Source organism: Macaca fascicularis, chromosome X (genome assembly GCF_037993035.2).
Source record: "Macaca fascicularis isolate 582-1 chromosome X, T2T-MFA8v1.1".
Lineage (NCBI taxonomy): Eukaryota > Metazoa > Chordata > Mammalia > Primates > Cercopithecidae > Macaca > Macaca fascicularis.
Genome location: NC_088395.1, coordinates 114193015 through 114243821, shown reverse-complemented (window position 1 = coordinate 114243821; position 50807 = coordinate 114193015). Strand labels below are relative to the sequence as shown.

General features: G+C 44.8%; 1 protein-coding gene across 2 annotated transcripts; it reads right to left on the bottom strand.

Annotated features, from left to right (window-relative positions):
• Nucleotides 1-25497: 25497 nt before the first annotated feature.
• Nucleotides 25498-48251, bottom strand: PRPS1 (phosphoribosyl pyrophosphate synthetase 1). 2 transcript variants are annotated; one of them, XM_045384340.1, is made up of 7 exons: nt 47991-48251; nt 37330-37513; nt 35472-35570; nt 33956-34080; nt 31112-31285; nt 28702-28861; nt 25498-26581 (listed from the first exon to the last, which is right to left on the bottom strand). In XM_045384340.1, the coding sequence occupies exons 1-7, from the start codon at nt 48110-48112 to the stop codon at nt 26489-26491; spliced, it is 957 nt and encodes a 318-aa protein (XP_045240275.1). In that variant the 5' UTR covers nt 48113-48251; the 3' UTR covers nt 25498-26488. The 2 variants fall into 2 exon arrangements, with proteins under 2 accessions (XP_045240275.1, XP_045240276.1); XM_045384341.1 differs by lacking the exon at nt 37330-37513.
• Nucleotides 48252-50807: the final 2556 nt, after the last annotated feature.

The window sequence follows — 50807 nt, the reverse complement described above, 5'->3', positions numbered from 1 at the left end:
CGAGGGCGGGACCGGGACGCTTCGCCCTGCCTGGGGCTCCTGGTGAGTTCCGGGTGACTGGAGTGGAGACAAGAGGCACCAGGGAAGGACGTGAGTTCTTTAGATTTTCCAAACGCCTCTGACACATGTCCTCACTCAGTGCTGCCCAAGAAAACAAAACAAGCTCCACTAACTAGGGAGGCGGGAAAAAGTGGGGGAGGCAATGAATGTTTGGCCTCAGAATCCCAGAACTACAGTGGGATGAGGGGTAGTCAGGGAGGAGGTGGAGAGGCAGGCAGGGCTGGCTGCCCTGGCACAGCCTTGGAAGCCAAGCTTTGGGGTTTGGAGGAGAGCAGGGGTCAAATGCCTGAGAGCCTGCCTAAGCAGGTAAGGGGAAAGGGGAAAGTGGCCAGGGTGCAAGAGAGTGGTTCTCAAAATTGGCTGCAAATTATAATCACCTGGGGAGCTTTTACAAATCCGGACACCCCAGTCTCACACCAATGTTATCAGAATCCCAGGGGGTGCGACCTAGGCAGGAGTGTTTGTCTGAACTCCCCAGGTGGTTCCAATGTGCAGCTGACTCTGAAAACCAGCAGTGCAAGAGCTCACTGCTCAGAGCTGGTCCCAAGCCCGGCAGCATGGACCACAACTGGGAGCTTGTCTGAAATGCAGAATCTTGAGCCCCAGCTGGGATCTACTGAATCAGCATTTGCATTTAAAAAATAACAGCCCTATTAAAGTATCATTCACATGCCATAAAATTCACCCTTTTAATGTGTACAATTCAGTAGTTGTTAGTATATTCAGAATGATGTGCAACCACCACCTCTATCTGGTTCCATTTTCATCACTCCAAAAAGAAATCCCGGAACCTTTAGCAGTCAGTCCCCATTTCCCTCCCCACAGCCATGGGCAACCGCTGCTGTACTTTCTGTCTCTAAGGATTTGCTCTGTCTGGATGTTGCAATTACACACATTACAGTTTGCAAAGCACTGGCATGAAAGACCCTCTAAAACAAACGGCCCTTACTCCCTTCCCACAATCGTTGCCATGCAGCCATGAGGGTCCAGAGTTGCTAGATTCTCTGCTTTTTTTGCAAAAGAAGCCAATATGTGGATTTTTATGGGAAATCTTCCACTTTTTAAAAGGTTGGCAACTAATTCAAATTTATGGAAAACACTGTTCAGGCCAAACAAAACCTGCCCGAGGGCTGGATTCAGTCTGTTAGCCACCAGTTTGCAACTTCTGACAGTCACCAGGTTCTTACCCACACCCACCCAAATCCTTTCTACTCCAGCCATAGTCTGTTTCTTTTTGTTCCAATTTCCATGCGTGTGGGAAAATTACTGCTTAGTAGCCTCCTTATAAAATCTTCTCATCTTATTTCTCCCTTCTCCAAATGGACAGCCAAGCATTTCTTGAGGACCTACTATGCTTAGTGCTTTCTACATTTTTTGAATCACTTAAATCTTCACAACAACCTTTATGGCAGAGATTATTATCCAAGTTTTAAAGACGCGGAAACTGGAGCTCAGAGAGGTTAAGTAACTTTCCTGATGTTGCACAGCCACTAAGTGACAAAGCCTGAACTGTTTCCACCTCACTACACTGCCTCTACTTCACCAGTCTGCCCTGAGGCCCCATCTTTCATCTCTTTCTTCCTATTCTGCACCTTTTCCCTTTTCCCCAGATGATGGACATGGCTGTCTGATGAAGACTCTAGACTGTCACAGAGCATGGTCTCAACAAGCTTAGGACCCACGCTTGCTGGGGAGAGTCTCAGCTTCAAACACTCGGGCTTGTTTCCCCATAAGCACATTCATCCTTGTCAAATATGTGTCCTGATCTTTGGTTTGGAAAATGTGGTCCACAGAAGTGAGCTGTGCTCTATTTTGAGGCTGAATCATACTCAGCTTGTGGTCAACTCCCTCCTTCACTTGGTGTTTTCCTTGTTTATTTGTGTCGAGCCGAATTATGTTGTTAGGTTTTGTCACTAACGAACCCCTTGCACATATCCCCGCTGAATTTCACCCGCGTTTCACAGGACCTTCTTCCTCTAACCCGTCCAACTGAAAGTCTCTCCCCTCTCTGCTGTGGGTTTGGCCCCCCTCCCAACCTTCTGTCATTTTCAAGTCACTTCAGGCTTCGGAAAATTTTCTCCACCCTCCCAAAAGGTCCCATCTGGCTTCCTCCCTTCACTGCTCTGGAAACCCTGCATAGGCCTCCCTGAGTGGGGGAGGGAGGGCAACCTCCCTGGGGGGATGGGGGGCCTCCCTGGGAGGGAGTGGGGTGGGGAGGACAGGTAAAGGGAAGCAGACTCTGCCCCCCTAAATTGATTGGGGGTGGAGGAGGATCTGGATGTGACTGGGAGTGTCCCCAGCCGGTAGCCTTTGGCTGGAACCTCTCCTAGGCCAGCTCCAGACTTAATCTGGTCCCAGGAGGGTGTTAGGGGTCCATGGACCTCTTTTTCCGATCAGAGGGATCCTTGGTCCTGGGGGACCATTTGGCAGGAGGTCCTTTAACTCAGTCCTGGTCCCTGAGTACGCCTCGTTGTCTGAGCGCTGCAGGCTCCCAGGCCGGTTGCTAGGTGCAGGGCTCAAACAATGTAGTGTGACAGTTCCGCAGCCCACCTCAGGGGCCACCCCAAGCCACAAGGGTGTGGTTTGCAGTCTGGGTACATTCTGTACCCTCATTCTGGGGGCGGGCTTGTGGTTCCAAGTGCTGTGCAGCCGAGCCCCGCCCATGCCTTTCCTCTCCAGCCACAAAAACAAGCTTGACACCAACCAAGAGGGGAGGAATCGGAAAAAAAAAAAAAAAAAAAAAAAAAAAGGCTGTTACTGTACAGCTGGTCCCTGGAGACTCCAAGGTGGCCCCGCCCCTTCCCCTTCCCTTGAAGGTTTCCCATGGGTGGAAGGCCAACAGTGTCACTGGATGTCTACTACTGGTTCTTTCCTTCCCTTCCCATGCCTTCCTGAATGGCTGCCTCAGCCACAAAGCAACAACCTAGAAGAGATGCCAAGCAGTGCTCTCTAGGGACGAGCTGCCACTGTCTTCCCTAGAGCCCTTGAAACAGGGCTTTCCTTTCTCTGCTAGCACTAGGTATCTCCACATTCCTCTGGCCATTACTCTGACTGCTAGGTTCTCGGGCCTCTGCACCTCGATCGTTATTATTAGCATCATTATATCAGCTACCACCGATTGAGGGCCTGTACGGTACTGGGTGCTTCTACCCTTTCACCATTTAATAATCACTATGAAGTAATCCTAGCTGATGCTTATCTCACACTCGTTGTAAGTGCTTTGCACATCTCATTTAATCCTCAACAATTTTGAGATGGGTCCCTGTACTATTTTACAGTCCAGGAAACTGAGGCACGGAGAGGTTAAACACTATGCCCAAGGTCATACTCTACTAAGTGGGAGAATCAGGATTTGAACTCAAGTCTGCTACACTTGAATCGATGATCTTTCTGCTGGACTGGACTGCCTCCATTTCCCCCAGGACAATCCTGAAAACTGGACACCTCCTATCAGTCTTTTCACTGGAGAATAGGCTAGCTAACTTGGACCTCAGAGGAGAGGACAGCTCCCTGGAGAATCTGGGAGAGGCAGGAGCGACCTTTGCTCAGTTGCAGGGATTCCCCAGGACTCCTAGGGAGTCAGGCCACACCCAGTTGCTTCTGCTGGGTTGGCGGTCTGTCTGCTCTGGAGTGGGGTGGGGTGGTGCGGTGTGCACCACACACACACACACACACACACACACACACACACACACACACACACACACACACACACACGCACACACACGCGCGCGCGCGCGCGCGCACAGAGGGAGGGGGAAAGGGAGATGGGGTGGTTGAGGAAACTCACTGTCCGAGAGCTCTCTTGCACCCTCTTCAGGCAATAAGCTCTCACTGCTGTTCTTGTCCAGGTGACCAATTTTTGCCATAGGAGGCCCTATTTTTAGACCTCAAAACCTACCACCAATCTCTGGGCTGCAAGCTCAGTGGACTAGGCTGCTGCACGGGCTGTTTTGTTTTTTGTTTTCGTGGTGTTTTAAAAACTGTTACCATTTGAATCTTTTTTTTTTTTTTTTTTTTTTGAGAGGGAGTCTCTGTTGCCAGGCTGGAGTGCAACCTCCACCTCCCGGGTTGAAGTGATTCTCCTACCTCAGCCTCCCAAGCAACTGGGACTACAGGCGCGTGCCACCACGCCTAGCTAATTTTTTTTTTCTTTTGAGACAGAGTCTTGCTCTGTCGCCCAGGCTGGAGTGCAGTGGCACGATTTTGGCTCACTGCAAACTCCCCCTCCCAGGTTCATGCCATTCTCCTGCCTCAGCCTCCCAGTTAGCTGGGACTACAGGTGCCCGCCACCATGCCCGGCTTATTTATTTATTTATTTATTTATTTTTAGTAGAGATGGGGTTTCACTATGTTAGCAAGGATGGTCTCGATCTCCTGACCTCATGATCTGCCCCCCTCAGTCTCCCAAAGTGCTGGGATTACAGGTGTGAGCCACCACGCCCGGCCTAAAAATTGTTGCCGTTTGAATCATTTTTAAGTGCAGAATTCAGTGGGAATAAGTACATTTACATTATTCTGCAACAATTACCACTCTCCACCTCCAGAACTCTTTTCATGTTGCAAAACTCCGTACTCATTAAACAACAATCCCCCCCACAAACCCGCCCCCAGAGTGAGGGTAGAGAATATACCCATTCTCCCCTCCCCCTAGTCTCTAGTAATCATCATTCTATGTTCTGTCTCTTATGAATTTGACTATTTTAGGTCCCTAATATAAGTGGAATCATACAATATTTGTCCTTTTGTGTCTGGCTTATTCAGTTAGCATAATCTTCATGTTGTAGCATGTGCCAGAGTTTCATTCCTATTAAGGCTGAGTAATTTTCTACTGTACGGATGCACCACATTTTGTTTATCCATTCATCCATTGATAGATACTTGGGTTGTTTCCACCTTTGGACTATTGTGAAGAATGCTGCTGTAAACATTGGTGTACAAGTATCCGTCTGAGTCTCTGCTTTCAATTCTTTGGGGTATGCACCTAGGAGTGGATGTTGGGGCCATTTGCCCATTCCCTGAGGCAGCCTAGTGGTCTGGCCCCCCTCAGAAGAAAGTTGCCTTCCCAGCTTTCTGCCCCAGCTCTGCTTTGTCTCTGTGCATACAACAGCACCTCTAGGAAAAGCACCTTCTTTCACCCCACCCTAACCCCCGCCCCTGTCACCAGTGAGTCCCAGCATCAACTGACTGGTGACTAGTGAGCCTATCTGGGCTTCCTTTTCTATTTTTCTACCCAGTGTACTTACGGTCACATTCTCTCCCCTTGAAGACCATGTCAGTCTCTGGTTGTCCTCTTGTCAGCTCCCCAAGAGCAATGGACTTTTAAAAGTGGGAGATAGGGCCGGGTGCTGTGGCTCACACCTGTAATCCTAGCACTTTGGGAGGCCGAGGCAACCTGATCACCTGAAGTCAGGAGTTTGAGACCAGCCTGGCCAGCATGGTGAAACTCCGTCTCTACTAAATATACAAAAATTAGCTGGGCGTGGTGGTGTGTGCCTGTAATCCCAGCTACCTGGGAGGCTGAGGCAGGAGAATCACTGGAAACTGGGAGGCAGAGGCTGCAGTGAGCCAAGATTGTGCCACTGCACTCCAGCCTGAGTGACAGAGCAAGACTCTATCTCAAAAAAGAAAAAAACTGGGAGACAGTGTGGTACAGCAGTTAAGGGCATGGGCTCTGGAGTCAGACGGCAAGGGTTTGAATACTGCCTTGTCTAACACCAGGCAAGCTACTTGACCTTGCCGTGCCTGTGTCTCCATCTGTAAAATGGGAATAATAATTTATCTCAAGTGGTTATTAGGAATTAACTGATATACACAAAACCATCAGTGCAGTACCTGGTACATAGTAACGGTTAAATAGCCAGGTACAGGCACAGTGGCTCATGCCTGTAATCCCAGCACTTTGGGAGGCCGAGGCAGGTGGATCATTGAGGTCAGGAGTTCGAGACCAACCTGGCCAACATGGTGAAACCCCATCTCTACTAAAAATACAAAAATTAGCCGGGCATGGTGCTGCACGCCTGCAATCCCAGCTACTCGGGTGGCTGAGGCAGGAGAATCACTTGAACCTGGGAGGTGGAGGCTGCAGTGAGCCCAGATTGCACCACTGCACTCCAGCCTGGGTGATAGAGAGAGAACCTTGTCTCAAAAAATTAAAAAATAAATAGCCTAAATAAATGGCAGCTGTTATTTGTTAAGTCCTCTTTCCCTTGCTGCCTCTTGGACAAAAAAACATGAGGTAGATAGTGGGAGCCACCTCAGCATGTTTTTCAGGGAGGATTGCTGATGAATTTGCAGACTTCCCTCCCCACTACCCCCCTTCTCCCTGTTGATAGTCTTCTCGGGTCATTGCCCCTCCACCTGTGTGAAATGCTTTTATGAAGTTAGTGTAAAGAATATAATGTTTGTTTTCTTCACTCTGCCGCTCCACACATTGTAGCCATTGTGTGCTTATTACCTGGAGGTCCTGTTGTGCTCCCACTCAGGCCAAATATGGTTCAAGAAGGCTGCCAACACCAGCTGGCTTTGAGAAGCTTGTCTTCCCCTTCAGGAACTTGCTAAGTTCAGAAGGGATACATTGTTTATATCTTTCAGGGTGGGAAAGAAGCAGCCAGGCTCAGTGTATTTCATTCTTATCAGTAAAGATAGCCATATCTAGTTTGTCCTGTTGGTTAAAGTACCATATTAATAGGGTCTATTAATAGGGTCAAGTCCATCACTTCAGTCTACTGGGCCATTCTCCAAACGTTGATTGGGCACCTGTTACAAACCAAGTACTGTGGCATACAGAGAGAAACAAAATAAGATAGCTGTCCTCGAGGCACCCAGGCCAAAATAATGCAATGCTCTGAGCACTCTGAGTTTGAAAAAACCTCCCACTGGCCAGACGCAGTGACTCACGCCTGTAATCCCAGCACTTTGGGAGGCCAAGGTGGGTGGATCACCTGAGGTCAGGAGTTCATGACCAGCCTGGGCAACATGGTGAAATCCCATCTCTACTAAAATACAAAAATTAGCTGGGTGTGCTGGCGGATACCTGTAATCCCAGCTACTCAGGAGGCTGAGGCAGGAGAATTGCTTGAACCCAGGAGGCGGAGGTTGCGGTGAGCAGAGATCGCGCCATTGCACTCCAGCCTGGGTGATGAGAGTGGAACTCCATCTCAAAAAATAAAAAAAAAAAGGAGGAGGAAGGAGGAAGGAGGAGGAGGAAGAAGAGGAGGAAGAAGAGGAGGAAGAAAGAGGAGGAGCAGCCACCTCCCACAATGCCACCAATTATTCCAAGAGGAGTCAGGGAATACTACTTCCCGGAGACAGTGCTGAGCTGACTTTTGTCTTGACTCTTGAAAGAGCAGTTTGTCAGACCAACACCTGGCAGAGAGGATAGGGCACACCCCCAGGGAACAGGAAGCTTGTGTGCAGGGGGTCAAAACTTCTAGGGTGCTGAGGGAGATGCCAAGGATTTGCTGTAGCTAAAGCATAAGGAGCAAGGCAGGAGTAGCATGATGCAAGGCCAGGAAGGCAGGACCCAGAGCATGGTGAAGTCTTTTTCTTTTTCTTTTCTTTTCTTTTTTTGAGACAGAGTCTCTGTAGCCCAGGCTGGAGTGCAGTGGAACAATCTCAGCTCACTGCAACCTCTACCTCCCAGGTTCAAGCAATTCTCTTGCCTCAGCCTCCCAAGTAGCTGGGATTACAGGCATGTGCCACCACGCCCGGCTAATTTCTGTATTTTTAGTAGAGATGGGGTTTCGCCATGTTGGCCAGGCTTGTCTCGAACTCCTGACCTGAAGTGATTCACCTGCCTCGGCCTCCCTAAGTGTTGGGGTTACAGGCATGAGCCACCATGCCTGGCTCGGGAAGTCTTTTTCTATTGTTTTTATTGTTTTCTTTCTTTTGTGAGAGTTTGGACTTTATCCTGGAGATTTTCCAGCTGAGCTTCCCAGAGCACTAAAGTTCCACAGAGCTGCCTCTGTGGAACTACCCCAGTAGCTGCTGGTGGTGAGAGTGGAGGCAGGAGCGAGGAGGACAGTGGGCAGATGGGGCTATAGGATCAACACTTCACTCCAAAACACCCACAATTACTTTTGCACCAGCCTAACAGAATAACTCCACTTTTACTTGTGTCAGAAGGTTTTGATTTGTTTTGTTTTGTTTTTTTAAACTTCTTCTGAGACAAGATCTCTCTCTGTCACCCAAGCTGGAGTGCAGTGGCACCATCACGGCTCACTGCGGCCTTGACCTCCTGAACCCAAGCAATCCTCCCACCTCAGCCTCATGAGTAGCTGGGACTACCCATGTACCACCATGCTCGGCTAATTTTTTTTAAATTTTTTTTACAGGCGGAGTCTCCCTATGTTTCCCAGGCTGGTCTCAAAGCGACCGTCCTGCCTCAGCCTCCCAAAGTGCTGGGATTACAGGCATGAACCACTGAACCCAGCCTTTTTTGACTTTTTAAAAAGTCCCACTGTTTCAAAAAATCACCACCCACACACGTTTTTAAAATTTTTTTTTTTTTTTTTGAGACGGAGTCTCGCTCTGTTGCCCAGGCTGGAGTGCAGTGGCTGGATCTCAGATCACTGCAAGCTCCGCCTCCCGGGTTTACGCCATTCTCCTGCCTCAGCCTCCCGAGTAGCTGGGACTACAGGCACCCGCCACCTCGCCCACCTAGTGTTTTGTATTTTTTAGTAGAGACGGGTTTCACCGTGTTAGCCAGGATGGTCTCGATCTCCTGACCTCGTGATCCACCCATCTCGGCCTCCCCATTTTTAAAATTTCTATTGTGGACAATGGGCATATGTTAAAGAATTTGGAGTAGGGGAGTTGATATATTTGACTTAAATATATAGCTGACTGTTATATGGAGAATGAATTATAAGAGGGCATGATTGAAGGCAGAGAAACCAATGAGAACTCCAGGAAAGAAAATGAGGTGGCTTAGACTGGGGCAAAAGCTATGGAAGTGGTGAGAAGTGATGGGAATAGGCCTATGTTGAAGTAGAATTGGCAGGATGCAATAATGGATTGGGGTGCAGGAGGTAAGGGAGAAGATGTCAAGGATAACTTCTAGGTTTACTGCTTAAGGCCACTAGTTGAGTGTCATTTCCTAAGGTGGGGAAGTCTGATTTGGGCAAAACTTGAGTTCAGTTTTGGCTAGATTCGTTTGGGATATCAGTGAGACATCCAAGTGGAAGTGTCATGTAAGTGGTTGGCTGTATGAGTCTGGAGTTGAGAGATGAGTTGTGGAGTGGTGCTGGGAATCAGGATTCATCAGCAATGAAACTGAATGAGGTTGTCTGAGGACTGAGTGCAGGTAGAGAAGAGGAGGGAATCTGAGGACTAAGTCCTGGGTCATTGCAACGTTTAGAGAGCCGAATGATTAGAAGGGCTTGGCAAAGGAGAGTGAGGAACAGCAGCCAGTGAGGTAGGAAATCCAGGAAAGTGTGAAGGAGTCCCAAAAGCCCAGTAAGAAAAGAGTTTCAAGAAGGACTGAGTGATCAGTGGAACAAATGGTGTTAAGAAGCACAGTAAGTTAAGGACAGACAATTGACCGCTGGGATTGGTAAACTGGAGGAAACCAGGGACCTTGACAAGAACAGTTTTTGTGAAATGATGGGGATGGAAGCTAGATTGGAATGGGTTGAAAATGAACAGATTAAAAAGAGGAGTGGCCAGATGTGGTGGCTCATGTCTATAATCCCGGTGCTTTGGGAGGCCAAGGTGAGAGGATCACTTGAGGCCAGGAATTCAAAACCAATCTGGGCAATATAGCGAGACCCCCAGTCTCTACAATACATAAAATAAAATAACAATTAGCCAGGTGCGGTAGCTCATGCCTGGGTCCAGCTACACAAGAGGCTGAGGCAAAAAAAAAAAAAGTAAATGGGAAGTGAAACATTGAAGCCATGCATGTAGACAATTATTTTAAGAGTTGTGTCTTGTTTTAGGAGGGTGGAAATAAGTTCAGCTTGAGGCAGGTTGAATCTGAGATACCTATAAGACGTCCAGACAGAGTGTCAGTTAGGCAGATAGATACACAGCCCTGAAGCACAGGAGAAATAGGGGCTTTGTAGATACAGATTGGCAAGTCAGTCATTCAATAGGTAATCACTGAAGCTCTGGGATCTGATGAGTTGGAAGGAAGACAGTTATGGTGGTGAATAAAGATACACAGCCAAGTGCAGTGGCTCATTCCTGTAATCCCAGCACTTTTGAGGCCGAGGTTGGAGGACCGCTTGAGGCAAAGAGTTCCAGATCAGCCTGGGAAACACAGGGAAACTCCGCCTCTATAAAAAATAAAATATCTAGCCCGGTGTGGTGGTGCATGCCTGTAGTCCCAGCTACTTGGGAAGCTGAGGTGAGCGGATCACTTGAGCCCGGGAAGTCGAAGCTGCGAACATCACCGTTGCACTCCAGCTTGGGTGACAGACCCTGTATTTTAAAAAAATGTACATTGGCTGGGCACGGTGGCTCAAGCCTGTAATCCCAGCACTTTGGGAGGCCGAGACGGGCGGATCACAAGGTCAGGAGATCGAGACCATCCTGGCTAACACGGTGAAACCCCGTCTCTACTAAAAAAATACAAAAACAAAAAACCAAAAACATAAAAACTAGCCAGGCAAGGTGGCGGGCACCTGTAGTCCCAGCTACTCGGGAGGCTGAGGCAGGAGAATGGCGTAAACCCGGGAGGCGGAGCTTGCAGTGAGCTGAGATCTGGCCACTGTGCTCCAGCCTGGGCAACAGAGCGAGACTCCGTCTCAAAAAAAAAAAAAGAAAAAAATGTACATTATAGCACCATTTGTATAAAAATTTTAAAACCTCAGAAATTGGGCTAGGAGTGGTGGCTCACGCCTGTAATCCCAGCACTTTGGGAGGCCAAAGCAGGTGGATCATTTGATGCCAGGGGTTTGAGACTAGCCTGGTCAACATACCCAAACTATCTTTAGTAAAAATACAACAATTAGCTGGGTGTGGTGGTACACTCCTGTAGTCCCAGCTACCCTGGAGGCTGAGGCACAAGAATCGCTTGAACCCGGGAGGTGGAGGTTGCAGTGAGCTGAGATCACATCACTGCATTCCAGCCTGAGTGACAGAGTGAGACCTTGTCTCAAAAAAAAAAAAAAAAATCAGAAATAATGGATGCCAAAAAAACCTCAGAAATCAGTATTATATTTATGGATATACACTATGTAGTAAAGATAGGAAAACATACCACAGGAAGGACCCTCACCAACTACCAACTTGAGGATAATGGGGAGGGTAGAAGGGGAATGGATGGGGAGAATGCTAATCGTGTGTGCAATGTTTTCTTTTTTTTTTTTTTTTTTTTTTTTTTTTTGAGACGGAGTCTCGCTGTGTCTCCCAGGCTGGAGTGCAGTGGCGTGATCTCGGCTCACTGCAAGCTCCGCCTCCCGGGTTCACGCCATTCTCCCGCCTCAGCCTCCCAAGTAGCTGAGACTACAGGCGCCCGCCACCACGCCCGGCTAGTTTTTTGTATTTTTAGTAGAGACGGGGTTTCACCATGTTAGCCAGGATAGTCTCGATCTCCTGACCTCGTGATCCACCCGCCTCGGCCTCCCAAAGTGCTGGGATTACAGGCTTGAGCCACCGCGCCCGGCCCGTGTGCAATGTTTTCTTTCTTCTTTTTTTAAAAAAGGATCTAGGTCAAGACTAGCCTGGCCAAGATGATGAAACCTCATCTCTACTAAAAATACAGAAAAACAACTAGCCATGCGTGGTGGCGGGCACCTGTAATCCCAGCTACCTGGGAGGCTGAGGCAGAGAATTTCTTGAACCTGGGAGGCGGAGGTTGCAATGAGCTGAGATCGCACCACTGCACTCCAGCCTTGGCAACAGAGCGAGACTCCGTCTCAAAAAAAAAAAAAAAAAAAAAAGGATCTAGGGTAAATATGACAAAAAGTGAACATCTTGAATCTGGGTTGTGACTTCATAAAGTGCATATTATGATGGTGCCAACCTCACTGGGATGTTGTGAAGAATGAGATAATCCATCTAAAGTGCTTTGAACAGGCTGGGCATGGTGGCTCACGCCTGTAATCCCAGCACTGTAATGGTCTCAAAATAAATAAGTGCTTTGGACAGGACTGGTACATATAGACCCAGTAAGTATGAATCATTAGAATCAGCTGTTATTGTTTCTATACTTTGTTTCAAGGGTTTCTGAATCAAACATATTTATATTTAAAACCAAAAATAGCAACTCCATGTAAAAAGGCCACTATTAACTGCTGAGCACGTTCAGCTCAGATAGGACTATCAGGAAAACAGTAAAATGACATTTATTATGAGTCACTTCATCTAACTGCAGTGAGAAATGGACAATGCTGCAGAGGCATCAAAAGGAAATGCAGGCTGGGCACCATGGCTCACACCTGTAGTCCCAGCTACTCTGGAGGCTGAGGTGGGAGAATTGCTAGAGCCCAGGAGGTTAAGGCTATAGTGTGCTATGACCACAACTGCGAACAGCCACCGCACTGCAGCTTGAACAACATAGAGACAACCCTCTTAGGTTTTTTTGTTTGTTTGTTTAAAAAAAGGCAAGGCATGATGGCTCACGCCTGTAATTTCAGCATTTTGGGAGGCCGAGGCTGGTGGATCACTTGAGGCCAGGAGTACGGGACCAGCCTAAGCAACATGGTGAAACTCGGTCTCTACTAAAAATACAAAAATTAGCCCGGCATGGTGGCGCATGCCTATAATCCCAGCTACTCGGGAGACTGAGGGAGGAGAACTGGTTGAATCTGGGAGGTGGAGGTTGCAGTGAGCCGAAATTGTGCCATCACACTCCAGCCTGGGTGACAGAGCTATACTCCGTCTCAAAAAAGAAAAACATGGTCCAGAGAACAGACAGGACTTATGTGATGTTGCCTAGCCACTCAGTGGCAGGTGGGGCAACAGACAGAACTTGCATGCCCTAATTTTTCTGTAGGGCCTTCATGCTTTTTTCGAGACCACTCTGCCTTCCTGGCCCTTCAGACTCTAAGCTCTCCACCTTGGAAACAAGGTTAGCTGTCCTGGGATGCAGCTCCCTTCAAAAAATTCACCTCCTCTATGCAATACATCATCATCTCATCAGCCTCACGGGAGCTTTTTTCTGTTTCCTTTTTCTTTTTCTTTTTTTTTTTTTTCTTTGAGACAGAGTCTCACTCTGTCACCCAGGCTGGAGTGCAGTGGCACTCAGCTCACAGCAACCTCTGCCTCCCAGGTTCAAGTAATTCTCCTGCCTCAACCTCCTGAGTAGTTGGGATTACAGGTGTGCACCACCATGCCCAGCTAATTTTTGTATTTTCAGTAGAGATGCGGTTTCACCATGTTGGCCAGGCTGGTCTCCAACTCTTGGCCTCAAGTTGATCCACCCACCTTGGCCTCCCAAACTGTAGGGATTATAGGCGTGAGCCACCACACCCGGCCCCTGGAGTTTTGCCCAGGTTGGTCCAGAGAGGTAGCCTTCCTTTATGATGGCTCTGCTCTAGCAGCATGCATTACTGAACCTTGGAAGGACAGAGAACAGTCTTAACATGTAGCCAAGGACCTGAGTTTTCAGCCCAGAATGATCAAAGCAAGCATCTGAGGGCTGCACACGATGCATATGGAGGTGAGGATGCGGGCCGGGGGGTGAGGGGGCAGTGAAAAGCAGTAGAGGCCCTGCAAGGCCCAAGAGCAATGAGGGGCCAGATAGGACAAAAGGTTGAAGGGGAGAGTAATTGCCCGACAGGCCAGCGGGGAGCTCCAGGAAGCTGCTGAGAGGATATGATGGGGGTTAAGAGAGGGTGGGTGGAGACCGAAGGTAGTGAGCCGCTGAGCCAGGCAGTTATTTAATTACTCCAACTTTGCCTTTTTTCAGAAGTGATTTCAGGTGGCTTGCAAGGGCACACAAAGTATATCAAGGCAGTGTAAATTAAAGATAGAAAAGCAGGGGAGGGTGGACACAAAATACAGCCAAGCATCAGGCTACAGATACATACCACAAAGACCTCTGCTCCCACGAAGGATGGGCCAAAAAGTTGGCTCTAACTAAAGCTTTCTAGCAGCCAACAGGGAAGGGGAAACCTTGTTGTTACACAATTCACAATGTCCAGAAGATAAAAACAAACGAATCGCTCAGAAGGGCAAGTGTTTTCAGTACTAAGATCAGACAGGAATTCCTCCCAGGGGTCCTCAGAGAGGATGCTGTGGGATACAATGAACAACAGCCTTGACAACATCCTTTCAATAGCAGTAGCAACAAGTTTCAAAGGGCTGCTTTTCATAAGGACCCTCAGGATCGACTGCCTGTATCCCACCACAGCCAGGTAATTAGGAGCTAAAAGTAGCATGTGAAGATGCAGAACAGTGTGTCTAGTATGTTCACATTGGTGGGAAATGAGAGGGTTATATATAGGTATGCATATGCATGGAACTCCTCTGGAAGAATACATTGGTAACTGGTTGCCTCTAGGGAGAGGAAGTGGAGGACTGTGCCCTGGGGTAGGAGAGAGACTTCCTTTTCATCGTATACTATTTTGTACTGCCTGGATTTTTGTTAACCATGGCTTATTTTTTCAATAAAAGCATTGGTTACTAAGATAATAATGGCATTCAGGGATCTGAAGGTCAGCTGGATATTCTCTCTGAGCCACAGCCAGGCTGAGGATGTCTGAAAGTTATCCTTGATGTTTCAGGAAAGAAGGAAAGTAACATTTATTGAGCAACTCCTGGATGCTAAGGGGCTTTCATTGACATGATCTTATTTAATCCACACAATAAAGTGCCTCATAGACAATTAGCTCAGTTTCCCTGGAGCACACACATTACTTACACTGCTTAGTTTTCTTCCTGCGATTGGCATTTAAAAGAAATGAGCAATTAGGAAGAAAACAAGCAGCTATGGGGAGTTTAAGAAAGCAGTTGTCAATGGGAGGGACTACTCATGAACTACCCACTCAGCTCAGCCTCTTCAACTTACTTTCCCCCATCTCCTTGTCTGGGATACTGGTGTTCAGACTGACAAATCTTATGGTGGCCAGACCTCAGTCATAAAATCAAGATTCACTCACAATTAGGGCAGCCAGATCAAAACCGGGATGCACAGGTGAATTTGAATCTCAGAAAAACAAAGATTGTTTTGGTATATGTCCCCAGTATTGCATAGCTTTGTTCACATCTGGTGGCAGTGAAAATCCCAGCTCTGTAGTGGGCCTTTTCTGAAACCTGGTGGGGGATTGGAAATACCTTCTTGCAACCTGGCTTCCCACTTGGCCCTTGCTGACATGGGTGGGGTGGGGCCAGTTGACTTCGTGGTGTTTGGTTATTGTCTAAAAGTTTTGTCTTGATCGGCTGCCTCTTGCCTGGTCCTTTCCCTAGAGAGAGGCAGATTTTGTTGGGGCTTTTTTTGTCTGTACCCACTGGAGTTTCTGGGTAGCCAGTCTCTCTAGCACCCAGTCTGGGATATGTGAGGCAAAAAGAAAACCCGGGGAACTCACTTCCTGAGGTCCTGAGGTCTCTACTGGATCTGCCTTCTCTCCATCTTTCAGAGTCTTATGGTTTTTCAATATATAATGTCCAGACCTGTTATCTGACATGCTGTATTTTTATTTAAAAAAAATTTTTTTTTTTTTTTTTTGAGACTGAGCCTCACTCTGTCACCCAGGCTGGTGTGCAGTGGTGTGATCTGAGCTCACTGAAACCTCTGCCTCCCAGGTTCAAGCGATTCTCCTGCCTCAGCCTCCTGAGTAGCTGGGACTATAGGCATCTGCCACTATGCCCAGCTAATTTTTTTTTTTTTTTTTGAGACTGAGTTTTGCTCTTGTTTGCCCAGGCTGGAGTGCAATGGCGCGATCTCGGCTCACTGCAACCTCTGTCTCCTGGGTTCAAGCGATTCTCCTGCCTCAGCCTCCCAAGTAACTGGGATTACAGGGATGCACCACCATGCCCGGCTAATTTTTTTTTTTTTTTGTATTTTTAGTAGAGACGGGGTTTCTCTATGTTGGTCAGGCTGGTCTTGAACTCCCGACCTTAGGTGATCTGCCCGCCTCAGCCTCCCAAAGTGCTGGGATTACAGGCATCATCCACTGCACCTGGTCTTTTTTTTTTTTATTTTTTTGAGATGGATTTTATTTTTGAGACTGCACCCAGGCTGGAGTGCAGTCGTGTGATCTCGGCTCACTGCAACTTCTGCCCCCCAAGTTCAAGTGATTCTCCCACCTCAGCCTCCTGAGTAACTGGGATTACAGGCATGTGTCACCATGCCTGGCTAATTTTTGTATTTTTAATATAGACGGGGTTTCATCATGTTGGCCAGGCTGGTCTCGAACTCCTGACCTCAATTGATCCACCCACCTCAGCCTCCCAAAATGTTGGGATTACAGGTGTGAGCCACTGCGCCTGGCCTGTATTTTTATTTTCTAAATCTGGCAACTACCCAGGATCTCTATTACCAGCTGAGGGAGCAAAGAGGATTTGGGAATTTTGGATGAATTTTCGACCACAAAGCGTGGAACAATAAGAAGCTTCTGCTCAACCCCTGTTAACTCAGGAAATCCAGGGTTTTTTTTAAGGGAATTAAGCTGACTGGCCAATTTTCTTGCCCATTTCTGTTAATCAAAGTTTTGCTGTGCTTCTAGAACCTTGGCAAACTTTCCTTCCTGTATATTTGCCAGTGACATTGAGTTTGTGCTAATGAGGCCCTCTGCTGTCTGCAGAGAGAAGGACAATTCCATAAATCTAGAGGCTGTAGCAAATTTCTCTGCAGAGGAACAAGGTGGATCAGGAGTTCATAAATTACATTCAATTATGAGAGTAGCTGATCCCAAAACTTTGGGGAACTGTAATGCCCTACATCTGTTTAATTTCAAGATACTGTATCCTCACAGAAATGTGACATAGTTTGAAAATGAAGGTTATCTCAAACTGTATTTGGGCATTTGGTGACAAGCTCTCCCAGCAACCCTCAAATTGGGGTACTGGGAGCCATCTGGGGACTTCACTGAGGCAGGCCTGGGCACAGCAGTCAGTGGCATTTGCCAAAGAGAAGAAAGGCCTCACAGAGGCCAAGCTAGGACGTGCACCTGTGCTAGCCCAGAACTCTCCAGGGCCCTTACTCCACCATACTGAGAGGGAAGTAGAATAGTGTTCACGCTATGGGGCCAAGTGAACCTCAATCCGTAGAGAGGGGCTAGCTTTACCATCAGCATTGCTTTCTGCTCCATCCAGGCCTTTGCTGATGGAGTCCTGAGTAGGGGCACAAAGGGAGGCAGAGAGAGGCGGTGGGAGCTGTCACGCCGCATACTCCCAGGAAGTACTGAGAAGGACACCACCTACAGTACAGCCACTCTCCTCCCTGGAGCTTTTCCTTCCCTCCCTTAAACCCAGGAGAACAAACATAAAAAGTACTTACTCCCTAGTCCTCCCCTGAAGGGAGGAAGGAAGGGAACAGTGCCAGGAACCTTATCAGGTAATTTACATAATTTATATTATTTAGTGTTCACAGTAGCCTTAATAATAAGGATAGTAACACTTACCCTTGATTGAGGGCTGGCTTATATGCCAAGCACCACTGTTCACTTCATCCTTCACCACATGAGTAATTCTTCCCTCCCTTCATCTCTCTCTCTCTCTCTGCTTTACTTTGTTCCTACTTCCTTCCTTCCTTTCTCCTTCCTTCTTCTCCCTTCCTTCCTTCCTTCTTTTTTTCTTCTCCTTCCTTCCTTCCTTCTTCTCCCTCCTTCCTTCCTTCCTTCCTTCCTTCCTTCCTTCCTTCTTCTTTCTTCCTTCTCCTTCCCTCCTTCCTCCCTTCCTTCCTTCCTTCCCTTTCCTTCCTTCCTTTTTCTTTCTTTCTCAGGGTCTAACTCTGTTGCCCAAGCTGAAGTGCAGTGGCACGATCATGGCTCACTGCAGCCTTCAGCTCGTAGGGTCAAGCGATCCTCCCACCTTAGCCTCCTGAGTAGCTGGGACTAAAGTGTGCACCACCTTGCCTGGATAATTAAAAACATATATTTTGTAGAGACAGGCTCTTACTATGTTGCCCAAGCTGGTCTCAAACTCCTGGCCTCAAGCAATTCTCCTGCCTCTGCCTCCCAAAGAGCTAGGATTACAAGCCTGAGCCACCATGCCCAGCCTGAGTTGTTTCTCCTAAATCTCACAACATCACGCTGAGGTCAGTGCTGTTATTACCTTGCTATAGATCATACAGCCAAGAAGTTATAGAGCTGGGATTTGAAATCAGGTTCAACTCCAAATCCCATACTCTTAACCACTACATTGCACTTCTGGGAATTAATGTAATTCAAATTTGAATCAAGGTCTGTGAAGAACTTTCCAACCTAAGGTGCCTAGGTCAGGAAGTCAGACTGTCAGATGTGCAAGAACCCATATGCACACACACAGTCTGGAAATAACTTTGAGCCAGAGTAGGTCTCAAGCTGTCAGTGCCCTCTGCTACGCAGGCCAGGTAAATGCTATAGAGGCAATGATTACTCTTGTGTGTAGTAAAGTAGTGGCTGAAAGGGGACAAGAGGGGACTTCTGGTTTTTTATCTGGATGACAGGTATATTCAGTGTCTGAAAATTCATTGAGCTATAATTTTTTTTTTTTTTTTTTTTTTTTGAGATAGGGTCTTGCTCTGTCACCAAGGCTGTAGTGCAGTATCATGATCTCAGCTCACTGCAGCCTCAACCTCCTGGGCTCAAGCAATCCTCCCAGCTCAGCCTCCTAAGTAGCTGGGACCATAGGCACATGTCACCACACCTGGCTAATTTTTAAAAATTTTTTGTAGAGATGGGGTCTCACTATGTTGTCCAAGCTGGTCTTGAACTCCTGGGCTCAAGTGATCCTCCCGCCTCAGCTCCCAAAATGCTGGGATTATAGGCATGAGCCACCGCACCCAGCTTAACTATAAATGTATGGATTGTGCACTGTCTGCTTTTTTAGAGGTATATAGCATTCTAGGAAGATAGAGTAGTTCCTTGTGGTGAGTTCCTTGGGTTTTCACTTTTTTTCTTTTTTGGGTGTGCTTTTTGCCTCCTATATCCCTGACTTGGAGCTGAAGAAGCTGACAACATGGAAATGCCAATGGGTGTAGACCAAAACAAAGTCTTCTGTCTCTCGGCGAAGGACCAGAAAAAGGGCAGCCTAGAAAGACAGAACGTTTTAAATGCTGATCACTCCGTTGTAGCTACACGCCACAAGGAAAACTGTGGCCCCCCGCACCCCACCAGCAAAGCCTGAGTGGAGAGCAGGGACTTCAACCTTTGCCAGGTTGTAATGAGGCACCCACCTGTAGCCCCTGCTAGAGTGGGTGTCAGAGAAGTCCAAGTAGGGAGCTGGGACTCTCATCCCCGCTGAGTGGTAACAATATCCTGCCTCCAGTGGTGTCAATGGAGACCACGTGGAGAGGCTGGACTTCCACCCCTCCTAGGCCGTAATAAGGCGAGCCTCCCCTTCCTTGCTGGGGTGGTATCAGAAGATCTACAGGAATGTTGATTTGACCACCATCTACCAGTAAGAAGGTCACCAGGTTATGGGTGAGGCTTCTTACACACATCTCCCAAATTTTCTGTGATGCTGTTGTAAAATATCTATAATTGTTAAAAGACTCATTTTTTTTTTCCTTTAGACTCTAAAGTTTAAAGTCTTTTTAAGAAGGAGACAGGGTCTCATTGTGTTGCCCAGGCTGGATTTGAACTTCTGGGTTCAAGCATTCCTTCCAGCTCAGCCTCCTGAGTAGCTGGGATTACAGGCACTAGAGCCTTCTTTGTTGGCTTCTATTTATCTTTCTCCTTTAGATATCCCATAACCCAAATTTATATCTTCTGCATTTAATACACTTAATTTCTTCATTGTTCCCTAGCTTTCCTTCTATTCCATAACCTCTCCTACTGTGTCCCTGTCCTCTCAAGACAAACACCAGGATATTTAAGGCTGGCCTAGTTTATAGCCCCATTGCTTCAGCTTCTTGACTATCTGAAGATAGCATTTGGGCAAAAATGCATTGATGATCAAAACCTCTGCTACCTTCAATGGCTGCCTGTTCAGTCCTCCTGGTGAGGTCCCTCAGGCACCTTAAACTTAGCAGTTCCTGAACTTCAGCCTCATCTCCTGTGCTGCTCAGTACCAGCATCCACCAGTCACTCAGGCCAGAAAAATGGAAGTTGTCCTTGACTCCTCCCTCTCCCTCAATCCCTACATTGAAACATCACCAACTTCTCTTGAATTTTCCTCCAAAATATACTGTAAATTGTTCTTCCATCCCACCAGCACTTTTCTCACCTCAGCCGCCTTCCTCTCCCACTTGGGCAATGCACAGCTTCCTAACCAAACTCCTTCCTCTACACTTGCCCCTTCCCAACCCATTCTTCACATTACTGCCAGTCTATTTTAAAATCGAAATCTCATCCTGTTGATGCCCTGTTTAAAATGCTTAATGGCTCCTCTTCGCTCCTAGGATAAAATTCAAACTCCCTAGTGTGTCTTACAAGTAGGGTTCCTGTATAATTTACCACCAAAATCAGGACCCTTTTGAGAGTGAAGGGGGGTGCTGGTAATAAGTATGCAGGGACAACAGACATGTGTACACTCTCCTTATACAGTCCCTTATGATCTAGTCTCACCAGCCCACCCCTCATCACGGCTCTTCATCCTACCTGAAAATAAACACACACACACACACACACACACACACACGCCACTACCTTTGGGGTGTCCAGGTAAACGTGCTATCCTGCCTGGCTGAAACACCCTTCTCTTCACTCACTCTTTGGCCAACTTCTAGTCAACTACTTCAAAAGTCAAAGTATTTTTCTCCAGGAAGTGTTTCCTGACTCCCAAGGCTGGCTTAGGTGCCCCCCCGCCAACCCCCATGCTCCCATAGCATTTTGTTCTTCCCTTATCATAGTACTTATCATACCACATTGTAATTACCCTATCTGTTTCTTCCCCTAGATCAAGTGCATCTCTGGGTCAAGAACCTTGTCAGGCCGCTTCTGCATTCCTAGCGTCTAGCACAGTTGCTTGGTGTGTGAAAATGACTGAGCTATGCCCTTAGGGCATGCACACATTCCTGTCTGAGCTATGCCCTTAGGGCATGCACACATTCCTGCTGAATGAGTGTGGACTAGGCACTGTGTTGTCCCCTGGTTGCAGCGGCCATACAGGGGAAGAGGGAGCCAGGAGGACCGACAGGTGCTTCGGCTGCCGCTCCTCGCACTGCTGGAGCCCCCAGTCCTGTTGCCCTGGGTGCCCCTTCCCTCCATCCTCTCTGCTAGGCGCCCCCTAGTGGCAGATGGGCAGCAGCGACAGGCCCTGTGAGCCAGGTGGCTGCGGCAGGAAAGGAAGCAAGTGTGTGCGCGTGGAGGGGGTGTCCTCAGCCAGGAGGCAGTTCTGCAGCCAGTCCTAGGGAAGGCTGGGATGAGGCTTTAGCCGGGGAAGCCCTCCCGTCACCTTGCTCCTCCTCTGCCTCGCTGCAGCCCCTCCCACACCACAAAGTCTCCACCCATTGTTATCATTAGAGGCTCTACCTCAAGAACTTTGAGGGCGATGACTAAAATTGGGCTGTGTGGCTCCGGGCTGCTTACAAGCGGGAAAATCTCTGCTCAGCGTATTGCCCAGGAGGAATGGATTGGTCAGACCTGGCTGGCCTGTTTTGTTTTATATTCAAACCCTGAATCAGAGCCACACCATACGAGTGAGCTCACGGCAACTCTATGGGTGAAGCAACAAGAACCCAGCCACAGCAGTTAGTGGACACGCCAAACGGGGGAGGGGTGGGGACTTGGCTAAGAAGATAAAATCTTGAGCCAGTCAGAAAACAACTACAACAACAACAAAAAAAAACATAGTGGGGCTGAGGGAATAGGGCCTATTGTCACCCTGTACAGTTTCAGCTATTTTAGCTTCAAAATAACCTTCCCCTTATTTTTTATAGCTGGCAGCTGAGCTATTGGAGGAATGAATATATTGGGGAAGAAAAGCTCAGGAAAGGGGAAGGATGGGGAGAGAAGTATGACTGTCAGTGGAGAGTCTCTGGTTTTCCTTAGGGCATGGGGTCGGGGGGGGACAGTAGACCAAGGAGTGGGCATACAGTAGCCCATGAGCAGTGAGGACTAGGGAAGGAGGAGCCACACCCACATGGGCAGGTTTTTAAGTCTCAGGCTCATTCCTGCCTCAGCCTACCAAAGTGCTGGGATTACAGGTGTGAGCCACCGCACCCACGCACTATTTTATTATTTATTTATTTATTTATTTATTTATTTATTTATTTATTTCCTGGCTCCTAGAACTGAACATTTGTTTTAAAAAATAACTTTATATGCCGGGCATGGTGGCTCACGCCTGTAATCCCAGCACTTTGGGAGGCCGAGGCGGGCGGATCACAAGGTCGGGAGATCAAGACCACGGTGAAACCCTGTCTCTACTAAAAATACAAAAAATTAGCCGGGTGCGGTGGCGGGCGCCTGTAGTCCCAGCTACTCGGGAGGCTGAGGCAGGAGAATGGCGTAAACCCGGGAGGCGGAGCTTGCAGTGAGCCGAGATCGCGCCACTGCACTCCAGCCTGGGTGACAGAGTGAGACTCTGTCTCAAAAAAAAAAAAAGATCTGCAAGAGAAAAACAAGCCTCCAAACACAGTGGAGGCAAAGCAGAGGGGGAATCTGGCTGTAGCACCCTTGCTTTTAAACCACCATTGCCAAGACAGAAGCCACTTGTTTCAAATAGCAGCATCCATTCTATGTCATACCCCCTCACCTCCTGCATCCTCAGGACCAGAGAAAAAGCTCAGCAGCTCCCTAAGTTGGTGCCTCTATAAAAGATTTTTTTCATGTAAGTTGGGACTGCTAGTCCTGGTCTTCTTTCCAGATTTGGATACCAAGTGTTTTCTGCTATAAGTGTTAACTTGTATATTAATCACACGTTGCCCTTAACAACCTGAAGGCATTAAAATCATAAAAAGCCTGAAATCCCAGAAAAGCATCATTTTCCTATTGCCATGCCCTCCTGCCATCTCATCCTTACTAGTTCTCAGTTGTGGGGGAGGACGAAGAGGCCTCTAGAAGGGAATCTGGTTATTGGAGGTACCTCCCTTACAAAAACTTGAAGTGAGGCTGAGGGGAGGAAGCTTTGCATTACTGCCCTAGGGACCACCACTCATAGAGATGTTGAGTAAACACATTCTATGTGTGAAAAGCAGCCATTACATTAGGTCAGGAAATAAAGGCAGCCTGCTACCCTTATGTTAGTCTGTACCTCCAGTCTTCAGACAGGTGTTCAAGGGCAATCGTGTAGCTATCACAACTAGAGTTTCTTGTCAACTGTGCTCGCTGCAACTCCACTTAGCTTTGGTGCTGCCTCCTCCTCATGCCCTGGCAGGTCTGCTTCTGCTACTATCCCCACAGTCAAGAACTGCTTTGAGGCTAGGCATCGTGGCTCACAGCTGAAATCCCAGCGCTTTGGGAGGCCGAGGCAGGTGGATCACCTGAGGTCAAGAGTTCGAGACCAGCCTGGACAACATGGTGAAACCCCATCTCTACTAAAAATATAAAAATTCACCAGCTACTTGGGAGGCTAAGGCAGGAGAATTGCATGAACCCGGGAGGCGGAGGTTGCAGTGAGTCAAGATCGCACCACTGCACTCCAGCCTGGGCAACAGAGCGGTACTCGGTCTCAAAAAACAAAAACAAAAAATGGAACTGCTTTGAAAGGGATCAAAGTTGGGGACTGGGCCTTTTTTTGAATAATCTCAAAAGCTCATCCTAAGAAATGAATTACCCAAAAGGGCCCACAAGAGAGATCTTAATGTCAGAATATTCTGTAACAATGAGACCTGACCCACTGATTCAATACTTTAGGAAATAGCATGATGAGCAAGTGAAGGCATTGGTGCTTCACATCAGCTTCCCCCAGAGCAAAGATCTGAGATTAAAGAGGTCTAGAGGGTTAGAGGCGCACATTTCATAATATACTTTAGTCCCTCCTGAATCACTTTTGTCAAAGAGCTAGTTGTAAAGTAGAAATCCCGATATCCAACCAAAGCAAAAACAAAATAAACAAAAGTAGACTTGGGCTTCACAAATAAGGAAGCACTCTTCATGAAGCTCTGGAGCCATGTAGCTTCCCAAAGTAAAAGAGCACCCTTATTTGATGATGGGCCAAGAAACTCACTTAAGGCCGCCATGGTGGCTCACGCCTGTAATCCGAGCACTTTGCGAGGCTGAGGTGGGCGGATCACTTGAGGCCAGGAGTTTGAGACCAGCCTGAGCAACATGGCAAAACACTGTCTCTACTAAAAATACAAAAATTAGCCAGGTGTGATAGTGCACACGTGTAATCCCAGATAACCTGTAATCCCTCTCAAGGCTGAGGCAGGAGAATCACTTGAACCCAGGAGGTGGAGGTTGCAGTGAGCCAAGATCGAGCCACTGCACTCCAGCCTGGGTGACAGAGCAACAGAAAGATGAAAGACAAGACAGACAGACAGACAAAGAGAGAAAGAGAAAGAGAAAGAGAAAGAGAAAGAGAAAGAAAGAAAGAAAGAAAGAAAGAAAGAAAGAAAGAAAGAAAGAAAGAAAGAAAGGAAAGAAAAGTAAAAGAAAGGAAAAGAAAAGAAAGGAAAGAAAAAAAGAAAAGAGAAAGAAAAAAAAAAGAAACTCAAAATTTTGGAATGCACAATAATTCATCCTTAAATTTTGTACATTTACCTTCTCAAAATAGTTATTATTTAGAAGGGATGAAAGTAAATGCCCAGCCGGGCACGGTGGCTCATGCCTGTAATCCCAGCACTTTGGGAGGCTGAGGCTGGCAGATCACCTGAAGTCAGGAGTTCAAGACCAGCCTGAACAACATGGAGAAACCCCATGTCTACTAAAAATATAAAATTAGGTGGGCGTGGTGGCACATGCCTGTAAATTCCAGCTACTCAGGAGGCTGAGGCAAGAGAATTGCTTGAACCCCGGAGGCGGAGGTTGCAGTGAGCCAAGATTGTGCCATTGCACTCCAGCCTGGGCAAGAGCGAAACTCTATCTCAAAAAAAAAAAAAAAAGAAAGAAAAAAAGAAAGAAAGAAAGTAAATGCCAAACATATGTCAATTACTGATGAATGGAGGGAAATGATCACATTTGGCAAAATTAGTTCAAAATGAATAAATCACAGAAACTCTCCTCCCATAAGAAAATACCTAATTTGGATCTTCAGGAATAAGAACTAGAAATCCAGCAGACATTATACATGCTATAATTTAGGTATACTGCACAGAATTACACCCTATCACATTCTCAGTAAACTCCAGACATCTTAGTCTTACAGTTGAATAAATCTGCTGCCAATGTCTTCTCTTGCCTTAACAATGAAGCTAATGTAGTTTGGAAACAAATAAGAGCTATCATTGGACAGTGAGACATCTATCTAAACCAAACTTTCAGCAGAGAGATCAGTATAGATTATGATACAGACCCTAAATCACACAGGTACACACACTTTATTAGTTTCCTCTACAAGAGACAATAACATCAATCTTTAACAGGAATCTCAGTTCATTTGAGAGGCCAAATAGATCCAAATGAAGATGAAAATTAAATACTTAAATTAATCAAAAGGCACTACGATACCACCTAAAACCTACTGACTCAGCGGCAGTAGGCTAAGGAAGATCAAACTACAACACATCATCTAATGTAAATGTTAGCAATTACATAGCAGGAAGCATGTTTGCTTTCCAGAAGACTATGGTACAATGTTCATTTGGGCCCAAGAGGATATGTGGCCAGGAAAGGATCAAGATAGATGAAGGTAAAGCCAAATCGAAAGGGATAGTTGTACAAAGGAGACTCCAAGCTACATAGTCAAGCAGATGGCGATGGATCAGGCTTCTTCCTCCCAAGAAACATTTGCTGCACTGTGCTGCCTCCCCCCTCAACCACCCCCCACCCCCCACCCAATGTCTGCTCAAGCCGAGCTGTCTGCTCCTGCCTTACAGGATGCTCAGCTATCAGAACTAGGTTTGGGGTTGCCCAGGGCTCTTGCTATAATTTAGCATAGACCTTGGGGAGAACTGGTCACACATGGGTTGCTTTTGTTGCTAGTTGTTCTCAACAAAGAAAACACTGAAGCATTTACATGCAAAGTAGTCTAAGCTTCTCCAATTACAGTCAAACACCCTCACACAACATCCTCAAAAGTCTGAAATCTTGCAGCAGCTGAGCTACAGTTAAAGCTGCAAGGCTCACAGAATTATCAAGGAAGCCAGAATGAGATAATGCAGGTAGGAAGTCCCAGCAGTTAATCTCAATCCGTCTTTCCCCAATTCGGACAAGCTCTAATATACCTGATGTGGGATGTAGAAAGCTACACTGGAGCAAGTCGGGTCTTCTGCTGAATTTGTCATCAAATACCAAGGGGAAACAAGGGGTGGGGTGGATTTTATTCTCAAAAAGCCTCAGAAGTTACTCTATTATAAAGGGACATGGCTGAATAGGTAAGAAACGGATTCTCCATTGTGAGTTCTCCTGATGGCTTCTGCAAGGATCATAGAGATGTCAATCACCTAGAAAGGCAGGAAAGGAAATCAGGTTAATATCATATGGTCAGAGATGACTGGCCAATTTGCAGACACTGATGAGCAGCCAAGCAAGTGCCCTTCCTCTTAAAACTACAACACTGTGCTGTTTCCCTGTCATGAAGCTGCACTCAGCTATTCTTCATAACATTTTTAAGATAGCCACTTAGGGCTGGGCACAGTTGCTCACACCTGTTAATCCTGGCACTTTGGGAGGCCAAGGTGGGCAGATCACTTGAGGCCAGGAGTTGGAGACTAGCCTGGCCAACATGATGAAACCCCATCTCTACTAAAAATATAAAAATTAACCAAGCATGGTGGTGTACGCCTATAATCCCAGCTACTCGGGAGGCTGAGGCATGAGAATTGCTTGAACCCGGGAGGTGGAGGTTGCGGTGAGCCAAGATTGTGCCACTGCACTCCAGCCTGAGTGACAGAGCGAGACTCTGTCTCAAAACAACAAAACAAAACAGATAGCCACTTAGGAAAGAGTCAAAATGCTAATGGAGAAAAAACGCTGACTCTGGTTCATCAAAATGGCTGGGCATTGTGGCTCACACCTGTAATCACAGCACTTTGGGAGGCCAAGGTGGGAGGATCACTTGAACCCAGGAGTTGAGACCAGCATGGGCAACATGGTGAAACTCTGTCTCTACAATAAAACAAAAATTAGCCAGGTGTGGTGGTGGTGTATGCCTGCAGTCCCAGCTGCTTGGGAGGCTAAGGTAGGAGGATCGCTTGAGCCTGGGAGTTTGAGGCTGCAGTGAGTCAAGATCAGGCCACTGCACTCCAGCTTAGGCAACAGAGTGAGACCCTGTCTAAAAAAAAATGGTGGTGGGTTCGCATTTTAAAATCCTTATGAATAGGCTGGGCACAGTGGCTCATGCCTATAATCCCAGCACTTTGGGAGGCCGAGGTGGACGGATCACCTGAGGTCAGGAATTCGAGACCAGCCTAAACAACATGGAGAAACCCCATCTCTACTAAAAATACAAAATTAGTCGGGCATGGTGGCGCATGCCTGTAATCCCAGCTACTCGGGAGGCTGAGGCAGGAGACTCGCTTGAACCCAGGAGGCAGAGGTTGCAGTGAGCCGAGATCGCGCCATTGCACTCCAGCCTGGGCAACGAGAGCTCCATCACAAAAAACGCCGTCTCAAAAAAAAAAAACAAAATCACCTGTAATCTCAGCACTTTGGGAGGCTGACACAGGAGGATAGCTTGAGGCTAGGAGTTTGAGACCAGCCTGGGCAACATAGGGAGACCCCGTCTCTACACATAATATCAAAAAAATTAGCTGGGCATGGTGGTACATGCCTGTGATCCCAGCTACTTGGGAGGCTGAGACGGGATGACTGCCTGAGCCTGCGAAGTTGCGGCTGTAGTGAGCTTTGATTGCGCCACTGCACTCCAGCCTGGGCAACAGAGCAAGACCCCTTCTCAAAAAGAAAAAATAAAAAGAATGACGATAATCCTCCAATTACACATATTAATTTCAAAAAGCTCATAGATTAATGTAAACATTTTTAATTAGGCAAGGCCTTGTTCTTTTAGTGCAAGAGCACTCAAACTTTAGTGTCTAACAATTACTTGGGGAATTACTTTAAAATACTGGTTCCAGGACCTCTGGTTTTATAGGTCTTAGATGGAGCAAAGGAATCTACATCATTTTAATAAGAACCTTAGGTCCAGAGCACACTGAGAAACACTAAAGTTGGCAGAAGCGTATAATTAGTTTAAAGGTTTCACGTTATATCTACAGGGGCCGATAGTTAAGAGTTGGACAAACACATACTGTAAAGTATGAACTTGAAAACTTTAATTTGCATCAGAATCACTGGGAGAGCCTGTTAAAATGTAGAATCTTAGGCTCCATCTTCCAAAGATTCTGAGGTCTAGCAATTTAAACTTTTAAACAGGTGATTTTCCCAAGGCTTGGCAGTTTGAAAAGAAAAAAAAAGGGTGGGGGGAAGAAACAGGTGATTTTTAACTTTTAGATCACAAATTCTGATGACAAGACTAAATCCTTCAGATCAAAGAAAGATATCTTCAGAATCTAGAGACCTAAACACTTAGAAAAGTCTTGTTTTGCACAAATCTCATCCTCACCTGTATTTTGGAGCAATGCTTCATCTTGTCCTCCTGAGGTATGGTATTGGTGACTACTACTGCCTCAAAGCATGCATTGTTGATGCGAGAAATAGCCGGACCGGAGAAGATTCCATGAGTCAAGATGGCATAAACTCTGGTGGCTCCAGCTGAGAGAAGTCTAGAGGGAAAAAAAAGTTGGATTCATCTTACTTGTCATTGCAGAATTTTAGTCAGAGAGGAGTATATTAGCCTGCTTAGGCTTCTATAACAAAATACCATATGAAAAAAATAAAAAATAAAAAAAATATTATAAGGCACAGTGGGTTAGGGGAAAAAAATTTTAAGGAAAAGAAAATACCATAGAATGGGTGGCTTAAATAACAGAAACAAATTTTTCATAGTTCTGGAGGCTTAAAGTCCAAGATCAAGGTGCAGACAAAGTAGGTTTCATGCTGAGGCCTTTTCTCTTGGCTTGTAGGTGGCCACCACCTTGCTGTGTGCTCAGATGACCTCTTTGTGTGAGTGTGTGTGTGCACGAGCACGTGTGCGCATGGGGAAATGCTGGCCAGTTCTCCAGTATTCTCTTCTTGTAAGGGCATTCATCCCATTGTAAGGGCTCTGCCCTAGTGACCTCATCTAATCCTAAATATGTGCCCCTCAGGTAACTCCAAATACCATCACATTGGGGTTAGGCCTCAACATACATGAATTTGGGGAGGACACAATTCAGTCCATATCAAGAAAGAACTGCACTAAGAACTTATCTGAATGGGTCTGAATTAGTGTAGAAGGACTCTGGCACAGACTGCTGCACTCAACAAAATCTACTTCCTCTTCTTTCTGGGCACACAGCTGAACTACATTTCCCAGCCTCCCTCATATAGTTCAGTGTGGCCATGTGGCTTAATTCTGGCTGTTAAAATGTGGGCAGACACAGTGTACACCAGTTTTTGGTTGGACTTACAAAAATCTTCCAGGGGTAATCCTCTGTGTCCTTTTCCTTTTCTGGCTGGCCAAAATTGAAATGTCTTCCAAGGTAATCTTGGAAGCCCCATGTTAAAGATACAGCACCAAAGATTGAAAGAGTTCCTAACTATTGCTTAGAAAAAATGAGTCCAACAAGAACACTTGCATTGGAGTGTGCCATGGACAAAAAGGAAACTATCATGTTAGGGAGTTGATCTGTTATAGCAACTAGTATTCCCTTACTTGCACAAGGATGAAATGGGTTTTATGAATGTTTACTCCAGGATCCCAAACCAAGAATCATTCAGCACCCCAATTTTGTTTTTAGCACCTTATTATGTGCCAGGCACTGTGCAAGGCACAGATACAAGAAAGTTTAAAAAAACCCTTCTCAGGGCTGGGTGCTGTGGCTCACAGCTGAAATCCCAGCACTTTGGGAGGCTGAGGTGGGAGAACTGCTTGAGCCCAGGAGTTCAAGGACAGCCTGAGCAACATAGTGGGACTCCGTCTCTACAAAAAATAATAATAATAAATAATTACCCAGGTGTGGTGGCACGTGCCTGTAGTCCCAACTACTCAGGAATCTGAGACAGGAAGATTTCTTGAGCCTAAGATTTCAAGACTGCAGTGAGCCATAATTGTACTACTACACTCTAGCCTGGGTAACAGAGTAAGACCATGTCTCAAAATAAAAATAAAAGTAAAAATACCATTCTAAGAAACAATGCTACTCATAGTGGCTTGGATTGTAAGTAATGAGGGGCCACTTAAAATATTAAAGAGTGATGGGATCAAACCTCAGTTGCAAGAAGATTAGCAAGCATGGATAGATGGAGTGGGGAGGTGAGAGAATGGTGTCTGGCAATGGAGAACAGAGTGGGGAGGCAGTTTAGAACAGTGCAGGCAAGAGATGACAAGTAACATAAACATTAACCTGTCACAGGATTAGAGTGAAAAAAAGAAGTAATATGAACAAAAGTAGCAGCCGGTAAAACAGTCGAGAAGTAAGACCAAGGGTTCCAGCTTAGGTAAAATATAAATACGAGCACACATGCCTGTCTGCTCAGGATTTTTACTTTAATTCATTAAAACAAAAAGCAATCGCATGTAGAATACTCAGGGTGATCAAAAAACTTTGGTAATCAGGCGATGGTTGTCTAACATTGTGAATATAGTTAATGTCATTGAACTGTACACTTAAAATAGTTAAATGGCAAATTTTGTTATATATAGCTTAGTACAACATAAATTCAAAAAAAAAAAAACTAAGAAAATCTGAAAAAAAAATAAGAGTACTCAACAATTTCTATGTATTATAATCTAAGCCTTGGGTGATAAAAAATCTCCCAAAGTTACTTATCCCCTCAATTTGGTTCCAAAAGGAATCAGCAGGCTGAAGACATTCAGACAGCAATTGCTAGCTTTTTCCTTCTAACTACCAGCCCCATCAATCCACACTTACTTGTCAGCTGCATGGCAGATTGTGCCACAAGTGTCAGCCATATCATCCACAAGGATGGCCACCCGATCCTTCACATCTCCCACAAGCACCATGCGGTCCACTTCATTGGCCTTCTTCCGCTCTTTGTGAATCAAGGCAAAGTCCACATTCAGCCTGTCTGCAATGGAGGTCACTCTGCAAAACAGAGGGTGTTCATATGTATGTGTGGCTTCTAAGACAAAAGAAATGGACTAAAGAGGCTGGTGCGGTGGCTCACGCCTGTAATCCCAGCACTTTGGGAGGCCGAGGTGGGTGGATCACAAGGTCAGGAGATCAAGACCATCCTGGCTAACACAGTGACACCCCATCTCTACTAAAAATACAAAAAATTAGCTGGGCATGGTGGCGGGCACCTGTACTCCCAGATACTCAGGAGGCTGAGGCAGGAGAATGGCATGAACCCGGGAGGTGGAGCTTGCAGTGAGCTGAGATAGCACCACTGTACTCCAGCCTACGCAACAAAGCGAGACTCCGTCTCAAAAAAAAAAAAAAAAGGACTAAAGAATGAGCTTGTTTTGGGGAGGAGAATACTCCATGAAACCAATAGTTCCCAGGGCTGGAAGAAAGCAAGCAACTATCATTGACTTCTCATAGGCAAATACCACAAACTGGGTTTTATAAACCAATGCCTCCATATCTCAACAGAAGCTTATGAATGTACTGATCAAACTTAGATGAGTATTCATTCTGGGTAGAGGACAGACACCCTCACCAGTCCTGGGAAGCAGTATAACGCTAAGACACGCATGTTTATTTAATGGATTGGCAGTAGAAGGAATGAGGAAAGAATTAAATAATGCCAGGAGTACACAGACTGTCCCAATTCCCATCATGGAAGACCCGTGACTGGGGATGTGTTGAGAAGAGAACCTGACTGGCAGGAGAGGAGCAGCATCCAGCCTGTTCCAATGACTGTGCCCTCATCACTTCCCTCAGTGCTGTTCGCAAAACATCCATCAACTGTCACCGTCAACTGTACCTGGACACCAAGCTTGGGAGTTTCTTTTACAATTGCTAGACAGAAAGTTATACCAATTACCCAGACAAGCTGGACATCTCATCATTCGGTCCAAAGTATCTTCTAATCAAAGAGAATTCTTATTTTTCTTATTACAAGAGAAAATAAACCAGACTAGAAGGTGGGATAGAAGAAAAATTTGTCTTTTGACAAAGTACCACATAATTCAAACAAAAATCTATTCAGTGTAAATGACAGTGAGCTGCCCAGTGGCATGCCTGTCCGTGCTCCACTGTGCCATCTCCGTCATGTGTGAAGCAGCCCATGCTTGGGGATTTGTCCTGTTTTTTAATGTAGAACTGAACAAACTATAGCATTTTGTCCTGTTTCTCTTATGACTATGGTAACATGAGTTTTTGCTGGATAAGTGAGAACCTGTGACCACATAATAAGGTTTGAACCATAATCTAGGTAACGTTTGTACCTTGATCTAAACCAACCATACCCTGTACTCTCCACTACTACTGCATAAGCACATAACATTAATGGTAACCAATTTGCTTGGAATGATTACTTATCCAAGGCAAATTCATGATCAATTAGTTCAAGTATCCCAAACCAAACATACTCAAAGGTCAACAAATTCAGTGACCAACAACGCATCAAAAGGGCTAGAAAAAGTAACTCTCTACACCTTTTCACGAGAGAACTACTGTACAAATGAAAATCACACAGGAATCTCTACCTACTCCCCAAACCCTGCCAAGACTGAAGTGATAGACACCCAATTGGAAAATACTCCATCACTATAAGACAATGATAATGAAAAAAACAAATCAGGTAGCAATAAGTTGTCTACTAAAGGCAGTTTTCCTATACCCACCTTTGGAAAGAAAATCCTGCCTATTTCAAATGTGACTATTTTCTAAGTCCCATAGAAAGATATGAAAATAATGACCAACAAATTAAATATGACAACTACTAGCTGTGGGGATGTTTCTTAGGCTGTCTCTAGCTTTACAGATGGTAACTAGCAATTACATGGGACTCACCAAGCCATATATCTGGCTGGATAACAGAACTCAAGTTCTCAGCTTATCGGTTCTGTTGAAGTTACTGAAATAAAAGAGGTTGTTGAGAAACAGTCATTGAAGATTTGAATGGCTTTCAGAAAGTTCTGAATTAGCTCTTCCTAATCATCTGTGTTTTGTAGCTTTTCACTCTATTTCCACAAGAAGAAGAACATGTGTCACACTTTTGAATGCATTACTAACGAGTAATCCACTAAGGAAATCAAGAGCTCTTACTCTGCACCATGTGAGCTGCAAAGCACTGTAACTGGCAATCCCTGGCAATCAGTTTGTTTAAAATGTTAAGATCTTGGCTTTAAATAAAAATATCACGCTTTACTTTCCTTCCTGCTTAATATTTTAATCCCAAGGATCAAAATGATCTAACCAACAGCATTGTAAGCGGAGTGTAAAAGCGAATTTGTCCACCAATACGTGGTTCAATAGCAGCTGCTATTCATTAGAAAACCACATTTTCTACCCTTCCCAAAAGGTTTATAGCTGTATTGCTAGCTCTGTAGTGCCAAGTTACTCATAAGTTATAGTCAAGTCCATAATATGATGATTTAGGACCCCTTTTCTGTCTTGTCTTCCAAGTAGTAACTCAGGACAGTAAAAGAGGAGAGGGTAAAACTATATTCAACCCATGTGCTAGCTACTTATATCCATTCAAAAATACTTAAAAACTGCCACTTGGATAGAAAAACATCACTTTGTGACACAACCATCTGAAAGATTTTCCCAGTACATTGGGAACAATACTAATTTCAACCATACCTCTTAGCTCCACCAGCATCAGGTGAGACAATAGTGCAGTTCCTCCACTCAGAGATATTCTCCCTTATCCACTTTAGGACAGCCGGCTCTGCATACAAATTGTCTACTGGGATATCAAAAAAGCCCTGTAGAAAGAAGCTGGATCAGTTTTGCTTCACTTTACTTCTCTTCCATTTATAAGTGGCAAACACAAAGTAGTAACTCGCTCAGGGAATGTCTTACTGCAACATTCAAACCGATGGGAAGGCAGGTCCAGTGTGGTAGATTATAAAAGCCTCCCTGAATCTGGGCTATGTGAGAGATCCCAGCCAAGATCAACAAAGTCAGCCCTTAGTCAACCCACAACTGAACATAGGAACGTAAGTGAGCCTTTGTAAAGAATGGCTAAGTCCAGAAAAAACCATTAAGAACTGCCAAGTCAACATGCAGACTCAGTGAATTAGTAAATACTGCTTTATGCCACTAAATGTTGGACTGATTCATTAAGGAGTAAAAGCTAATGGATAAACCAGTTAGAGATGCTATGGTATATAAACTTAACGGAAGCTACTTATAATAAATGGTCACAATGAATAATTAGAAATCAGGAGAGCTGTGTTCTAATTCCAGGTGATACAAATTAGTTGTATTTCTCAATTAAGTCATTCCTTTTCATAAAAGGAATACAGTCCCTATCCAATGTACCTCATTGAATTCCCATAAGCTTGAAATGATGATTTGAAAAATATCTTTGAAAAAATATAAAATAAAGGTGGTATTCCACCCCCCTTACTTTGGGTTTATGCTAGAAAGCAGGCTCCAATATCTGTGGCTCTAAATTTAAGACCATGAGGCCAGGCACAGTGGCTCATGCCTGTAATCACAGCACTTTGGGAGGCTGTGGTGGGCAGATCACTTGAGGTCAGGAGTTCGAGACCAGCCTGGCCAACATGGTGAAACCCCATCTCTACTAAAAGTACAAAAAAGTTAGCTGGGCCTGGTGTCGGGTGCCTGTAATCCCAGCTACCTGGGAGGCTGAGGCAGGAGAACCACTTGAACCGAGGAGGCAGAGGTTGCAGTGAGCCAAGATGATGCCACTGCACTCCATGAATATTAAAGGGGAATAAGAATGATAATAATTAACAATAACAGCTCCTATCTATGAGTACCTGTCATGGGCCAGGCATTATAATATGAATTTAATGTTTTATACTCACAATAATGAAAAAGTATATGTTCAGAGAAATTAAGTAACCTTCCCAAGCTTACAAAGCTAGTAAATACCAGAGCCTTTATTCAAAGTAGTTCTGATCCCAAAGCCTATGCTCTTGCCATAAAACTAGACTGCCTCCCTATCTAACCACCTGAAATGACTAAGATCATGAAGTATGCTTAAGGTGAACACATTTAAAATGTTGTTAACATCTAGTTTATTTCAGATGTACTTGGGCATAATTTTTGGCTTCTCTGTGGTCTTCACCATCATCAGTCTTTTCCTCCCACCTTTCAAACACCAATATTTAGCTTCCACTGATACCTGAATTTGAGAAGCATGTAGGTCCATGGTGATAATATGATCTGCACCTGCTACAGATAGCATATTTGCAACAAGCTTGGCTGAGATTGGTGCCCGGCTCTAAATGGAGGGGAGGAAAGAAAAGAAAAACCAAAAAGCCAATTTGAAAAACAATTCATTTGCTCAAGAAAGTATTTATTGTGTACCTACTATGTTAAAGGCACTATGGTACCCAGAAATTCATAGAAGGAGACATGGCCATTGACTTTAAGTGGATCATAATTCAGAACAAATATTAAGTGGAACATCACTTTTCCAAATCAGGATACACTTATCAATAAAGAAAATACCTTCCTAACTTTTATTTTCTTAATTTAATATACACATTTTCATCCTATTCAAGTGTTTCCAATGCTCAATTATTCAAACTAGGCAGACTTTAAAAAATAATTTTATTAAAATCTCTTTCAACACATACATATGTAAACCTTTAACACCTAACATGTCAGGGTTTGAAGATATATCACAGAATAGATATTATAGTTTCCTTTGTAAATTACATCACTACTTACTCATCTGGTGGTCAACTTTCCAACAACTATGAACTCCTCAAATAAAACATACTTGCCGCACTGTAAAATAGCAAAGTCCATGCCCTTTACTTTTTTTTTTTTTTGTAGAGACAGTTGTGCTCTATCGCCCAGGCTGGAGTGCAATGGCATCATCTCAGCTCACTGCAACCTCCACCTCCCAGGTTCAAACAATTCTCCTGCCTCTGCCTCCCAAGTAGCTGGGACTACAGGCGCACAGCGCCACGCCCGGCTAATTTCTTTTGTATTTTAGTAGAGATGGGATTTCACAGTGTTGCCCATGCTGGTCTTGAAACTCCTGAGCTCAGGCACTCCTCCTGCCTCGGCCTCCCAAAGTGCTAGGATTACAGGCATGAGCCACTGCGCCCGGCCCATGCCCTTTACTTTATACTCTGTTGGAATAAAAATATCTGACCTTCTTCGAGGCATTGTATGTAAAATTGGGCATTAATTACAATAGACTTGCAAAGTTTTATGTATATGCCTTATCCTCTAATATACCAGATAAAGTAAGATATATATATAGTTTATCTATCTATCTATCTATCTATCTATCTATCTATCTATCTGTCTATCAGATCAAGTATTCATGTAACAGACTTCAAGTTTTATGAAGAGGTCACAACTAGGATCCCAATCTTACACTTTGAAAGGATCTACCATAATTTTAAAGTATACTCCAGTACTCCAGAGGAGTTGGTGCTTAGTCTTACTGATACAATTAAAAATACCAGTGAGCTAACTGAAAGTTATATATGTATCACTGTAATAAAACACAGACTACAAATGTGTTGCTTTATACAAACCAATTATATTTCTATTGTTTTGAAGATAGGGTAATACCTAAGAAAAGGTGATTTTTAAAATTCCCCCTAAATATATATTTGATAATTTTGGAATTTATTTGTGATCTGGGGCAAGTGCTCCTGCTTCCTCTGCTCAAAAAATAAGAATCTGCTCCAGGCCGGGTGCAGTGGCTCAAGCCTGTAATCCCAGCACTTTGGGAGGCCGAGACGGGCGGATCACGAGGTCAGGAGATCGAGACCATCCTGGCTGACACGGTGAAACCCCGTCTCTACTAAAAAATACAAAAAAACTAGCCGGGCGAGGTGGCGGGCGCCTGTAGTCCCAGCTACTCGGGAGGCTGAGGCAGGAGAATGGCGTGAACCCGGGAGGCGGAGCTTGCAGTGAGCCAAGATCACGCCACTGCACTCCAGCCTGGGCGGCAGAGTGAGACTCTGTCTCAAAAAAAAAAAAAAAAAAAAAAAAAAAAAAGATTCTGCTCCTACCTTATCTTTCTTATCCTGCCGGGCATAAGGGAAGCATGGGATGACTGCAGTAACCCGGCTGGCTGAAGCAATCTTGCAGGCATTAATCATGATCAAAAGCTCCATTAAATTGTCATTGATTTCACCACAACCACTCTGAACGATGTAGACATCCTCTCCACGTACACTTTCACCAATTTCCACACTACAATGAGGAAAGAAGGACAACATGAAATAGATTTTAAACCACTGTATTGTCAGACCTCCATATCCATAGGGTCCACATCTATGGATTCAACCAAGTGTGGATTCAAAATATTTGGAAAAAAAATTGCACCTGTATTGAACATGTACAGATTTTTTGTCACTATTTTCTAAATACAGTATAACAACTATTTACATAGTATTTATATTGTATTAAGTATTATAAGTAATCTAGAGATGATTTAAAGTATATGGCGGGGCTGGGCACAGTGGCTCATGCCTATAATCCCAGCACTTTGGAAGGCCAAGGTAGGTGGATCACTTGAAGTCAGGAGTTCGAGACCAGCCTGGCCAACATGGCAAAACCATGTATCTCTACTAAAAAAAACAAAAATTAGCCGGGCATGGTGGCAGGTGCCTGTAGTCCCAGCTACTCGGGAGGCTGAGGAATGAGAATCGCTGGAACTCAGGAGGCAGAGGTTGCAGTGAGCTGAGATCACACCACTGCACTCCAGCTTGGGTGACAGAGTGAGACTCTATGTCTAAAATAAAATAAAATAAAATAAAATAAAATGAAACAAAATAAAATAAAATATATGGGAGGGCCTGGCATCATGGCTCAGCACTTTGGGGAGGGCGGGACAGGGTAAAAGGAGGATCATTTGAGCCCAGGAGTTCGAAACCAGCCTGGGCAATACAGTGAGACCCCATCTCTACAAAAAATAAATAAATAAAAATAAAGTATAAGGGAACATGTGCATAGATTATTTCATACGGCCAGGCGCGATGGCTCATACCTATAATCCCAGCACTTTGGGAGGCTGTGGTGGGTGGATCACCTGAGGTCAGGAGTTCAAGACCAGCCTGGTCAACATGGTGAAACCCCATTTCTACTAAAAATACAAAAATCAGTCCGGGTGTGGTGGGTCACACCTGTAATCCCAGCACTTTAGGAGGCCGAGACGGGTGGATCACCTGAGGTCAGGAGTTTAAGACCAGCCTGGCCAACATAGTGAAACCCCGTCTATACTAAAGGCATAAAAATTAGCTGTGCATGGTGGCACGCGCCTATAGTCCCAGCTACCAGGGAGGCTGAGACAGGAGAATCACTTGAACCCGGGAGGCAGAGGTTGTGGTGAGCCGAGATCACGCCACTGCACTCCAGCCTGGGCAATAGAGTGAGACTCCGTCTCAAAAAAAAAAAAAAAAAAAAAAATTAGCTGGGTGTGGTGGCAGGTGCCTGTAGTCCCAGCTACTCAGGAGGCTGAGGCAGGAAAACTGCTTGAACCCAGGAGGCGAAGGTATATATATTACACTATTTCATATCTGCAGATTTGGTCTTGGGACCAATCCCCTGTGGATACTGAGGGAAGACTTTACTATACTTCAATAGAAAATAAGGTCTAAGAAGAACAGCTTCCCTACTAGTATGCTGTGAATAGTTACAGCTACATGTGGATATTGATCACCCAGGCTTCAGGAGATCCTCTGAAGGAGCCTCTATACCAGAAGCAGTTCACTGCCTTAGTTTACTCCAGTGTACTATACAAATGTTATCATTTTCTATGGTAATATTTTCTACTGTTACCATGTGACATACATGAAAAAGATTCATGAAATGGTTGGCACATGTTAGTCTAAAGTACTTACAAATAACTGGACCACAATTTTAGCAGGTGGCCTGTATCTCATTTCATATAGGTACATGTGATGTATATAAAATTTGATGCATCACCTGTTACTGTTACAGAGTCCACAAAAAGCCAAAAAAAAAAAAAAACAGTAGAAATATCATAAGGAGTGAATCACTACCGTTCTATAATAACACTTTAACAGAAGACAGTACCACCTCTACCGTATTGGCAATTTACCCAGTAAATACTAAATGTTCATATGCTCATCACTGTACTAGGTGCTAGGGAAACAATGGTGAATAAAATGTGGTCCTTGCCGTCATTCTGTGTTAACTGTACTCTGGTTCAATTACTAAGTAACTCTATAGGGATTTACTCTAAGTATGAAGTAGGGCTATATTTTACCACAAAAGTTTCAATACCCATATTTGGGTCTCTACCAAGAAAAACCTATCATCTAGAAAAAAAAATCACCTCTTCCTGTTCACCAGGTTTGAAAAAAAAGAAAATAATTTAAAAAATTTTAAAAATCACTTTAGTGATACCTCAAACAACACTATATTCCCAATTAATCCTCTAGGTGAGGTAGGGGAGTATGTGTGTATATAGACAAGTAGATCAGAATGGCTGACAATACCTACTGAACAAGAGAAAAACTTCAGTTCAAATCAAAAGGCAATAGAGTTATTAAATAAAAGATCTGCCAGGCGCGGTGGCTCACGCCTGTAATCCCAGCACTTTGGGAGGCCGAGAAGGGTGGATCACGAGGTCAGGAGATCGAGACCATTCTGGCTAACACGGTGAAACCCCGTCTCTACTAAAAATACAAAAAATTAGCCAGGCGCGGTGGCGGGCGCCTGTAGTCCCAGCTACTCGGGAGGCTGAGGCAGGAGAATGGCGTGAACCCGGGAGGCGGAGCTTGCAGTGAGCCGAGATCGCACCACTGCACTCCAGCCTGGGAGACAGAGCGAGACTCCATCTCAAAAAAAATAATAATAATAATAAAAAAATAAAAGATCCATACTTCTATCTCACTCTAAGCACTATCTTCTGTGTGGCTTCAGGAACCACCTACTGTCCTATTTCTGTCACGATCACTTTTACCCACCCTTCTCTCCCCAAACAAAACATCAAGGAGAATTCCAAAAGGGACTTATATGAAAACTGGCAGAGGCAATTCTATTGCCAGAAGAAGCTGACGTAGGAGATAATTATTTATTTATTCCTTTCTAACCCAAGATGAAAGGGAGCTGGGAGTGGTGGCACACGCCTGTAATCCCAGCTGCTCAGGAGGCTGAAGCAGGAGGATTGCTTGAGCCCAGGAGTTCAAGTCTAGCCTGGACAACACAGGAAGACCCTCATCTCAAAAGCAAGAAAAGACAAATGGGGTTAGTTTATATTGTAAAGCAAGAAAAATAAAAGCAAGTGAAAAAAAAAAATCAAACTAGAAACCCATTAAAAACAGGGAAGCTGAGATTCCTGGCAGCCAGAACAAAAAAGAAAATGCACTAGTTCAGGATAAACCTTTTTTAAGACTGGACGCAGTAGCTCATGCCTGTAATCCCAGCACTTTGGGAGGCCAAGGCAGGCAGACTGCCTGAGCTCCCAATTTCAAGACCAACCTTGGCAACATGGCAAAACCCTGTCTCTACCAAAACACACAAAAATTAGGCGTGGGGATGTGCATCTGTAGTCCCAGCTACTCGGGGGACTGAGCTACTGAGGCAGGAGAATTGCTTGAACCTGGGAGGTGGAGGTTACAGTATGCGAAGATGAAGCCACTGCACTCCAGCCTGGGTGACAGAGCGGGACTCCGTCTCAAACAAAACAAAAAAAACAGGCAGTGGTCATTTCAAGGGACTTTTGGGACTTTTTCAGGTCTTTTTTTTTTTGAGACAGAGTCTCGCTCTGTTGCCAGGTTGGAGTGCAGTGGCACGATCTTGGCTCACTGCAACCTCCACCTCCTGGGTTCAAGTGATTCTCCTGCCTCAGCCTCCTGAGTAGCTGGGACTACAGGCGCACGCCACCGCACCCAGCTAATTTTTTGTATTTTCAGTAGAGACGGGGTTTCACCATGTTGGCCAGGATGGTCTCGATCTCTTGACCTCGTGATCTGCCTGCCTTGGCCTCCCAAAGTGCTGGGATTACAGGTGTAAACCACCGTGCCTGGCCCAGATCTTTCTTTACTACTAGCTCTGCCCTTTGAGAGATGTCAAGCTGAAAGAATCACTTTTATGTTTTATGTTGAACAACTCTGTGGTTGGGAGGCAGACGCAGGAGGATCACTTGAGCCCAAGAGTTTGAGGCCAGCCTGGGCAACATAAAGAGACCTCCTCTCTACAAAACAACTTAAAAATTAGTCAGGCATGGTGGCAAGTGCCTGTGATCGCAGCTACTGGGGAGACTGAGGTGAGAGGATTGCTTCAGCCCAGGAGTTAGGAGCCATGATAATGCCACTGTATTCCAGCCTGGGTGATAGAGTGAGAACCTGTCTCAAAAAAAAAAAAAAAAAAAAAACCTCAGAAAATTTTAATCCTGCTCGCATTCATTCTCCATATACCAGCTCCTTGACCAAAATATCCATTTCCCTGGAGGAAAATAAAAGTCAGGCAGGCATACTGATTTCCAAACATGTATCAGAAGCTTATGGCTCTTGTTTCAGTCAAGAACACAGAATACCATCTGTGCTTCAGACATTCACTTGCCAGAGTCAGGATGTTTGATTAAAAGTTGGAGAAGAAATGAACAAACGTAGTTTGACAATTGATATTAGACAGTATAAGGGACAAGCTATTCCGCTATGTTTTTAAACCTTTATCATTATCAAGTAAGACCAGAAAACAACATTCTTAGACCACAGCGGCTTATCTCCCTTTACAAATGCCTCAACTATCAGTCAATATAAAAAATACCCACAAAATTGCTATATTGTGCATGATGTTACTCGATATCACTATTTAGAGGTCTCACCCATAAAATTCTTAGGATTTTGTGCCTGGAAATTTCTAAATAACTTTATGAAAATAAAAACCACATAATCCATTGCATATGCCTTTAACCCTCTGGCTGTCAGGAAGCCAAGGGATACAATTTAAAAAAAGTAACACTAGGAGGGGCAGGGTGGCTCATGCCTGTAATTCCAGCACTTTGGGAGGCGGAGACGGGCAGATCACCTGAGGTCAGGAGATCGAGACCATCCTGGTTAACACGACCATCCTGGTTAACACGGTGAAACCCCGTCTCTACTTAAAAAAAAAAAAAAAAAATTTGCCGGGCGTGGTGGCGGGCACCTGTAGTCTCAGCTACTTGGGAGGCTGAGGCAGGAGAATGGTGTGAACCCAAGAGGCAGGGCTTGCAGTGAGCCAAGATCGCGCCACTGCACTCCAGCCTGGGAGACGCTCCAGACTCCGTCTCAAATAAATAAATAAATAAATAAAATAAAAAGTAACACTAAACTTTAGTAATTGTTTTATGCCAAATTGCTGCCACAATTACTGTAGTCCATGGTTCTGTAAGGCTTCTGATACCTACCTTAACAAACAGTTTGTACTTGTGATTATCAAACATACTTCAAATCCTTTCTTGAAAGCAGGTGAGATATTATTTAAAAATTAAATTATCACTGCTAATTAAAACATCAAAGGGCATCTAATATATAGCTTTAGTAGAGATTATTATTTTATTTATTGATTGATTTTTTTGAGACGGAATCTCACTCTGTCACCCAGGCTGGAGTGCAATGGTGTGATCTCTGCTCACTGCAACCTTTGCCTCCCGGGTTCAAGCGATTCTCCTGCCTCAGTCTCCCAAGTAGCTGGGACTACAGGTGTGTGCCACCACACCCGGCTAAGTTTTGTATTTTTAGTAGAGACAGGGTTTCGCCACATTGGCCAGGCTGGTCTCAAACTCCTGACCTCAGGTGATCCGCCTGCCTCGGCCTACCAAAGTGCTGGAATTGCAGGTGTGAGCCGCCGCACCCAGACAAGGTGATTATTTTTAAAATATACATATTCTAACATCACATAAGGCTTGAATAATATTTTTTTATAAATCACTTATCAAACAAAAAATATAAAATAAATAAAAATCACTTATCAGCTCACCACCCAACACAATCGCTAGTACCATTTTTGTTATTATATCACTTAATAATCAACCAACAGCTCAGCTATTTCTCAAAGCCAAACTTTTTAAAATTAAAAGCTACCTTCCGCATAGAAGGATATTTGTTATAAGGCATGTATCTAATAACTTGAAAAGGTTATTTAACTGTTTAAAAAATGTGGTGCTTTTGAAAAGATCTTACAAAAACAAAACAAAAATAGAGAAGCTTAGAAAGAAAATACATAAATAAAATAAGGTGGTGCAAGTAAACTACGTGATACTGCCTTGTTTTACTGTGTATAATTCTAATTTCACTTATTAAGACCAATGTTTCCCTATAGTAGTACTATAACATACAGACTTTGTTTGACAAAGTCTTAAAGAGTCCATGAATTGCACTCCGATTATACAGCTTGGTTCAAGAAGTCCTCTAAAAATCTTAACCTTATTCTTATGGTTTCTTCTAAGTTATGGCAGTGATTGAGAAGAACACTTGTGCCTAAAACCTGTTTGGTCCTAACATAATCTATTAAGTGGAAAACCCTAGTTCAGCAATTTAGAGAGTAATACTCCTTGTTCTCTCCCTCTAGTTAATGGAGTGTTCTCCAAATGGCTTTGGGCCAATCATTCTCTCAGCTGTTTTGGTGAGGCCAGAAGACTGGCTATGTCTGTCCAATAAGTGAGAAAACTAGCTTCTCTTTTCCCTTTCCTTTAAGGTCAGGCATAAGTGTATCCAATTGACATGGAATGTCAAGAAACACCCAAAGTGAATCTACAAGGTGGATAGTATTCTTAAGAAAATCTGAAGAATTTAGATTATGGAGATACTGGCAAGTGCAAAATACATGGGATGAACTAACCACAACCAGAAAATACAGCTCTCAGGAAAACCCCAGGCAACCAAAGTTCAAGTCTTCCTCCTCTCAGCTAGTACAGAATAACCAAATAAACTAAAGTTATTTACAAATATTGAAGAAAATAGAGTCAAAATTTTAGAATATCTAAAAGTTTTTTTTAAAGCCAGGTGAGAGATCTTGTCAGCAACAATTTAAAAGAACAATAATACCCAGAGCTGGGCAAGTTACTCTGCATCTTACTGTAGTTCCCTTCTCTGTAAAATAGGGACAGTAAGAGTTATTCCTCATAACAGTTTTAAGGGGATTAAACACAATGTATACTAAATGCTTAGCAGGGAAACTAGCACATGTTAGGCATTCACTATACATTAAATATTATGGCTGGGTGCAGTAGCTCATGCCTATAATCCCAGCACTTTGGGAGGCCGAGGTAGGGGAATCACCTGAGGTCAGGAGTTTGAAACCAGCCTGGCCAACATGGTGAAACCCCGTCTCTACTAAAACTACAAAATATTAGCCGGGTGTGGTGGCGCATGCCTGTAATTCCAGCTATTCAGGAGGCTGAGGCAGAAGAACTGCTTGAACCTGAGTGGCAGAGGTTGCAGTGAGCTGAGATCGCACCACTGCACTCCTGGTCAACAAGAGTGAAACTCATCTCAAAAAATAAATACATAAATATTGTTAATATTGTATTATTGCTGACGAGACACATTACTGGGGAGTAATCTGGCAATAGGTATCAAAAGCCTGAAAAATGGTATCTACCCTTTAACCTAATAATTACCTTCCTAGGGATTTATTTTAAGGAAATAATCAGAAATGGTCAAAGATTTATGTTCATGGATTTTCATATAAAAGCATTAGATCAAAAACTAGAAATGTCCAGTAAGAATTTGGTTATATAAGCTGGGTGCGGTGGCTCACGCCTGTAATCCCAGCACTTTGGGAGGCCGAGGCGGGCGGATCACGAGGTCAGGAGTTCAAGACCAGCCTGGCCAATATAGTGAAACCCTGTTTCTACTAAAAATACGAAAAATTAGACGGGCATGGTGGCAGGTGCCTGTAATCCCAGGTACTCGGTGGGGCTGAGGCAGGAGAACTGCTTGAACCTGGGAGGCAGAGGTTGCAGTGACCCCCGAGATCACGCCATTGCACTCCAGCCCGGGTGACAGTGCGAGACTCCGTCTCAAAAAAAAAAAAAAGAATTTGGTTATATAAAACTATGGCATAATCATAAGGTAAGACTATATAGCTATTTAAAATAACATAAACTAGCCCACCTCAGTGGTACGTGCCTCTATTCTCAACTACTTGAGAGGCAGAGGCAGGCAGATCACTTGAGCCTGGGAGTTTGCGCATGCAGTGTGCTATGATTGTGCCTGTGAGTAGCTATTGGACTCCAGCCTGGGCAACATAGTGAGACCTCATCTCTAAAAAATAAATTAAAATATTTAATAATAAAAAAAAGAAAATCATATATACTAAGTATTAAAGGGAGAAACTGTTCAAAATACATTGCTAAGTGAAGAGAGCTATAAATGTATTAAACATTCTTGAAAAAGTGTATCTTACACAAATATCTGGGGAGTCAGAAATGATAATGTGACATTTATGTCAGGTGGTGAAATTAAGAGGCATATCTTCTCCCTTCTGTGTTCTACATTTTCCACATTTTCTGCAATACCATCACCACCCCTTCTTGTCAACATTTATTGTTGTACTTATGTTTTGGACAAGATCCTAAGAACTTTACTCCTAGCTCATTCAATCCTCATAATAACTGTATGGGTAGGTACTACTTTACAGATTACTGGGGCAAAGAAAGGTTAAGGATTCAGATCCAAGTTTTCTGATTTCAGCACTTTTAACACCCACCCCCTCTGTGTGTGTGTGTGTGTGTTTCCTAAATAACCGGACAGCCAAGGATGATCCTTATGTTAGAAGAAAAGCTACTCTGCTCAAGAAAGCATCAACTAAGAGTCACCTGGGGGAGCAGTTATAGGAAGCAGTTACCATTTCTTCAGTGTAGGAAAAACAAAGATGGGGGGAACTCCATAAAAAAAAAATTGTGATTATGTTCAATGAAGATTTCAGAATATCTAGGAACCAAGAAGTTAATGATAAAGCCAAAAACAAGGAAATCTAACCGGTCAGCAATTATCCATGTTGGACTTAATAGAAATCAATCAGTCAAAAACTAAGTTGTCCTCCCCCTCTCCTCTCCCAATATATCTTCAGGTTCTGGGGCACTGCATTATGCAGAGGGCAGAAGGATTAACACAAGGAGAAAATAAAGCTTTCAAGCCTTCACATTTTTCCTAGACACATAGGAAAAGGATTAAATATCCACAGGGGCCAAAGAAAACCTCTAAATGAAAAACATTATTGTCCCCTAACTATATTGCCAATCACAAAGTCTAGTCCTGTTTTGTATTCTTTATTAAGGCCCATGAGCCATAATGGTTTGGAAAAATCTAAAGACAGCAGTTTGTAAGCCTCTGTTGACTAAGGTATTGCCTGGTTACAGATGGCAATGTTTACACTATCATTTGCATCACAATCAGTAGCACAATAATTCGGGAAGAAGCTGTCCATTATCGATGACATTACTTTATCAGCTGGGTCTAAAAGAGATAAGGGGAGTTACACTTGGAAATCAGTACAAAGAAAGCAAAAAAGTCAGCAAAAGCATTTAGGAAAAAAATATTCGAAATATTCTTATCCGATTATTAGGTGAAAACTTTCCCCTTAACAGATCTGTAAGATTGTGGGCAGGGCCCTGATTTAATCGATAGGGTAACAACAAAATACAAATTATACCTATCAGAAACTAAAGATCCCACACTTAGCTGGAGGGGGCACTGAAATAATCAGGTAACCAAGTTATCTCTAAAACAGTCCCATGGTGCCGGTAGAGGGTGTAAGTCAGGGAAGGAAGCAAGTTTTACTGGCAAGGCAATGGAAAAAATGCAAGATGCAATGCACTGTCCAATCCTGGTCTTCCACTACATTAGCTGTCCTCAATTATCTTTAACATTCAGGTATAAAATTGCTTCCTAAATTCCCTACACAGAGCTTAAGAAGTAGCCAAGTTCAGGATGGACTCGGTTACTGAAAAATACGCTTTTGCATTATCTGTACCACTAGCTGCACTGGGGAAGGTCAAAGATTCCAGAATTGAGGTTTCCAAGATTTTCTGGATGGCTCAAGCTGAGATGCTGGCTATCAAGGATGCAGAGTCAACGCATCACTTTAACCAATCAAGTATATTTATGGCTCCGATTACTCAGGTGGATGATTCATAAGATGAGAAAAGCCAACGCTTGCTGATCTAAGGGAAGTCGTAATAATTTTGGCGCCTGCAGTACATAATGTCAGTTTCTCTCAACACCAAGCCGAACAGACCAACACCATTTCGAATTAAAAAGCTGCTTCTTGGACTCTAGGAGAAGAAAGACCAGGAGAGCTCAGTACGCAGGTAGGCTCTCTAAATGCAAGCTAGTCCAAGAGCTGAAGCAACCCTGTCCAGCCTGGGTGGCTCAACAGCAAAGCCAAGCCACGTGTCCCTACCGCCCTGCCTAAGCGTCGATCCCCTCTCGTCGCTCTATGCAGCCACTATCTATTGGGTCCCCCAGCCCTTGCCCTCAAATGCAGAAGCTTCGCCTCACGCTCCATCTTTTGACTCCACCCCACGGCATGGTAAGAATGAACGTGACCCTCGCGCGAGAGGTAAAATAACGGAAACAGCCCGTGGGGTACGCTAGTCACAGAGCTGCACCCTCTCCCTCCTCCCCCAGTCTGAGTTCGAGCGGCGACCCCATCCCTCCTGTCCTCCGCCGCCTGTGCAGGTGAGGTCTAGTAGGGGTCCCAACTTGGTCCTTACCAGGTCTCCTGGTTGCTGAATTTCTTCGTCACCACCTTGCCTAGCTCCAGGCCCAGGCGGTCAGCAATTTTCTGAGATAAATCCTGGTGGGAGCTGCCGCTGAAGATTTTGATATTCGGCATCCTGGCCAACTACCCTAAGCACTCCGCTAAGCGATCACGGATGCTGCAGAGACGGGAACCGAAGTCGGTCAGAGACTCAATACTAAACGCTTTGCGTTGCTACTCCGCCATCTTACATTCCCGCCCGGCGCGCGGCTCTAAATTACCCAGAGCGGCGGAGGTGGGGTCAGCAGCGAAGTCCACACCCAGCTGGCAACGATTAGCTAAGAGGGAGCGAAGGGCGGGGTTTGGTCCTCACTGTAGCTCTGCCTCCTTCTGATTCTCTCAGGTATTGGCTGAAGAGCATGAACGGGGACGAGTCTAACCCATAGCCCGGCCCCTTGTAGCTAGGCGGTCGGGCACAGGAGACGTTGGACTAGGGTTGGAGGGATGCTCGTGACGTCTGGGGCCAGATCGCTCCCGCTAGCGGGAAATCAATCATGCCTGCTTCTTTATTTCCCCTCCCTCAGCTCAGGAAAGTAAGTCTGGCTCTGGTTTAGAGTTTCCTTTAAGAAAATCTGTTTATCAGGATGACAGCCACGAGTTTGCATGTTTCTGAACACATTTTTTATCTCTTTATAAGGATAGGGCTGAATTAAAACGTTTTTACATCACAGACGTGCATGCAAAGAGTTTGCTTGCCCATTGTAATTGCAGTGTCGCCTTTGCCTGCAAGACAGTTTCCAAGCGGGAAGTGACTGAAGGCATGCCACCTGAATCATCCAAGAGACACTGCAAGAGAAAGTTGTTTTGTTTCTAGTGCTGGAACCAAGTATGTTGAGACAAGTGAAGGAGGATGGATTTTCCAAACTATCTGGACAATAAAGATCTAACTTTTATAGCCCTTGGAAAGGAAATACAGTGTTCTATGGGACTTCAGATAAAGAGCCCTGAAGGGACTGAAAAAAACCTGGGTTTTAGTCCTGTCTGCCTCATGTAAGCCTCAATGTCATCATCTACATGTTGCTAATGTGGACTTTTACACCATGTTTTATTATTTTTATAGTGATACTTGTTAATTGGACCTAAGTGAGCCTTTATTCTTGCACCACGTTTCCATTAAGCATATTTCAAGCATGGGTTAGGAGAAGATAAAAATCATACAATTCTGGAATCAAAAGTGACCATTGTGCTCAAAACTACCAAATGTAAAAATAGAAGGGACCTCAGAGATCATATAGTCATTTTACATATGATAAAACTGAGATGGAGGTGGGAGAGGGATTTATCTAAGTGGCAAAGGCAGAAAATACTCAAAGCAGCATCCTATCTTTGTCTTACCGCTATTTTCAGCAGTGTCCATGGAGGACTTCTCCTGACCTTTTGTTGCACGTTTACAAGCTCAGAAATTTAATGTAAGCCCATGTATGTAGGAATACTCAGAGAACGAAGTAAACTGCAAGGTAGAATATTAGTAGTCTTCCATCATAGGCCATTCATCAAATATTTACTGAGTGTTCTATTGCATACAAGGCAGTGTGCTAGGCATTGAGGGGACTACAAAGTATTTGCCCCAAGGGATTCGTTCATTCAATAAACATTTAGTGAACATTCTTTATGTGCTAGGCCCTGTTTATTAGCACAAGAATACAGTAGTAAACAATTAAAAATACCCTGCTCTCATGGAGTTTACGTTCTCAAGCAATAAACATGTAAATAAGCAAAATACGTAGTATGTCAAATGGCAGTAAGTGCTGTGGAAAAAAAATCAGGCAAGGAAGGTGCGATAATGTGCCAGAGTGTAGAGGAGAGGAGTACAATTTTAAGTAGGGTGGTCAGAGAAGACCTGTCTGGGAAGGTAACATTCAGGCAAAGACCTGAAGGAGGAAAAAAAAAAAACAAAGAATGAGCCATGCTGATATCTCGATAAGCAAAGAGAACACCAAGGGCAAATACCCTAAGGCAGATGTATCTCGCTTGTTTGAGGAATACCAATGCGGGACCAGTGTTGTGTGGTGGAGGTGGAATGTGTCTATAAAAGGAGGAAGGTGAGGTCAGTGAGATAAGAGTGACTGGAGGCCAGCACGGCATGGTGGCTCATGCCTGTAATCCCAGCACTTGGGGGCGCTGAGGCGGGCGGATCACTTGAGCTCAGGAGTTCAAGACCGGCCTGGGCAACGTGGCGAAACCTCGTCTCTACAAAAAATACAAAAATTAGCCAGGCATGGTCATGGGCACCTGTAGTCCCACTGAGGCAAGAGAATCACTTGAATTTGGGAGGCGGAGGTTGCTGCAGTGAGTGGAGATCACACCACTGCACTCCAGCCTGGGCGACAAAGTGAGATTCTGTCTAAACAAAACAAAACAGTGACTGGGGGACGCAGGTGGGCACGATGGCTCATGCCTGTAAAACTCAGTACTTTGGGAGGCCGAGGCAGGCAGATCACTTGAGCTAAGGATTTGCAGACCAGTCTGGGCAACATGGCAAAACCTTGTCTTTACAAAAAATACAAAAATTAGCCGGGCATGGTGGCAAGCACCTGTAGTCCCAGCTTCTGGGGAGTATGAGGTGAGAGGATCACTTGAGCCTGGGAGGCAGAGATTGCAGTAAGCCGAGATTGCGCCACTGCCTTCCAGCCTAGGCAACGGAGAGAGACCCTGTCTCAAAAAAAAAAAAAAAATGATTGTGGGGAGAGTGCTGATCATGCAGAACCTTATAGGTTATTTTAGGGGTTTTTGCTTTTACTGAATAAGAATTTTTAGCAAAGAGTGACAT

What these genes read in the sequence shown, in the direction of transcription:
- PRPS1 (XM_045384340.1), bottom strand. Translation starts at nt 48,112, where the DNA reads ATGCCGAATATCAAAATCTTCAGCGGCAGCTCCCACCAGGATTTATCT. An exon ending in GATGCTGGTGGAGCTAAGAG is followed by an intron (nt 31,286 to 33,955) that starts GTATGGTTGAAA and finishes TCTGTTTTGCAG; the next exon opens with AGTGACCTCCATTGCAGACA. An exon ending in AGCATTGCTCCAAAATACAG is followed by an intron (nt 26,582 to 28,701) that starts GTGAGGATGAGA and finishes CTGCCTTTCTAG; the next exon opens with GTGATTGACATCTCTATGAT.